This window comes from Pristiophorus japonicus, chromosome 27 (genome assembly GCF_044704955.1).
Source record: "Pristiophorus japonicus isolate sPriJap1 chromosome 27, sPriJap1.hap1, whole genome shotgun sequence".
Lineage (NCBI taxonomy): Eukaryota > Metazoa > Chordata > Chondrichthyes > Pristiophoridae > Pristiophorus > Pristiophorus japonicus.
Genome location: NC_092003.1, coordinates 12,547,629 through 12,619,717, shown reverse-complemented (window position 1 = coordinate 12,619,717; position 72,089 = coordinate 12,547,629). Strand labels below are relative to the sequence as shown.

Below are 72,089 nucleotides of genomic sequence, written 5' to 3'. Positions count from 1 at the left end.
CCCGTCAGGATCTTATATGTTTCTATGAGATGCCCTCTTATCCTTCTAAACTCCAGTGTATAAAGGCCCAGTTGATCCAGTTTCTCCTCATATGTCAGTCCTGCCATCCCGGGAATCAGTCTGGTGAAGCTTCACTGCACTCCCTCAATAGCAAGAACGTCCTTCCTCAGATTAGGAGACCAAAACTGAACACAATATTCCAGGTGAGGCCTCACCAATGCAATGTACAATTGCAGTAAGACCTCCCTGCTCCTCTACTCAAATCACCCAGCTATGAAGGCCAACATACCATTTGCCTTCTTCACCGCCTGCTGTACCTGCTTGCCAACTTTCAATGAATAATGAACCATGACACATAGCTTTCGTTGCACCTCCCCTTTTCCTAATCTGCCGCCATTCAGATAATTTTCTGCCTTTGTGTCTTTGCCCCCAAAGTAGATAACCTCACATTTATCCACACTATACTGCATCTTCCATGCATTTGCCCACTCACCTAATCTGTCTGAGTCACCCTGCAGCCTTTTAGCGTCCTCCTCACAGCTGACACTGCCACTCAGTTTACTTTCATCTGCAAACTTGGAGATATTACACTCAAGTCCTTCATCTAAATCATTAATGTATATTCTAAAGAGCTGGGATCCCAGCACTGAGTCCTGCGCCACTCCACTAGTCACTGCCTGCCATTCTGAAAAGGAACCGTTTATCCCGACTTTCTGCTTCCTGTCTGCCAACCAGTTCTCTATCCACGTCAGTACATTACCCCCAATACCATATGCTTTGATTTTGCACACCAATCTCTTGTGTGGGACCTTGTCAAAACCCTTTTGAAAGTCCAAATAGACCACATGCACTGGTTGTCCCTTGTCCACTCTACTAGTTACATCCTCAAAAAATTCCAGAAGATTTGTCAAGTATGATGTCCCTTTCATAAATCCATGTTGACTTGGACAGATCCTGTCACTGCTTTCCAAATGCGCTGCTATTTCATCTTTAATAATTGATTCCAACATTTTCCCCACTACTGATGTCAGGCTAACCGGTCGATAATTACCCGCTTTCTCTCTCCCTCCCTTTTTAAAAAGTGCTGTTACATTAGCTACCCTCCAGTCCATAGGAACTGATCCAGAGTCGGTAGACTGTTGGAAAATGATCACCAATGCATCCACTATTGCGAGGGCCACTTCCTTAAGTACTCTGGGATGCAGACTATCAGACCCCAGAGATTTATCGGCCTTCAATCCCATCAATTTCCCGAACACAATTTCCCGCTTTATAAGGATATCCTTCAGTTCCTCCTTCTCACTAGACACTCAGTCCCCTAGTATTTCTGGAAGGTTATTTGTGTCTTCCTTCGTGAAAACAGAATCAATGTATTTGTTTAACTGGTCCGCCAATTCTTTGCTCCCCATTATAAGTTCACCTGAATCTGACTGCAAGAGATCTACGTTTGTTTTCACGAATCTTTTCATTAATCTTCCTCAGGGCAGGGTCCTGGACCCAACCATCTTCAGCTGCTTCATCAATGACCTTCCCTGCATCATTAGGTCAGAAGTGGGAATGTTCACTATGACTGCTCAGTGTTCAGTTCCATTCACAGAAAATGAAGCAGTCCATGCCAGCATGCAGCAAGACCTGGACGACATTCAGGCTTGGGCTGATATGTGGCAAGTAACATTCGCACCACACAAGTGTCAGGCAATGACCATCTCCAACAAGCGAGAGTCTAACCACCTCCCCTTGATATTCAACAAATCCCCCACCATCAACATCGTGGGGGTCACCATTGACCAGAAGCTTAACTGTACCAGGCACATAAACACTGTGGCCACAAGAGCAGGTCAGAGGCTGGGTATTCTACGATGAGTGTCTCACCTCCTGACTCTCCAAAGCCTTTCCACCATCTACAAGGCACAAGTCAGGAGTGTGATGGAATACTCTCCACTTGCCTGGATGAGTGGAAGTCCAATAACACTCAAGAAGCTCGACACCTTCCAGGACAAAGCAGCCCGTTTGATCGGCACCCCATCCACCACCTTCAACATTCACTCCCTCCACCACCGGCGCCCCCTGGCTGCAGTGTGTACCATCTACAAGATGCACTGCAGGAACTCGCCAAGGCACCTTCAACAGCATCTCCCAAACCCGCGACCTCTACCACCTAGCAGGACAAAGGCAGCAGACACATGGGAACACCACCACCTCCACGTTCCCCTCCGTGTCACACACCATCCTGACTTGGAAATATATCGCTGTTCCTTCATCGTTGCTGGAATCCTGGAACTCCCTCCCTCCCTGCCAACTTCAGATAACATGCAGCTTTTTCAACTAAGATCGAAGTTGAGCGAGTTCCTTCACCACAAGGACAGCAGCGGTTCAAGAAGGCGGCTCACCACCTTTTCAAGAGAGATTAGGGATGGGCAATAAATGCTGGCCTTGCCAGCGATGCCCAGATCCCGCAATGAATTTTTTAAAAGTCTTCTTTGAGGAAACTAGCTTTGGAGTAAACAACTAAAAGTGTTTACATGAAGAGACTGTCTGCAAAATATTTGATGTAGAAAATATGGTGTATAAATGATCACGGTTTTCAACAGAACTTCAGCGGGCTTGAAAGATACAGAAACCGAAATAGCAGTGAACCCGGGGACTGGAAGAAATTTAGAACTCAGCAGAGGAGGACAAAGGTTTTGATTAGGGCAGGGAAAATGGTGTACGAGAAGAAGCTTGCAGGGAAAATTAAGGCGGATTGCAAAAGTTCCTATAGGTATGCAAAGAGAAAAAGGTTAGTAAAGACAAACGTAGGTCCCCTGCAGTCAGAATCAGGGGAAGTCATAACGGGGAACAAAGAAATGGTAGACCAATTGAACAAGTTCTTTGGTTCAGTATTCACTAAGGAGGACACCAACAACCTTCCGGATATAAAAGGGGTCAGAGGGTCGAGTAAGGAGGAGGAACTGAGGGAAATCTTTTTTAGTCGGGAAATTGTGTTGGGGAAATTGATGGGATTGAAGGCCGGTAAATCCCAAGGGCCTGATGGACTGCATCCCAGAGTACTTAAGGAGGAGGCCTTGGAAATAGTGGATGCATTGACAGTCATTTTCCAACATTCTATAGACTCTGGATCAGTTCCTATGGAGTGGAGGGTAGCCAATGTCACCCCACTTTTTAAAAAAGGAGGGAGAGAGAAAACAGGGAATTATAGACCGGTCAGCCTGACCTCAGTAGTGGGTAAAATGATGGAATCAATTATTAAAGATTTCATAGCAGTGTATTTAGAAAATGGTGACATGATAGGTCCAAGTCAGCATGGATTTGTGAAAGGGAAATCATGCTTGACAAACCTTCTGGAATTTTTTGAGGATGTTTCCAGTAAAGTGGACAAGGGAGAACCAGTTGATGTGGTATATTTGGACTTGCAGAAAGCTTTCGATAAGGTCCCACACAAGAGATTAATGTGCAAAGTTAAAGCACATGGGATTGGGGGTAGTGTGCTGACGTGGATTGGGAACTGGTTGTCAGACAGGAAACAAAGAGTGGGAGTAAATGGGTACTTTTCAGATAGGCAGGCAGTGACTAGTGGGGTACCGCAAGGTTCTGTGCTGGGGCCCCAGCTGTTTACATTGTACATTAATGATTTAGACGAGGGGATTAAATGTAGTATCTCCAAATTTGAGGATTACACTAAGTTGGGTGGCAGTGTGAGCTGCGAGGAGGATACTATGAGGCTGCAGAGTGACTTGGATAGGTTAGTTGAGTGGGCAAATACATGGCAGATGAAGTACAATGTGGATAAATGTGAGGTTATCCACTTTGGTGGTAAAAACAGAGAGACAGACTATTATCTGAATGGTGACAGATTAGGAAAAGGGGAGGTGCAACGAGACCTGGGTGTCATGGTACATCAGTCATTGAAGGTTGGCATGCAGGTACAGCAGGCGGTTAAGAAAGCAAATGGCATGTTGGCCTTCATAGCGAGGGGATTTGAGTACAGGGGCAGGGAGGTGTTGCTACAGTTGTACAGGGCCTTGGTGAGGCCACACCTGGAGTATTGTGTACAGTTTTGGTCTCCTAACTTGAGGAAGGACATTCTTGCTATTGAGGGAGTGCAGCGAAGATTCACCAGACTGATTCCCAGGATGGTGGGACTGACCTATCAAGAAAGACTGGATCAACTGGGCTTGGATTCACTGGAGTTCAGAAGAATGAGAGGGGACCTCATAGAAATGTTTAAAATTCTGACGGATTTAGACAGGTTAGATGCAGGAAGAATGTTCCCAATGTTGGGGAAGTCCAGAACCAGGGGTCACAGTCTAAGGATAAGGGGTAAGCCATTTAGGACCGAGATGAGGAGAAACTTCCTCACCCAGAGAGTGGTGAACCTATGGAATTCTCTACCACAGAAAGTAGCTGAGGCCAATTCACTAAATACATTCAAAAGGGAGTTAGATGAAGTCCTTACTACTCGGGGGATCAAGGGGTATGGCGAGAAAGCAGGAAGGGGGTACTGAAATGCATGTTCAGCCATGAAGTCATTGAATGGCGATGCAGGCTAGAAGGGCTGAATGGCCTACTCCTGCACCTATTTTCTATGTTTCTATGTTTCTATGAAAGCCAGTCATTAATAAAGTCTATTTTTTATTGGTTCATGGGATGTGGCCGTCCCTGGCGAGGCCAGCGTTCATTGCCATTCCCTAATTGCCCTCGAGAATGTGGCAGTGAGCCACCTCGGCTAGTCCTGGAGCAAGTCTTCAGCACGATAGCCGGGATGCTGTCGGGGACAGTAGCCTTTGCTGTATCCAGTGCGCTCAGCCGTTTCTTGATCATCTGGTCCACGTATTCCACCATCAAGTGTCTCGTGCTTACTCGGAACCGTGTTGATGGGAACCAGAGGAGGAAGGAGGTGGAACGCTAACGGCTGCCACAATGCAACTCATTGGCTGACACAGCGGTGTCAATGGACACACTGCTACTTGACTCAAGTGTTCCAGGGCTTGAACATCTACACTCAGAGTATGAGCTCGTGGGCAGCAAAAGAATAAAAAGTACCCTGCCAACTTCAGAAAATATGCAGGTTAAACATGGGCCTGATTGTTTTTCAACTAAGATGAAGGTTAGCTCGATCTCACTGGAGCCATGCTGCACCCTATCAGATTGTCAGTTTGCTGGTTGCTATGAGAGGAAGTCATTTTAACAAAGTCATGCTGAGTCGGAATAAAATGGCTCCATTATCTTTCTCAGAGATCCTTGCAAACCAGCAAGCATGTAGAAGAGGAATAATTTTAAACTGTAGACATAGAAACAAAGAAACGTCGAAAATAAGTGCAGGAGAACGCCATTTGGCCCCTCGAGCCTGCACCGCCATTCAATGAGTTCATGGCTGAACATGCAACTTCAGTACCGCATTCCTGTTTTCTCACCATACCCCTTGTTCCCCCTAGTCGTAAGGTGTTAGTGTTAGTGTTTTATCAGAAGAATCACTCAACACTCAGAGTCGGTTCCAACGCCAATGCAGCCTTTATTAACGCCAGCGGGGAGGAAGCCTCAGGACTGGATCCAGGCACTTCTCTCCGCAGAACAAAGGGTTTCATGGATCTTTATATGTTGTACAACAGTTTTTACTACAGTTACATCAACTCATTTCGGCTGGATACTATCCAATCATATAGATTATGAATTCAACTAGACCAATAGATAGAGTTAGTTTCTAAACATAAAGTAGCTCATGTGTTGCTAAGAGATATGTTGCAAAGAGATGTGTTGCTAAGGAGTGTGTTGCTAGGAACGACTCATGTATCCTGAGACATAGTCCAGGCTCCCCTTATCTTACTGTCCTTGGGTAGCCTCCTTATCTTAATCCTGTTGCAGAGTCGTATTGTTCTTACATCCACCAGAACATTCTCCTTCGTAGGCCTGAATGATTAGAGACATCTGCAGAATATGCTTGTTATTCCTGTGTGTGGGAAACAACAATTATCAGTTTCCAGGAATTCGGTCCATTTCAGCTAACAAAATTCCCTTGAGGCCTCACGGGTAGCCATTTTATGGTATTAGAGTTACATATTTAGTTCTAACCTTATACTACAGGTGTAGTTCTAACCTTATGCTACAGGTGCCGTTGCCCTAGGTTTTGATATATTCAGCAGGTGCCTAATGCCTACAACAATTCCCTGCTTTCGATAAAGGGGCTAGTCCTAGTCCCCCTTTAACCGACCGCCCTACACTTGTTAGTTTTTGTGCATGGCCCGGTACTCCCTGCCTCAACGTGCTGGCCAGTCACGCGGTTTCAGGAGTCCCGGTTGCTTAGATCAAATTGACAAAGGTCAAATCCTCCTTCCCCTTTACAAGATAGGCTTGTTTAATATTTGGGGACCAGTCATGGGTCCCTCTTCGTTGTTCATGGTTTCTGCATGCCTGGCAGGCCATTATGCCCCATGTTATCGCTAAGATCACTTGTATCCCGACCAGTATGTGTGAAATCATTCAAATACAAGGATGGATGTTCACATTTATTCCCCAGTCCCAGACCTTTCTCCACCAACTCTGACTTTATAATGCTATATCGATATCTTCTTCCAGTACTTTGATTTTAGTTTGCAGTTGGTGATAGAGCTTTACGGATTGACCCACTCTCAGCCTCAACTCTCGTAATACTTCGGTTAGATGTGGGATAGGGACCTGATCTGGCTCGTCATAATCCTGCAAATGATCATGGAGCTGATCGGTTACCTCAATAACTTCGGACTTCCGGCGCCTAACCTGGGTGATATGCGCTTGCCCGATCGTGACAGGTCGTAGTGGCGTAAAGCAAAAGTTTGGTTGTGGTATAGGGCACTGCAGGTCATTATACTGGTATGAACGCTCTGTGGTCGAAACGCTGTATCTTCCCTTTCCTCCGTAGCCTGCCCTCGCGAAGTGTCTGTGTGCGGGCACTATTTCTAGTACGCACCCGTCGGTTTGGTTAAACCCGCACTCGTCTAGCTCACCTCGGCCTACCGGGTGAGGGCATACTGTGATCCCCCCCCCTTTGCTTGCAATCTGTTAGGGAAATCCCGATAAGTATGTTGTTTCGACGAACGGCGGAGGTGGTGGTCAGATAGTAACGTATGGAGACATTTTCCCGATATACTCCGATATTCTCTAGTTGGTATAGGGGGAACGGTCCTGAGTCCGGCGTGGCTATAGGGATCATCAGGACTATCCCTATCCCAGTATTCCTACCCATCTGGCAATCTGGAATTGCTGGGTATACTCGGGTCAGTCCCTTCAGAGTACAAATATCCAGTGTCCCCCTTTGGTTAGCCAACTGAGCCAAATGTGAACTGTCTATCCAATCGGGTACTTCCCCGCATTGGATCTGGTCGAGATTGTGGCGGATCTGCCCCACCATCCACAGACCATAAGCGTGACAGAGTTGCCTCTGTCTTTGCTTTCCCGTATCTTCTTTTTCTCTATCAATGAGATGATTGATGGTTTTGGCGTGAGCTTCCAGGACTGAGATGCCATCCAACTAGATTTTGGCACTCTCCTTTCCTAGGTTGGCTTGGTCTTCCTGGTTTTGCTCCACCCTCTCTAATAACCCCTTCATCACCCCTCTAAGCTTTCCACCCTCTCATTTAACCCTTGTATATCTATCGAGTTTACCATGGAGGTCCCTGTATTGAAAACGGTGGCAATATCATTAACTATTTCCCTCTTGACCCTGGGGGCTGACCCCTGTCCCCGGAATCTGCTGGCACCCATTGCATCGGCAGCCTGCTACATTACAACTTTACTTAATACATTGTACATCTTCCTTGACTGTTCTGTACAGTATTCCGGCATCTGGATGCCTGAAATATTGATCAGGACAGGCACAATTTCATGTTTAACATTATCATACAATAATTCCCCTTTGTTGTACATTACAATCCCATTCTCTGGTCCCTTAGTAGTTATGGGACAAGGCAGTTCCTCGGGCAATGTAGTGGTTCTTATGGGGCGCGGTGTCGGAGGGGGTGAGAAGCATACATACAAAGATATTGCAGCCGCCCCCGCCTCCTCGTAATACCCACACAGCCCCACTTCCTTTTTGCGGATGACTGATTGCTGGGACTGTCCCGGAGGCGCGCGCGCAAATTATGTCGAAAGTACATTCATCGGGCCCTTTGACATCCCTCCGTTTAATGCAGCTGCTCCTTATACCCGTGGAGCACTGTACACATACCCGGTTCTTATTAGGATTTACTTGTAACCATGCATTAAAATAAGTTCTGTCCTTGCTCCAGTCCTTGGCTGCTGGGATGCATATTCCATCCGTTAAATTAAACAAGACTCCACAGTTCATGTAGTTGTTTATTTCCTGAGTGCGCTGCAATCCGTTGGTATCATCCAGTGTTTGCGTGGGTCTTGAGGTTCCCAGTATCATGAGTCCCCAGTGTCGAAGTCACCACTGCGGTTCCATCTTGGTGAGTGTTTTATCTGAAAATTTTAAACAGATAGCCTGGTCATCACCAGGTGTTAGGTTCTGGTCTACTTGTGTCGCTATCACTCTGTGGAATCGAAGGTAAGGATTAGGTTAACCATATTCTTTATAGTCGTACCATCTCTATCACTTCATGTCCCTGTCTGGGCTGCCGTCGGTTTTGCGTTTGAGCCTGCTGTGCTCGAGCCTGCACGATGACCCATCTAAATATTATCCAAACTCCAATCAACACCAATGCCACCATTATTCCTCCAAACATCGCTGTCTGCTTTACCGTTAGGTTGGGTTTGTGGACTACACCTACCCACCGTGGGGTACATTGGCTCTATTGCCATAGGTGATGGTGCTATGGCTGCGCACTGCACTATCCGTCTAGTCCCGTTTTTTTTTAAACATCTCTTCCAGCCTGTTTATCTTAGCTTTTAACTCTTGACCAGCTAGTTCCGTTTTATTTTTATTCTGAATATCCCACCATTTCCTCTGTCTGTCAGGTGAGTCTTCTTTATTTTATTAAGAAATCCAAATTAATAATGTCCAGTATAAAACAGCTGTTAATGGAAAGGGTTAACTCCTTTACAGGTTTGTAAGAAAGCCTGATGTCATTACGTGATTTCACGTAATCATCTGAAAAATTCTTTTTTTTTTAAGTTCTTTGTGCCTTCAAAACGTGCTTAGAAATTAGGAATCCGTTAAACAGCATAAATTAGTAAAGTGGTCATAATAAAAATCTTCTCATCAGGGAAGACGGCATTTTAGAGTAAACTCCAATGTTTTCTTAACTTCTAATTCAAGTACATGCCAAAGAATTTAAAAAAAAATAGATTTAAAACGAGACCACAATTTTTTAATAGCAATTTTGTTTACTGAAATTCAATTTTTTTTTTTTTTTAAATTTCTCTCTCAGCACAAAATCTAAACTTCTGTGCCAGTTCCATTTTGGAAATCTTTTCAAACTGCATTGAAACTTTCTCATAATTTAAAATTCGAATCCATGTAGAGTGTTTTTTTACCTCTTCCAATTTTTTTTTTCTAATTAAACCAATATCTTTTTCACAGCAAACATCAACTAGTATTTAGTAAGTTATGTCTTTTTCCATCACAAACACATTTGTGAATTTAAAATCATTTGTTTACTTTCAAAGTGGCGTCTTTATCTTTTTCTTTTCTCCATAACTGGAATGGAATCCAGCTTTGAGGGTTTGAGGGCTGCTTTTAGTTATCTCAAAATGCTCCAGTTTCAAAGTCGTTAAAATGTCTCTTCTAAACTGCTAAAGCTTGCTGTTTTTAACATTTTTCAAAAGTTTCTTTTACATCTTCGCAGATAGCTCGCCACTCGCCCAGGAGTTTGACCTGATCAGATTTAATTTATTAATTTTTTTTTTGAATCCACCTCAGTATTTTCTGTGCCTTCTCTGAATATCTCAAAATCCCAATTCAAACTTTGTAATTTAAAACCCTTTTTTTTAAAGCTAGAAGCTTTCTTAAATGGCATTCTTTATCTCATTCCGAGACTAAATTTATGTCTTTCAACCCAATGTAATCAATTTTTTATCTTTTGCTCAACAAACCTATCCTTTGTACATTTCCTAGCTCCGTAACTTATCACCCGAATAAATCCACACCTGCGTTTCTAACTTAAAATGTCTTAAAACTTCCCACATACAGGACAACACTACAAAGGGTTAGCTAAAATAAACAGACACTTGCATTCCTCTTCCAACCAGGCTTTCAGAAACATGACAACATAAAAATTCATTCCGCAGTCACAAAATCACACAGGGACTCTCACTCGACGACCAGACATTTACAACAGTCTCTCTTCTTTCCTATTAATTGTTTTGGCCAGCTCTATTGTTTTGGCTGGCTCTATTTTTGGATCCATGACCTTTCAGGGAATTCATAGTTTTATCTAAATAATTCCTCACATAACTTTTGTAGTGGACTACCGGTATTGGTTTCTCCATTCCTTCACCCACCATTCCTGTTGGGCTGCTGGCAGGTCCTGAAGATCCCACCCTGCTCTAATCATTTTCTCGGTTAGTTTCTTTTGCGTTTCCGCCAGATGGCGGGTAAGGGACCCTTCTGATTCCCACTCGAGTTTATCTGCTTTATCTGGCCATTCCTGGGTAGGACTAGAACCATTAGGAATCTACTCTCAAAGGTTTGCCTTTTACCTCACACAACTTGTAGTAGACCGTCTCTGGGCTGCTGTCAGGTCACAAGTCTGCTGTTACACAAACTTATACAATTCTTAAAACGCGTTTAAGCAATTCCCGTAGTGCTCTACGTATCCTTAACGACTACCTACCACTGCTCTGCCCATTGGTCCGACCCTGTTCACAGGTTTAGATTCCGTTAGCCGATGTACACTGCTTGGTTCTCCCCCGGGGTATATTTCAAATCACACTACTGGGTCCGGAAGATGTCTCTTGGTATCACGATCCCACGGTCTAAGTGTGTTCCCTACGCCTACTTGGTTCCTGGCCGTCACGTGGGACAAAAGTCCTCTTAACTCAAGCTCAGGCTAGGGGTTTGAGATATTAGACCGTCTCCTTGTGTGGATCAACCGGCTTCCACCTTTCGTACCCTTTATAATTAAAAATAATTTTTTTTATACTCAGCTGGGTTTTTCCAAGGGCGTCCAGTGACTCCGGGAAATCCTGCCGACTACGCCACTGTTAGTGTTAGTGTTTTATCAGAAGAATCACTCAACACTCAGAGTCGGTTCCAACGCCAATGCGGCCTTTATTAACGCCAGCGGAGAGGAAGCCTCAGGACTGGATCCAGGCACTTCTCTCCGCAGAACAAAGGGTTTCATGGATCTTTATATGTTGTACAACAGTTTTTACTACAGTTCCATCAACCCATTTCGGCTGGATACTATCCAATCATATAGATTATGAATTCAACTCGACCAATAGATATTTAATTTCTAAACATAAAGTGGCTCATGTGTTGCTAAGAGATGTGTTGCAAAGAGATATGTTGCTAGGAACGACTCATGTATCCTGAGACATAGTCCAGGCCCCCCTTATCTTACAGTCCTTGGGTAGCCTCCTTATCTTAATCCTGTTACAGAGTCGTATTGTTCTTACATCCACCAGAACATTCTCCTTCGGTGGCCTGAATGATTTGAGACATCTGCAGAATTTGCTTGTTATTCCTGTGTGTGGGAAACAACAATTATCAGTTTCCAGGAATGCGGTCCATTTCAGCTAACAGAAATCCCTTGAGGCCACACGGGTAGCCATTTTATGGTATTAGAGTTACATATTTAGTTCTAACCTTATACTACAGGTGTAGTTCTAACCTTATGCTACAGGTGCCGTTGCCCTAGGTTTTGATATATTCAGCAGGTGCCTAATGCCTACAACAAAGGACTACATATAATTCCTTTTTGAATATATTGAGTGAATTGGCCTCAACAACTTTCTGTGGTAGAGAATTCCACAGGTTCACCACTCTCTGGGTGAAGAAATTTCTCCTCATCTCGGTCCTAAATGGCTTACCCCTTATCCTTAGACTGTGATCCCTGGTTCTGGACTTCCCCAACATTGGGAACATTCTTCCTGCATCTAACCTGTCTAAACCCGTCAGAATTTTAAACGTTTCTATGAGATCCCCTCTCATTCTTCTGAACTTCAGTGAATACAAGCCCAGTTGATCCAATCTTTCTTGATATATCAGTCCCGCCATCCTGGGAATCAGTCTGGTGAACCTTCGCTGTACTCCCTCAATAGCAAAAATGTCCTTCCTCAAGTTAGGAGAACAAAACTGTACATAATACTCCAGGTGTGGCCTCACCAAGGCCCTGTAGAACTGTAGTAACACCTCCCTGCCCCTGTACTCAAATCCCCTCGCAATGAAGGCCAACATGCCATTTGCTTTCTTAACCGCCTGCTGTACCTGCATGCCAACCTTCAATGATTGATGTACCATGACACCCAGATCTCGTTGCACCTCCCCTTTGCCTAATCTGTCACCATTCAGATAATAGTCTGTCTCTCTGTTTTTACAACCAAAGTGGATAACCTCACATTTATCCACATTATAGTTCATCTGCCATGTATTTGCCCACTCATCTAACCTATCCAAGTCACTCTGCAGCCTCATAGGATCCTCCTCGCAGCTCACACTGCCACCCAACTTACTGTCATCTGCAAATTTAGAGATACTACATTGAATCCCCTCGTCTAAATCATTAATGTACAATGTAAACAGCTGGGGCCCCAGCACAGAACCTTGCGGTACCCCACTAGTCACTGCCTGCCATTCTGAAAAGTACCCATTTACTCCTACTCTTTGCTTCCTGTCTGCCAACCAGTTCTCAATCCATGTCAGCACACTACCCCCAATCCCATGTGCTTTAACTTTGCACATTAATCTCTTGTGTGGGACCTTGTCGAAACCCTTCTGAAAGTCCAAATACACCACATCAACTGGTTCTCCCTTGTCCACTCTTCTGGAAACATCCACAAAAAATTCCAGAAGATTTGTCAAGCATGATTTCCCTTTCACAAATCCATGCTGACTTGGACCTATCATGTCACCTCTTTCCAAATGCGCTGCTATGACATCCTTAATAATTGTTCCATCAGTTTATCCACTACCGATGTCAGGCTGACCGGTCTATAATTCCCTGTTTTCTCTCTCCGTCCTTTTTTAAAAAGTGGGGTTACATTGGCTACCCTCCACTCCATCGGAACTGAACCAGAGTCTATAGAATGTTGGAAAATGACTGTCAATGCATCCGCTATCTCCAAGGCCACCTCCTTAAGTACTCTGGGATGCAGTCCATCAGACACTGGGGATTTATCGGCCTTCAATCCCATCAATTTCCCCAACACAATTTCCCGACTAATAAGGATTTCCCTCAGTTCCTCCTTCTTACTAGACCCTCTTACCCCTTTTATATCCGGAAGGTTGTTTGTGTCCTCTTTAGTGAATGCCGAACCAAAGAACTTGTTCAATTGGTTCTTTGTTCCCCGTATTTATGACTTCCCCTGATTCTGACTGCAGGGGACCTACGTTTGTCTTTACTAACCTTTTTCTATTTGCATATCTATAGAAGCTTTTGCAGTCCATCTTAATGTTCCCTGCAAGCTTCCTCTCGTACTTTATTTTCCCTTCCCAAAGCAAACCCTTTGTCCTCCTCTGCTGAGTTCTAAATTTCTCCCAATCCCCGGGTTCGCTGCTATTTCTGGCCAATTTGTATGCCACTTCCTTGGCTTTAATACTATCCCTGATTTCCCTTGATAGCCACGGTTGAGCCACCTTCACTTTTTTATTTTTACACCAGACAGGGATGTACAATTGTAGTTCATCCATGCGGTCCCTAAATGTTTGCCATTGCCCATCCACTGTCAACCCCTGAAGTATCATTCGCCAATCTATTCGAGCCAATTGCAAACTGTAGTGCTGTCTATTTCTACATTTATGTCTTTCTGAATCGGACTCTGTCAGTAATCAAGCCTGTCTCTATAGGCCCCATTTACACAGTGTCTCATTGGATGGACTGGTTCAGTCTGCCTTCAGGCCCCACATACACGATGTCGCCGGAGCTGTTCAGTGACGGCCGTGGCTCAGTGGGTATCTCTGGTGCCTCTCAGTCAGAAGATCGTGGGTTCAAGATCCACTCCAGACACTTGATCCAGGCCAACACTCCCTGGGCAGTACTGAGGGAGCGCCACACTGTCCGAGGGGCAGAACTGAGGGAGCACAGCAGTGTCAGAGGGGTAGGACTGAGGGAGCACAGCACTGTCGGAGGGGCAGTACTGAGGGAGTGCCACACTGTCGGAGGGGCAGTACTGAGGGAGCGCTGCACTGTCGGAGGGACAGTACTGAGGGAGCGCCGCACTGTCGGAGGAGCAGTATAGAGGGAGCGCTGCTTTGTCAGAGGGGCCGTCTTTTGGATGAGACGTTGAACCCAGGGCCCTGACTGCCCTCTCAGATGGATCTTAAAGATCCCAAGGCACTATTGGAAGAAGAGCAGGGGAGTTCTCCCCGGTGTCCTGGGGCCAATATTTAACCCCCAACCAACCTCACCAAAACAGATGATATGGTCATTATCTTATTGCTGTTTGAGGGAGCTTGCTGTGCGCAAATTGGCTGATGCGTTTCCCACATTACAACAGTAACTACACTGCAAAGGTACTTCATTGGCTGTGAAGCACTTTGGCCGTCCTGTGGTTGTGAAAGGCGCTATAGAAATGCAAGTCTTTATGGATGGGGTGCTGTGGGATATCGTTTCTGGTTGAAATGGGATGGGGCAACAAACAGAGAGCCTCCCTCTGGTACCCCAATCACCCACCCCGCCATCCGACTGCCTTTACACACTCCCCCAATCCCATCCACCCTCACTTCCACAACTTGCAGCTTATTCCAAATAATCGTCGCCCTTTGAGGTCAGGAATTTCCCCCTTCCCCGAGATCACTCTGTAAAATGACTATTCACCACATCATGCTCCCACTTTCCTGTCTTCAATAAACACTTCCTGCACTCACTTCATCAACCCCAATACTCTACACCTCGCTGAACCTACCCGCTAAACTCTCCCTCTCCCTCTCCCTCTCTCTCTCACTCTCTGTCACTCTTTCTCCCTTTGTCTTTCACTCTCTCTTTCATTCTCCCTCTCATTCTCTCTCTCATTCTCTCTCTTCTCCTCTCTCTCCCTCCCTCTTCCTCCTCTCTATCTCTATCTCTGCCCCCTCGATCTCTCCCTCCTCTTTCTCTCCCTCCCTCTATCTCTCTCCCTTCATGGTCTCTCCCTCCCTCCATTTCTCCCTCCCCCCCTCTCTCTCTCCCACCCACTCTCTATCTTGCCCCACTTCTCTCTCCCTTTCCCCATCTCTCTCTCTCGCTCCCTCACTCTCTCCCTCCCCCTCTCACTCTCGCTCCCTTCCTCACTCTATCTCGCCCCCTCTCTCACCCTTTCTCCCATCCCCCTTCTGTCTCTCCCTCCCTCCCTCACTCCCTCTCTCCCTCCCTCCCACTCTCTCTCCCTCCCTCCCTCCCTCTCTCCCTCGCCCCTCTCTCTGTCTCTTTCTCTCTCCCTCCCCCCCTCTCTCACACTCCCTCTCTCTCTACCTCCCCCCCACTGTCTATCCAAGTTGATGAGATTTTCCCTTATCCTCATAACCCACCATGGACGAGGGAGGCCATTCAGCCCCTCTTAATTCACCCAAACAGCGAGAGAGAGAGATCGCCTTCCCTGCCGGGTCGGGCTGTATTTAAAAACCAACACAAAGGGGTTTCCCCCGCAACAGTCTCTGAGTCCTCCCTGGGTCTGAATCCCAACTTCCTGATCAACATGACAATCAGGAACGCACGCTCAAGTGCTCCATCGACGCCCCCATCTCTCGCCTCCCTCTCCGCTCTGTGTCCTTGAACGTGTCACGGTTGCCCCGCTCCATGGGCACTTCTCCACGCACAGCTCTCCACTTCCACCGTATTTGGTCTGGCTTCCACCCTGCACACCCTTGGGGAGGGAAGGCAGGAAAGGAGGCAAGTAAGAAGGAAAGAAAGGCTTGCATTTCTATAGCGCCTTTCATGACCACCGACGTCCCAAAGCGCTTCACAGCCACTGAAGTACTTTTGCACTGCCCCTTCAACAGTGCAGCGCTCCCCCAGTACTGCCCCTCTGACAGTGCATTGCTCCCTCAGTACTGCCCCTCCGACAGTGCGGTGCTCCCTCAGTACTGCCCCTGTGACAGTGCAGCGCTCCCCCAGGACTGGCCCGTGACAGTGCAGCTCTCCCTCAGTACTGCCCCTCTGACAGTGCGATGCTCCCTCAGTACTGCCCCTGTGACAGTGCAGCGATCTCTCACTGTGCCCCTCTGACATTGCAGCAATCCCTCAGTACTGCCCCGTGACAGTGCAGCACTCCCTCAGGACTGCCCCTCTGACAGTGCAGCGCTCTCTCACTGTGCCCCTCCGACATTGCAGCAATCCCTCAGTACTGCCCCTGTGACAGTGCAGCGCTCCCTCAGTACTGCCCCGTGACAGTGCAGCACTCCCTCAGGACTGCCCCTCTGACAGTGCAGCGCTCTCTCACTGTGCCCCTCCGACATTGCAGCAATCCCTCAGTACTGCCCCTGTGACAGTGCAGCACTCCCTCAGTACTACATGGGGAGTGTTGGCCTGGATAAAGTGTCTGGAATGGGGCTCAAACCCACAACTTTCTGACTGAGAGGCACTAGAGATACTCACTGTATTGTATCCTAACACAGATGAGGCTGCACACGGAAATTAAAGGAACAGTGACCTCAGTCTTTAATAAGACACTCCAGAGTGAGGAACAGGCCTTAGGGGCCGGCTTCTATACAGTGCTCCCAAGAGATGCTGGGATCATCAACAAGTCTGCGGGCTGCGCCACCATCAACAAGTTTGCAGGCTGCACCATTTCCACCCCCGTGGTGGGCAATGGTAGCCAACTGATAGCATCCGCACAGTTCTCGTTGCCTGGCCTGTAGTGGATGGTATAGTTACACGCTGATAGTGCGAGTGCCCAACTTTGTATGCGGGCTGAGGCATTCGTATGTATCCCCTTGTTTTCAGCGAACAGGGATGTGAGGGGCTTGTGATCGGTTTCCAGCTCAAATTTGAGGCCCAACAGGTACTGATGCATTTTCTTTACCCCGAACACACACACAATTATACCTCTTTCTCAATCATGCTGTCGGCCCTCTCAGCCTTCGACAAGCTCCTGGAAGCATAGCCGACAGGTTATTTCTGCTCGCAAACACAGTTCCAGTTAATTTATGGACATTGCTAGCACTTGTGTGCTGAGAGATTTGTTTGGTGTTATCACTGGTGGACAGAAACGCCTGTGCTATCCAAGGGCCTTACCGAGAGGCGGTGTCTCTACAGTCAAAAATTTTTGTCGGATGGTTTCATGGCCAATGACCAGTACAAAACAGTTTTTGAGCATTTGCTCCAGGTAGCCATCAAACTCACATTGTCCTGCGAGTCACCTTTGCTCAGCGACGTAGATCGCCACTTCCTGACCTTCAGATCGCTGGCACGTGTAGAACCGATACCTCGCCATCAGCACGCTCTCCCTCGGGTTAAGATGCTCGCGAACCAGTGTACACAGCTCCTCATACGACTTATCTGTGGGTTTCACCGGAGTCAGAAGATTCTTCATGAGGCTGTAGGTCAGTGCCCCGCAGACTGTGAGGAGGACCGCTCTCCTTTGTGCAGCGCTTCCTTCTCCGTCCAGCTCGTTGGCTACAAAGTACTGGCCTAGCCATTCGACATAGGCTTCCCAGTCCTCACCCTCCGAAAACTTCTCCAGGATGCCCACAGTTTGCTGCACCTTTGCGTTGGATTCAAATTCTCGTCGCCAGTTATTGTGCTCCTAATACAGATGAGGCTGCACACAGGGAAGTTAAAGTAACAGTCTTTAATAAGACACTCCAGAGTGAGGAACAGGCCTGAGGGGCCGGCTTATCTACAGTGCTCCCAAGAGATGCTGGGATCCCTTGGGACTTCAGGGGATTGAGCTCCCTGGTGGCGGAACATGGGAGTGCATGCTTTACAGATACACAACACACTGAGCCATGGCCGACACTGTACAGCTCTGGCGACATCGTGTATGTGGGGCCTGAAGGCAGACTGACCCAGTCCATCCAATGAGACACTGTGTAAATGGAGCCTATAGAGACAGACTTGGTTACTGACAGAGTCCGATTCAGAAAGACATCAATGCAGAAATAGACAGCACTACAGGTTAAAATTATTCCTCTTCTACATGCTTGCTGGTTTACAAGGATCTCTGAGAAAGACAATGGAGCCATTTTATTCCGACTCAGCATGACTTTGTTAAAATGACTTCCTCTCATAGCAACCAGCAAACTGACAATCTGATAGGGTGCAGCATGGCTCCAGTGAGATCTAGCTAACCTTCATCTTAGTTGAAAAACAATCAGGCCCATGTTTAAGCTGCATGTTATCTGAAGTTGGCAGGGTACTTTTTATTCTTTTGCTGCCCACGAGCTCATACTCTGAGTGTAGATGTTCAAGCCCTGGAACACTTGAGTCAAGAAGCAGTGTGTCCATTGACACCGCTGTGTCAGCCAATGAGTTGCATTGTGGCAGCCGTTAGCGTTCCACCTCCTTCCTCCTCTGGTTCCCAACAACACGGTTCCGAGTAAGCACGAGACACTTGATGGTGGAATACGTGGACCAGACGATCAAGAAACGGCTGAGCGCACTGGATACAGCAAAGGCTACTGCCCCCGACAGCATCCCGGCTATCGTGCTGAAGACTTGCTCCAGGACTAGCCGAGGTGACTCACTGCCACCTTCTCGAGGGCAATTAGGGAATGGCAATAAACGCTGGCCTCGCCAGGGACGGCCACATCCCATGAACCAATAAAAAATAGACTTTATTAATGAATGGCTTTCGGTTTCTGTATCTTTCAAGGCTGCTGAAATTCTGTTGAAAACGGTGATCCTTTATACACCATATTTGTCTACATCGTATCCTTTGCAGACTATCTCTTCACGTGAGCACTTTCAGTTGTTTACTCCTGTTAAGTATGCACTGTTTAACTAAGCAAGGTACAACCTTGGCTCTGCTTTATTTAGGCCCAAAGCGCCTGACTCTCAAAATGGCTGGCCTTTTATACCTGAGCAGCACCATGTGCGTGCTGCTCCGTGGTCTCCAACAATGACGCCATCTGGTGGCTACAAGCAGAATGTACATACATGACACTAAACCGCTCTGAGATCTTATCACAGTCTTTCACAGGTTGAGACGGTTTGCTGCTTTGCACTCCCGGGTTGATCGTCTCAGTTCGATTCCAGCCTTGGGTGAGTGTGCGGGGTCTGTTGTGGCTGATGGCTGGATGACTGACTTGTTGCGGGTGTCAGTGGCCATGCCAGAAATTGCAAGTCTATTTTTATTAAACAGGTCCGTGATGGAAATTCCGGGTCACTGATGACCCTTGAGTCCGCTGAAGACTGCTGGTAGGTTGGTTGGTCGTCGATGGTTTCTTCGTCCCACTGTTCTGGCTCGTCTGTGTGCCTCAGCTGTGTCTGATCCATGTGTTTCCTGCAAGTTTGCCCATTTTTGAGCTTAATAGCAAATACTCTGTTGCCCTCCTTGGCCATGACTGTACCAGCGATCCATTTGGGACCCTGACCATAGTTCAACACATATACAGGATCATTAAGAGAAATCTCGCGTGACACAGTTGTGCGATCATGGGACCGTTGTTGACTTTGTCTTCTGTATTCAATATGATTATTTAAATCCAGGTGTACCAGAGATAGCTTGGATTTAAGACCTCTTTTCATCATGAGTTCAGCAGGCGAGACCCCTGTGAGTGTGTGGGGTCTTCTCCTGTAACTCAGCAGTATGCAGGACAAGCGGGTCTGCAGTGACCCTTGGGTTACTCTCCTCATGCTTTGCTTGATAATTTGTACTGCACGCTCAGCTTGCCCGTTGGATGCAAGCTTGAATGGTGCTGACCTTACATGTTTCACAAACTCCTGAAACTCCTGACTGGTGAAGCACGACCCATTGTCACTCACCACTATGTCAGGCAGACCATGTGTCGCGAACATGACATTGAGATTCTCTATGGTTGCCGACGACATGCTGGATGACATGATTATGCATTCTATCCACTTCGAATAAGCATCCACCACCACTAAAAACATCTAGCCCTGGAAGGGACCTGCAAAATCTAGATGGATCCTGGACCAAGGTTTGGATGGCCACGATCACAGACTTAGCGGCGATTCCGCTGGTGCTTTGCTGAGCTGTATGCAAGTGTTGCACTGATGCACGCATGCTTCCATCTCAGAATCAATTCCTGGCCACCATACATGAGACCTGGCGATGGCCTTCATCATCACTATCCCAGGATGTGTGCTGTGTAACTCACGCATGAACTTCTCTCTCCCTTTCTTGGGCATTACAACGCGATTGCCCCACATTATGCAATCTGCTTGAATAGATAGTTCGTCTTCGCAACAAATGTACGGTTTGGCCTTCTCGCACATTTGCTTAGGTATGGCAGACCAATCCGCTTTGAGGATGCAACCCTTTACCACTGATAAAATAGGGTCCTGGCTGGTCCAGGTCTTAACTTGTTGAGCAGTGACAAGGGTTCCTTCACTCTCAAAGCATCCATGATTAACATTAGATCCACCGGTTGTGGTGTTTCCACCTCCGGTGTGGGCAACGGCAACCGCCTCAAAGCATCGGCACAATTCTCTGTGCCAGGTCTGTGATGAATGACATAATCATAGTCAGATAATGTCAGCGCCCATCTTTGGATGCGGGATGAAGCGTTGGTATTGATACCTTTGCTCTTGGAAAACAATGAAATGAGCGGCTTGTGATCAGTCTCTAATTTGAACGTCAGACCGGACAGGTATTGATGCATCTTTTTACACTGTACACACAAGCTAAAGCTTCTTTTTCTACCGTGCTGTAGGTTCTTTCTGCTTTCGAAAAACTTTTGGATGCATGCACGACAGGTTGAAGTTTCCGCGGCTCATTGGCTTGTTGGAGTACGCAACCAATTCCATATGATGATGTGTCACAGGCCAAAACTAAATGTTTACATGGGTCATAATGTACCAGCAGCTTGTTCGAACAAAGCAGATTGGTGGCTTTCTCGAAAGCTCTGTCTTGTGATGCACCCCACACCCAGTTGTCGCCTTTTCTCAATAGCATGTGCAGTGCTTCTAGTAAAGTGCTCAACTTAGGTCGCAAGTTACAAAAGTAGTTGAGTAGACCCAGGAACGAACACAGCTCCATCACATTCTGCGGCTTGGGTGCATTCTTGATGGCCTTGGTTTTCACATCAGTAGGTCTGATGCCATCAGCGGCGATTTTCCTACCGAGGGATTCGACCTCCGGTGCCATGAAGACGCACTTCGAGTGTTTAAGTCTGAGTCCCACTCTGTCCAAACGCAGTGAAATCTCTTCCAGGTTGTTCAAATGTTCCTTGGAGTCACGACCGATGATCAGGATGTCATCTTGGACCACGACGGTTCTGGAAATGGACCAGTAGACTTTCCATGTTCCTTTGGAATATTGCTGCAGCTGAGCCGAAAGGACACCTGTGGTAAATAAACAGTCCTTTGTGCATGTTAATGCACGTAAGTCTCTTCGACACCTCGACCAACTCCTGTGTCATATAGGCCGACGTGAAGTCCAGTTTTGTGACCGACTTCCCTCCGGCTAGCGTCGCAAACAAGTCATCAGCCTTTGGTAACGGGTACTGATACGGGTAACGGGTACCGGAACAATGGGTCTGGCCCATTCATTAAATTCGACCAGTGATATGATCCTTTCACGCTGGAGTCTGTCCAGTTCAATTTCGACCTTCTCCCTCATCATATGTGGCACTGCCCGACCTTTATGATGGACAGGTCTTGCATTTGAGTTCACGTGGATCTGCACCTTGGCTCCCGTGAAGTTGCCGATACCTGGTTCGAACAGTGAAGGGAACTTGCTCAATACTTGGGCACATATATATTCCTCCAATGACAATGCCTTTATGTCGTTCCAGTTGTATCTGATTTTCTCCAACCAGCTCCTGCCGAGCAGCGTTGGGCCATTGCCTGGAACAATCAATAGCGGTAACACATGACCGCACCGTAATATAACACATTGAACATTAAAATGTCATGGCCAGCTACCGAAGGTAAACAAAAAGGCCAATGGAATGCTGGCATTTATATCGAGAGGACTGGACTACAAGGGGGTAGAAGTTATGCTGCAGCTGTACAAAACCCTGGTTAGACCACTCCTGGAGTACTGTGAGCAGTTCTGGACACCACATTACAGAAAGGATATATTGGCCTCGGAGGGTGTGCAGCGTAGGTTTAGCAGAATGTTTTCCTTGGAACAGAGGAGGTTGAGGGGAAACCATATTGAGGTGTATAACATTATGAGGGGCCTGGATAGAGTGGATAGGAGGGACCCATTTCCCTTAAGAGAGGGGTCAACAACCAGGGAGCACAGATTTACAGTAATTGGTCGGGGGTTTAGAGGTGATTTGAGGGGAAATGTTTTCACCCAGAGGATGGTGTGGGTCTGGAACTCACTGCCTGAAAGGGTGGTAGAGGCAGAAACCCTCACCACATTTAAAGTGCTTGGATGTGCACTCGAAGTGCCGTAACCAACAGGGCTACGGACCAGGAGCTGGAAAGTGGGATTAGGCTGGGTAGCTGTTTGTCGGTCGGCACGGACATGTTGGGCCAAAATGGCCTCCTTCCGTGCTGTACATTTCTACAATTTCTATGAATGCTATCCGGAGTCCAAGGGTTAAGTTGCGCGGAGAGATTACACAAACTAGGATTGTATTCCCTGCAATTTAGAAGGATGAGGGGTGATCTGATGAACGTTTTCAGGATATTAAGGGGAACAGATCGGGAATATAGAGAGAAACGTTTCCACTTGTTGGGTATTCTAGGACTAGGGGCACATTGTCGAAACATCAGAGGCAGCATTGTCGGAGGGGCAGTACTGAGGGAACGCTGCACTGTCGGCGGGGCAGTACTGAGGGAGCGTCGCACTGTCGGAGGGGCAGTACTGAGGGAGAGCCGCACTGTCGGAGGGGCAGTACTGAGGGAGAGCCGCACTGTGGGTGGGGCAGTACTGAGGGAACGCTGCACTGTCGGCGGGGCAGTACTGAGGGAGCGTCGCGCTGTCGGAGGGGCAGTACTGAGGGAGCGTCGCACTGTCGGAGGGGCAGTACTGAGGGAGAGCCGCACTGTCGGAGGGGCATGACTGAGGGAGTGTCTCACTGTCGGAGGGGCAGTATTGAGGGAGCGTCGCACTGTGGGAGGGGCAGTACTGAGCGAGTGCCGCACTGTCGGAGGGGCAGTACTGAGGGAGCATTGCACTGTGGGAGGGGCAGTACTGAGGGAATGCCACACTGTCGGCGGGGCAATACTGAGGGAGCGCTGCACTATCGGAGTGGCAATACTGAGGGAGAGCCATCCTGTCGGAGGGGCAGTACTGAGGGAGCGCTGCACTATCGGAGTGGCAATACTGAGGGAGAGCCATCCTGTCGGAGGGGCAGTACTGAGGGAGCGCCGCACTGTCGGAGGGGCAGTACTGAGGGAACGCGGCACTGTCGGAGGGGCAGTACTGAGAGAGCGTCGCACTGTCGGAGGGGCAGTACTGAGGGAGAGCCGCACTGTCGGTGGGGCAGTTCTGAGGGAACGCCGCACTGTCGGAGGGGCAGTACTGAGAGAGCGTCGCACTGTCGGAGGGACAGTACTGAGGGAGAGCCGCACTGTCGGAGGGACAGTACAGAGGGAGTGCCGCACTGTCAGAGGGGCAGTACTGGCTGTGAAGCACTTTGGGACGTCCGGAGGTCTGAAATGAACTGTAGAAATGCGAGTTGTTTGTTTCATAAAACCAAATGTTACTTTTATTTTTGGTGCTCCTGAGGCAAAATTGATCGCGCAAAGTCCATCTATCGCTGGCTTCTGTGGTGAACTCTGAGGGGACCCTGTGTCACTGACACAAGGAGCAGGAGTCCAAAGGAATGTGGAGAAAGTGCAGTTAAAAAAATGAGGAAGATGGCTGCGCAATTTTTGTAAATGATGATGCAACTTTTTATCGGCCTGGCTGTTTGTTTCCCCGGTGTCCAATGCTGTGACCACCTTCTGTGTTTGCAACTCTCCATTGGTCAGTCGACTGAATGGGGTTGGAGGGGGTGGGAGGGAGGGCCCATGCTCATTAAGCTATAAAAGATCCGGTAAGTTCCACCAGTCCATCGAAGCTGCCGGGAGCTGACTGAAGGAGCACTGGTGAGTGAGTGGCCTGGGGCAGATGGACAAGCAGGAGGGTGAGGGGTGGGCTGGGGGAATGGAACGTGCATCAGTCCACACCCAGTTTGCCTGGCTGTCGGCTCAGGACTGACTTGAAGCCCCCTGACCATTGCATAGCCTCGTATCTTTTTCTCTGAGGAGGTAACAAGGAGGGTCGATGAGGGCAGTGTGTTTGATGTGGTCTACATGGATTTTAGCAAGGCTTTTGACAAGGTCCTCCATGGCAGGCCGATCAAAAATGTAAAGTCCATGGGACCCAAGGGAGAGGGGCAAATTGGATCCAAAATTGACTCAGTGGCAGGAAGCAAAGGGTAATGGTTGATGGGGTGTTTGTGCGACTGGAAGGCTGTTTCCAGTGGGGTGCCGCAGGGCTCAGTACTCGCTCCCTTACTTTTTGTTGTATAAATGATTTAGACTTAAATGTAGGGGGTCTGATAAAGAAGTTTGCAGATGATACAATAATTGGCTGTGTGGTTGACAGTGAGGAGGAAAGCTTTAGACTGCAGGAAGATATCGATGCACTGGTCAGTCGGGCAGGAACGTGGAATATGGAATTGATTCCGGAAAAGTGTGAGGTAATGCATTTGGGGAGGGGCAACAAGGCAAGGGAATACACAATAAATGGGAGGGTACTGAGAGGTGTGGAGGAGCAGAGGGACCTTGATGTGTGTTTCCACAGATCCTTAAAGGTAGCAGGTAGGTAAGATGGTTAAAAAGGCATATGGAATGCTTTACTTTCTTAGCCGAGGCAGAGAAAATAACAGCAGGGAAGTTATGCTAGAACTGTATAAAACACGAGTTAGGTCACAGCTGGAGTACTGCGTGCAGTTGTGGTCAGCGTATTATCGGAAGGACATGATTGTACCAGAGAGGGTGCAGAGGAGATTTATGAGGATGCTGCCTGGAATGGAGAATCTTAGTTATGAGGACAGATTGGATAGGCTGTGTTTGTTCTCATTGGAACAGAGGAGGTTGAGAGGAGACCTCATTGAGGTGTACAAAATATTGAGGGGACTGGACATAATGGATAGTAAGGGGCTATTTCCATTGGTGGAGGGGTCTATTATGAGGGGACATAGTTTAAAGTGGTTGGTGGAAGATTTCGAGGAGATTTGAGGGGGGGCTTTGTTACACAGAGGGTTGTGGGGATCTGGAACTCGCTGCCTGGAAGAGTGGTGGATACAGAAACCCTCACCACTTTTAAGAGAAGGTTGGATGGGCACTTAAAGTGCAGTAACCTGCAGGGTTACGGACCTAGAACTGGTAATTGGGATTAGACTGGATAACCTCTTGTTGGCCGGAGCAGATATAATGGTAAGTACTGCAGGGTCTCGAATACCGCCAGGGTGATCTCCTGGACTAGTTTCGATCGCCTGGATGGGTCGGAGAGGAATTTTCCCAGATATTTTTCCCCAATTGGCCTGGGTTCTTGTCTAGTTTCTGCCTCTCCCAGGAGATCACATGGCTCCGGTTGGGGTGGAGTGTAGAATGTTTCAGTGTAAGGGGTGTTGCAGTTGTGTGGGGCGGACTGGTTGGGCTGGGTGCTCTTTACCTTTCCGCCATTGTTCATTGTTCACAGGTTTATATGTAACCTTCAGGGCTGCTGACTGAGGGCCGTGCGGCTCTTTGTCGGCCGGCGCGGACACGATGGGCCAAAATGGCCTCCTCCTGCCCTGTAAATTTCTATGATTCTGTGGTCCCAGCCTAGTTTCAGCTTGGCTCAGTCGGTATCACTCTCTCTCTCGACTCTGAGTCAGAAGGTCGTGGGTTCCAGACACACTGCAGAGACTTGGACCAATAATCTCGGCTACTGCCTTAAAGTTGAATTGTTGGTGTCCAAAATAAAAATTGTGCAGAACTGAAGTACTCCTACAACAGTCTTCTTTAAAGTGGTGAACAAAATGGTGGTGAAATGCCTAATTTTGAATCGTAACCCACGTTACTTGTAAACTGCAATGTTCAAAAATGAAGAAAGGGGGCACCCAAGGAATGTATATTACTTCAACTTGAACTCCTCATCCTTTGTTCTGGTAGTTAGCATCATACCTCCTTAACTCAACCCGCTCTGGTTTCTGAATTGTGCTGTTTCTCATTACCGAAAGATGTCAGGATTGTAATTCTTCAATTAAGTTAGATTTATTCTCTGCAACGGATCTAAAAAAAACATTCCAGTGCACTACTGAGGGAGTGCTGCACTGTCGGAGTGTGCCGACTATTAAATACAGCCCAACTCGGCAGTGAAGGGGAGAGTCTGATCTCTCTGTCGCTGTTTGGGTGAGATAGAGAGATAGAGAGAGAGAGATGGAGAGCGAGAGATAGAGAGGGGTAGAGATAGAGAGATCGAGAGAGGGGGTGGGGGATGAAGGGAGGGGTAAGAGAGAGGGTGAGAGATCGAGGGAGAGAGAGAAATAGAGAGTTTGAGAGCGAGGGAGAGGCTGAGGGAGGGGGAGAAAGAGAGAGCAAGGGGGGAGAGAGAGGGAGAGGGGGAGAGAGAGAGATCGGGGAAAAGTGAGAGAGAGGGGGAGAGATAGACAAAGGGCAGAGCGAGGAAGAGGTAGGGAAAGAATGAATGAGAGTTAGAGGGAGAGAGAGAATGAAAGGGTGAGAGGGGCGGAGGAGATAGAGGGAGACAGAGATGGATAGGGAGAGTTTAGCGGGTAGTTTTAGCGAGGTGTAGAGTATTGGGGTTGATGAAGTGAGTGCAGGAAGTGTTAATTGAAGACAGGAAAGTGGGAGCATGATGTGGTGAATAGTCATTTTACAGAGTGATCTCGGGGAAGGGGGGAAATTCCTGACCTCAAAGGGCGACGATTATTTGGAATAAGCTGCAAGTTGTGGAAGTGAGGGTGGATGGGATTGGGGGAGTGTGTAAAGGCAGTCGGATGGCAGGGTGGGTGATTGGGGTACCAGAGGGAGGCTCTCTGTTTGTTGCCCCATCCCATTCCAACCAGAAACGATATCCCACAGCACCCCATCCATAAAGACTTGCATTTCTATAGCGCCTTTCACAACCTCAGGACGGCCAAAGCGCTTCACAGCCAATGAAGTACCTTTGCAGTGTAGTCACTGTTGTAATGTGGGAAACGCAGCAACCAATTTGTGCACAGCAAGCTCCCACAAACAGCAATGTGAGAATGAAAAGATAATCTGTTTTGGTGAGGTTGGTTGAGGGATAAATATTGGCCCCAGGACACTGGGGAGAACTCACCTGCTCTTCTTCCCAGAGTGCGTTAGAATCATGAAGGTCCATCGGAGAGGGCAGTCAGGGCCTTGGGTTCAACGTCTCATCCAAAAGACGGCCCCTCCGACAGTGCGGCGCTCCCTCAGTACTGCCTTCCGACAGTGCGGCGCTCCCTCAGTACTGCCTCTCCGACAGTGCGGTGCTCCCTCAGTACTGCCCCTCCGACAGTGCGGCGCTCCCTCAGTACTACCTCTCTGACAGTGCGACGCTCCCTCAGTACTTCCCCTCGGACAGTGCGGCGCTCCCTCAGTACTGCCCCTCCGACAGTGCGGCGCTCCCTCAGTACTGCCCCTCCAACAGTGCGGCGCTCCCTCAGTACTGCCCCTCCGACAGTGCGGTGCTCCCTCAGTACTGCCCCTCCAACAGTGCCGTGCTCCCTCAGTATCGCCCCTCCGAAGTACGGCGCTCCCTCAGTACTGACCCTCCGACAGTGCGGCGCTCCCTCAGTGCTGCCCCTCTGACAGTGCGACGCTCCCTCAGTACTGACCCTCTGACGGTGTGGCACTCCCTCAGTCGTGTCACTGGGAATGTCGGCCTGGACTGTGGGGCTCAAGGTTCTGGAGTGTGGCTCGAACCCACGACCCTCTAACTCAGAGGTGAGAGAAAGGGAGAGATAGCCTTTGAACAAAGGTAACATTGTATGATTTTTCACTCCCCCGCCCCTCTCCCTAAACTGGCTTCGCTCCCTCGCCCAATAGGTACTGAGGCTAACGGCAGTTAGGGCCTCGATTGTGATCAGCTAATGAAGCAATTCCCAGCAGTCAGACTCCGTCACTTTCTGTATTTACCTGTACGCTCTGTTTTCTGGATCTCGTTTACTGTTTTTTTGTGAGAAATTTATGAACCTGCTTTTCATTTTGATGTTTTTCTGGAATTTGCTTATTTTTACTGAATTTCCACCCAACCTTCTCTTCACCTGTCCTGTAGCCCCTAACAATCCCTGGGTTCCATGGGCACCATTTGCTCCATGGAAATCTGGGACATCATCCGACAGATGTTAGTCTGGACGGTAAGTCACTGCCAGAAATTTATCCATGGAGGGTTCCTTTCTGTTCTCTTCTACAGGGACCTCGCTGTTAGCAGAATGGGAGCCAGTGAAGGTAAGATCGGCGGTACCACTACAACCGGCGGTGGACATTCGTTTGGCGGTTCAAACACGATCGGCGGTAATAATACAACCGGCGGTAATGTAAGTTACGTGTAAGTATCTTCTATAAGTATCTTCCATATATTTAGCTTTTGTACAATATCACTGTTTGTAGTGAATAGAAAGTGACGGGGTGTAACTTCCAGGTTCATGTGTTGTATTTTCACTGTACTCTTGTTCAGGTTGAATTATTTAAATGTGTGACTTATGTGGACAACACGAAAGATTTGCCTGCTGGCTATTTTTATGTCAAATGATATCCTGAATAATGCACACTCCTCATTCAAGCAGGTTTCTGGAAAAATCAGACATTTAGCAAGATTTAGGTGAATATGTAACCCGCAATAGTGCTTTTGTGTCCGCATTAATATTCAGTTCCAATTTTAGGATCTGGGGGATTCCCGCTGAGATTAGACACGGGGACCCTTCTATCTTGTCATTCCACCAGTTCCAGATCTGAGCAGGGCTGTAGTTTTAGTAAAAAGGAAGCACGTGGTGTGTTCTGATGTGATATTGTTGTTACTCAGTAGGATCATCATCATCATCATCATAGGCAGTCCCTCGGAATCGAGGAAGACTTGCTCCCACTCTTAACATGAGTCCTTAGGTGGCTGAACAGTCCAATATGAGAGCCACAGTCCCTGTCACACGTGGGACAGATAGTCATTGAGGGAAGGAGTGGGTGGGACTGGTTTGCTGCACGCTCTTTCCGCTGCCTGCGCATGATTTCTGTATGCTCTCGGCAACGACACTCGAGGTGCTAAGTGACTTCCGGATGCACTTCCTCCACTTCGGGCGATCTTTGGCTAGAGACCCCCAGGTGTCAGTGGGGATGTTACACTTTATCAGAGATGCTTTGAGGGTGCCCTTGTAACGTTTCCTCTGCTCACCTTTGGCTCGTTTGCCGTGAAGGAGTTCTGAGTAGAGCGCTTGCTTTGGGAGTCTCGTATCTGCCCAGCGGAGCTGATCAAGTGTGGACAGTGCTTCAATGCTGGGGATGTTGGCCTGTCGAGGACGCTAACGTTGGTGCGTCTGTCCTCCCAGGGGATTTGTAGGATCTTGCGGAAACATCGTAGGAAAGTTCGAACCACACTTTCTATTTTAAGGGTGCATACGGAAGTTATTTTTAATAAGTTGTCAGGGTAATAGGGTGACTTACAACAATGGCAAAGTTTCAGTGATGGGAATTGCATCCTATGTAAAGTTCACTGAGAAAGCAAAGATTTATATTGACGTACTGAGCTCTGTTAAAAAGCAGATTTTGAATAAAGTGTGCAGAAGGAATTGAACACCATGTATCACAGACATCACAGTAAAGGAATGACACAAGTGAGCAGATAGTTTGTTGCTATGGGCCATCCGGCCCTGTTTGAGTTCCTGAAATGGAAGGTATAATCTTCCCCAATGCCAACATTTCAAACTTTGATGAGCACAAAATTCACAAAAACCGTGCGGTAAAAATGACTCCGTTGAACAGTAGCCTGGTGCCTCCCTTGCCACTACATTGGACATGCTGCTGCTCTCCCTTCCAGCTAACCGCTGAAACAGGGAAACTCTCATATTCAGTGTTAGCTTTCCCTTTTACAGGCTACAGCCAAAACCCAGCTTCTCTAGTCTCTGCACATAACCCAAGTCCCACATCCCTGGTAACATTCCAGTAAATCTCCTCTGCACTCCATTCAAGGACCTGGGTGTCCTTGTACACCAGTCAGTGAAAGCAAACATGTAGGTGTAGCAAGCAGTTAGGAAGGCAAATGATATGTTGGTCTTCATTGCAAGAGGATTTGAGTACAGGAGCAAGGATGTCTTACAACAGTTATACAGGGTCTTGGTGAGACCGCACCTGGAGCAGTGTTTGCAGTTTTGGTCTCCTGACCTAAGGAAGGATCTACTTGCCATCGAGGGAGTGCAGCGAAGGTTCACGAGACTGATTCCTCCGATGGCGGGACTGTCATATGACGAGAGATTGGGTCGACGAGTATTCACTGAAGTTTTGAATAATGAGAGGGGATCTCATGAAACGTGTAAAATTCTGCCTGGGTTGGAGAGACTGGATGCGGGGAGGATGTTTCCCCTGGGTGGGAAGTCTAGAACAAAGGGTCACAGTCTCAGGATACGGGGTAGGAAATTTAGGATCGAGATGAAGAGAAATTTCTTCATTCAGAGGGTGGGGAACCTGTGGAATTCTCTACCACAGAAGGCTGTGGAGGCCAAGTCACTGAATATATTTAAGGGGAAGATAGATACATTTTTAGAAACAAAAGGCATCAAGGAGTATGGGGAAAAGCGGGAATATGGTGTTCAGATAGAGGATCAGCCATGATCATATTGAATGGCGGTGCAGGCTCGAAGGGCCGAATGGCCTACTCCTGCTCCTATTTTCGATGTTTCTATATAAGGCCTTGACATCCTTCCTGGAGGGTGGTCCCTATAACTTGATCGAATACTCCAGCTTCGGTCTAACCACTGTTTGATAAGGTGGAAGTAGTGGCAGATGGAATTCAATGTCAACATTTAAGTAATAGGGGAGCGGGAGGAGCAGTGTGGTGGTGTACCACTGCAGGGAGCAGCAGGTGCTGGAGCAGGAGGGCGACGGCAGTGAAGTGGGACATCACCACGGTCCAGGTCGGTGATTGGAGCGTTGGCAGGCACAGCAGGAGCGGCGAGGTCAGGGCGAAGGGGCGGCGAGAGATTGTAGTGAGACGTGATCGGGGCCCAGGAGAGGCATGAGTTCGGGGCCCAGAACAGGTGAGGGCCCAGGGCAGCACGGGCCCAGCCCACACTGTGTGATATGTGTGGGCACTAGGTCCGTGCAGCAGAGCAGGTCTCCATTGTCTTGGGTAATCCTTGTCACTGGATCAAGACCTCGCTCTGTCAAGCCCGTGTGGTGGCTGGTGTGCAACAGTCACCACATGTTAAAAAAATCCACCCACAGGCATCTTCCACCCTTCAGGATGTAGATTGGGACCTGGAATATTAGGTCCTTCATTGAAACATCTGTGAACTCATCCCTTTTCGGCGTGGAAGCAAGTCATCCTCGTTTCCGAGGGACTGCCTATGATGATGATGATGAGGTTAGATAGGTAGAAAAGAGAATAAAGGGATATGAGACCAGGCAGTGGTATTAGAACACATCCTGGGTTCCAAGGGCACGCTCCGTTCCATGGAGCTCTGGTACATCACCCTTCAGTTGTTAGTCTCGATGTTGACACTGCACACAATGTAACCTGGGGCTATCACCACTGGTTCTCATACAATATCCAGAGATATGAACTTTGCAGTAGAGATCATTGGATAGCCAACAGAACCAAGAGCCCAGGCTGCTTTGAACTTGTCCCCAGCGCAGCAGCAGCAAGGTCAGTTGTAGCAGCCCTCATACTGTCCTAGCTGAGGTCAGCTAACTCAGCACAGATCACGGATCACACCATGGGCTTTCCCCCCACGTATGGCTCAGTTTCACACACAGGGCAGTGCATTGATTCATTGATGCACCAGTTCAGGTTGCCAACTCCAGTTGAATATATTCCTGGTTTCATCACATGACCTCCAGCCCCCAAATGTCCCGCCCTCACACTCCTGTCATTGGTGGCTCAACACGACCCACCTCACGGCACACTGCCTTCCCACAGCCAATCGGAAAGTGAAACAGCAGTTCATTATATAATCATCGACCAGGCCAACATCCCCAGCATCGAAGCACTGACCACACTTGATCCGCTCCGCTGGGTGGGCCACATTGTCTGTATGTCAGACACAACACTCCCAAAGCAAGCGCTCTACTCGGAACTCCTTCACAGCAAACGCGTCAAAGGTGGGCAGAGGAAACGTTACAAGGGCATCCTCAAAGCCTCCCTGATTAAGTGCAACATCCCCACTGAGACCTGGGAGTCCCTGGCCAAAGACTGCCCTAAGTTCAAGGAAGTGCATCCGGGAGGGCGCTGAGCACCTCGAGTCTCGTCACCGACAGCATGCAGAGACCAAGCGCAGGCAGCGGAAATAGCGTGCGGCAAACCAGTCCCACCTACCCCTTCCCTCAACGACTATCTGTCCCACCTGTGACAGGGACTGTGGTTCTCGTAGTGGACTGTAGAGCCATCTAAGAACTCATGATAAGAGTGGAAGCAAGTCTTCCTCGATTCCGAGGGATTGCCGATGACATAATCAGATGATTTTAACTGTCAGTCAAACAGCCATTTTTCTCATCTCTGGTCCAGTTTTCTCATCACTAATAAACAGAAGGAAATGAAACAAGTACACAATGTTATTCACTGCCCCGATGATTTTTCTGTCGCCTTGCTTGCAGCAGTGTCTTGAAGATTAATCTTTAATTCCTGGAGACACCAGGACAATCCTGAAAGGTCGGCAACCTACCACAAGGGGGTTATTTATCTTTTTAAACAGCGTTTGTATCTGAGGGTAACTTTCTATTCTGTTTTACAGGCTACCCAGGAGCGCAGCGGGAAACCAGGCTGATGACAAAATTTGGCACATTAACGTTAAAAATGATACAGGCACCCTCAAGCTGACTGACCCAGCGTAAGTATATTCTGTAAGTCTCTTGCATCATTTTGTGAAAAAATCCATACTCCCTCCTGAAATAACACCGGGCGGCTTTCCCCACTGGCTCAGTGAGTAAAATACTCGGGTCAGTTTGGTACTGAGCCACACAGAACAGTCAGGTCTCAAGTTTGATTCCCAGTCTGTGCTGAGTTGGTTAATCTGAGGCTGGCCAGTGGTAAGGTCACCACAATGGGCCTCAGTGTCCCTAGTCTAAGGAGGGGATGAACTGTACTGAAAATCACAAGTGTGGAAGTTGAACCCACTCAGGATCAGTTGTGATGACACATGGAAACATAGAAACATAGAAAATAGGAGCAGTAGTTGGCCATTCGGCCCTTCGAGTCTGCACCACTATTCAATATGATCATGGCTGATCCTCTATCTCAACACCATATTCCCGCTTTTTCCCCATACCCCTTGACGCCTTTTCTTTCCAGAAATCTATCTATCTCCCTCTTTAATATAATCAGTGACTTGGTCTCCACAGCCTTCTGTGGTAGAGAATTCCACAGGTTCACCACCCTCTGAGTGAAAACATTTCTCCTCATCTCAGTCCTAAATTTTCGACCCCTTATCCTGAGACTGTGACCCCTTGTTCTAGACTTCCCAGCCCGGGAAAACATCCTCCCCGCATCCAGTCTATCCAACCCAGTCAGAATTTTATACGTTTCAATGAGATCCCCTCTCATTCTTCTAAACTCGAGTGAATACAGGCCTCGTTGACCCAATCTCTCCTCATACAACAGTCCTGCCATCCCAGGAATCAGTCTGGTGAACCTTCGCTGCACTCCCTTTATGGCAAGTATATCCTTCCTTCGGTAAGGAGACCAAAACTGCACACAATACTCCAGGTGCGGTCTCACCAAGGCCCTGTATAACTGCAGTAAGACATCCTTGCTCCTGTACTCAAATTTTCTTGCAATGAAGGCCATATTAATGACACGCATGTTAAAATCACCTCCAACACTTTTAACACTAGATATTACAAAATAAAACTGTTTGAGCTCACACATCACCCAGAGACTTTAGCCCCAATTTTCCTGAGGCGTCTATTTGGGGTGGGGGAGGTGGGACGGGGGTCAGATTTCGGGCAAGGTGGAACTTCCGTCACCCAACAAGTGTGGACCTGACTCCATCCTAATTGCTGGGATTGGGGGCATGTGACTATTGGGTTGGTGCCCACACCATTCCTGGCACCACTGGGCACCGACTCCATGAAATTCAGAGCGGGGGCTGCACACAGCAGTCGTGGGATGTCCTGAAGAAATTAAACGTTTGCTGCTTTTGCTAAATAGGTCAGTTTCTGTACCAGAATCCATCACGTTGAGATGAATTGCAGTGGGGAAACATAAGAACATGAGAAATAGGAGCAGGAGTAGGCCATATGGCCCCTGGAGCCTGCTCCGCCATTCAATACGATCATGGCTGATCCGATCATGGACTCAGGTCCACTTCCCTGACCACTCTCCATAACCCCTTATCGCTTAAGAAACTGTCTTAAGGCAGCGAATTCTACAGAATTACAACACACTGAGAGAAGAAATTTCTCCTCACCTCAGTTTTAAATGGGCGGCGGGAGGCGGGGCGGGAGGGTCTGTGGAAGGCGATCTGAAACATTACAAGACTGCACCACACATCTAATGTAGCCCAGGGGGTTGGCGTTGGGGGGAGGGGGAGGTCTCCTGCACCTGCTCAGACCTGGGTGTGGTCCATACAGACCTGTGGAGAGAGAGAACAAAGAACCTTGTCCTGCCTGCCTGCCGTTTTGAGTCCTGATTTTTCCAATGATAATTACAGTTCTCACACAGCGCTCAACGTTCTCACACACACAACTGGCTCTTTAAAAATGGCCGATATGAGACCAGGAGCTATACTGCACATGTGCGCCCGTAGGAATCATGTCAAAAATGTCCGTTATTTTCCCGCGCATGCGCAGAAGGGGCGGTATTGTTTTTTCGGCGCAGTGGGTAGGCTCCACCCCCCGAGGCGACTGGACAGGCCGCGTGGCACCAATTCTGAAAAATACAAGCGAGGAAACTTGGCACATTTATTTTAGGAGTAGTTCTGACCTAGAAAAATGGGAGTAACTCTGGCAATGCGCCATAAAATTACTCTGGGCAAATTTGAGCCCGATGATTGATGAATAACGCAGTGGGGACCCAAGTAATTAGGTCTTGCCTCAAATCCCTCTCTGACCTGCCACAAGAACAGCGTTATTACGCTGAGGAAAATGCATTGTACTGTTGAATTCTCATATTGCAGCAATCCAAAAAGGATGAATAAATGTTCTTTACTCCTTGTAGATCTTTTATGGTGACTGGGGAAGGAATGACACCACTGGAGACTGTTGAAAAAGGAGAAGAGAATGAAATTTCCTTCATAGAAAGCCCAAATGAGGGTGTGTCAGGGCTTATCAGCTACCAGTGTGGTGACAAGCAATTGGTTGTACTCTTCTACAAACCGTCCACCCACAGTGTCTCAGACCCTCCCATGTGCGCTTTGAATATTCAAGATGACAAAAACATCCTGGATGCCAGCCTGTACAAAGCCATGCTAAAGGTGATGGAAATCTCAGCCACGTTTACCAGGAAAGCAATCTCACAATCTGAGTATATGCTGAGCCTGGAAATTCATGGCTTGAAAGTCACTGTTACCCTCGAGAAAAATGCTTCTTTACGTGTAACCGTAAGCAATTAGAAAAAGAGTCACATTAAGCATCATCATTCATTTTTGAGTTGAATGCTTCTAACAGTCAGTGCACTGTCTCATTACTTCAAACCCTAAATAAATATTCATGGAGTGTTCATGTGTGAGTACGTCTGTTTTCTATAAAGTTTGTGTGGTCTCTCCTAATCTAGAGCTAAATGCGAAATGTCTATAACTACAACAAGTTCTCTATCCACAACAGTACATTACGCCGAATACCATGTGCTTTAATTTTGCCCAACAATCTCTTGTGTGGGACCTTGTTAAAAGCCTTTTGAAAGTCGAAATTCACCACATCCACTGGTTCTCCCTTGTCCACTCTACCAGTTACATCCTCAAAAAATTCTAGAAGATTTGTCAAGCATGATTTCCCTTTCATAAATCCATGCTGACTTGGTTCGATCCTGTCACTGCTTTCCAAAAGCGCTGCTATTTCATCTTTAATAATTGATTCCAACATTTTCCCCACCACTGATGTCAGGCTAACTGGTCTATATTTACTCGTTTTCTCTCTCCCTCTTTTAAAAGTGGTGTTACATTAGCTACCCTCCAGTCCATAGGAACTGATCCAGAGTCGATAGACTGTTAGAAAAAGATCACCAATGCAGCCACTATTTCTGGGGCCACTTCCTTAAGTACTCTGGGATGCAGACTATCAGGCCCCATGGATTTATTGGCCTTCAATCTCATCAATTTCCCTAACACAATTTCCTGACTAATGAGGATTTCCTTCAGTTCCTCCTTCTCACTAGAACCTCGGTCCCTTAGTATTTCCGGAAGGTTATTTGTGCCTTTCTTCGTGAAGACAGAACCAAAGTATTTGTTCAACTGGTCTGCCATTGAGATGTTGCGGTGCGTTGGTCTGTATCGTCCCTTGGAGAGCGATCCCGCATTTAGTCACAGGATGGGTGTCACGCTGGAAACGCTCCCTTGATTGGTCCCATGTTGGGCCCGCCTCTTTTGCCACCTTCACACGACTAAATCGGGAGGAGAAAGACGGCCCGGTCTGTGTTTAGTGGTTGGTGAACGAGCCCTCGGGGCAAGGACCCACACTCCCGGCCCGCTGCTGGTGGTGGGTGGGGTGGGGGTTGGGGGAGGGGGAGAGAGAGATGGGGTCAGGAGGGAGGGGAGAGTGGGAGGGGGGATGGTAGGGAGAGAGGGAGGGAGCAGGAGGGAGGGGGGTGTGAGAGATGGGGGGATGGGACAAGGGAGGGAGAGAGAGAGGGCGGGAGGGAGATGGAGGGATAGAGGGAGGGGAAGAAGGGGCGAGTGGGAGGGAGGGAGAGAGATGGAGACAGGGAGGAGGAGGGAGAGAGGGGGAGGGAGAAAGGGGGGAAGAGAGAGGGGGACATGGGGGGATGGGTGAGAGGGAAGGAGAGAGGAGTGAGGGGAAGAAGGGGTGTTCGGGGCAGGGGAGGGAGGCAGAGGGGGAGACAGGGAGTGAGGGTGAGAGAGGATCGGGGGAGAGAGGGAGGGGTGATGGGGGGACAGAGAGAAGGAGAGGGAGAGGGGGGAGGGAGAGGGAGAGGGAGAGTGAGAGGGAGAGAGAGAAGAATGAGAGAGAGAGTGAAGGGGTGTTGGGGGCGGAGTGAGGGACGGGGCCAATCCCGACGGTTGCCTCATTTTGGGCACTTGGAGAACCCAGCATCAAACCCTGACCTCCCAGCCCGTGACCCTGTGACCCCGTGACCCCTGAGCTTGGGGCCAAACATGGAACTGGGGATGAAGTTGGGGAGGTTGGTGTGTGAGAGTCGCTGTGTCTGGGCCCGGGCTCCCCTCCCTGTGCCTCACCATCTCCCGCTATGTTCCCTCTGCAGCCTGTGGGTACTGCTGCCACTTAAAGTGCAAGAGAAAGCTGCGAAAGAAACAACAGGAGGGAAATCGCAGTTACCGATGTAGGCTCACGACCCCCGCAAGGGAAGGTGAGGCTCGCGATCAGCACTGGACACCCGGGCAGTGGGCAGCTATCTCACACTCACTCTCACTCACACACACTCACTCACACACTCACATAACCACTCACACACATACACACTCACACTCACACACTCACACCAACACACGCACAATCAGACACACTCACACACTCATACACACTCACACACACCCTCACACTCACAATCACACACACTCACACACACCCACACTCACTCACACACACCCACATACACACACCCACACACACACTCATACACGCACACACACACTCACACAAACACACGCACAATCAGACACACTCACACACTCATACACACTCACACACACCCTCACACCCACACTCACTCACACACCCACATACACACACCCACACACACACTCATACACGCACACACACGCACACTCACACAAACACACACACAAACACGCTCACACATACACTCACACACTCATACACTCAGACACACACACACGCTCACACACTCATACACTCATACATGCACAAACACTCACACGCACACTCACACAAACACACACACAAACACACACTCAAACACACACACACACACACTCATATACTCATACACATGCACACACACTCACACAAACACACAGAAACACACACACAAGCACACACACACATTCACAATCACACATTCACAATCACACACTCACATATTCACATACACACTCACATACAGAGGGAGCTTTGCTCTGTATTCTAACCCCGTGCTGTCCCTGCCCTGGGAGTGTTTGATGGGACAGTGTGGAGGGAGCTTTACTCTGTATTCTAACCCCGTGCTGTACCTGCCCTGGGAGTGTTTGATGGGACAGTGTAGAGGGAGCTTTACTCTGTATCTAACCCCGTGCTGTACCTGCCCTGGGAGTGTTTGATGGGACAGTGTAGAGGGAGCTTTACTCTGTATCTAACCCTGTGCTGTACCTGCCCTGGGAGTGTTTGATGGGACAGTGTAGAGGGAGCTTTACTCTGTATCTAACCCCGTGCGGTGCTCCCTCAGTACTGCCCCTCCAACAGTGCGGTCCTCCGTCAGTACTACCCCTCCGGCAGTGCGGCGCTCCCTCAGTACTGCCCCTCTGACAGTGTGGCACTCCCTCAGTACTGCCCCTCCGACAGTGTGGTGCTCCCTCAGTACTGCCCCTCCGACAGTGCGGCGCTCCCTCAGTACTGCCCCTCTGACAGTGCAGCGTTCCCTCAGTACTGCCCCTCTGACAGTGCGGCGTTCCCTCAGTACTGCCCCTCTGACAGTGTGGCGCTCCCTCAGTACTGCCCCTCTGACAGTGCAGCGCTCCCTCAGCACTGCGCCTCCGACAGTGCAGTGCTCTCTCAGTACTGCCCCTCTGACAGTGCAGCGCTCCCTCAGCACTGCGCCTCCGACAGTGCAGTGCTCCCTCAGTACTGCCCCTCTGACAGTGTGGTGCTCCCTCAGTACTGCCCCTCCGACAGTGCGGCGCTCCCTCAGTACTGCCCCTCTGACAGTGCAGCGTTCCCTCAGTACTGCCCCTCTGACAGTGCGGCGTTCCCTCAGTACTGCCCCTCTGACAGTGTGGCGCTCCCTCAGTACTGCCCCTCTGACAGTGCAGCGCTCCCTCAGCACTGCGCCTCCGACAGTGCAGTGCTCTCTCAGTACTGCCCCTCTGACAGTGCAGCGCTCCCTCAGCACTGCGCCTCCGACAGTGCAGTGCTCCCTCAGTACTGCACCTCCAACAGTGCGTAGCTCCCTCAGTACTGCCCCTCCAAAAGTGCGGCGCTTCTTCAGTACTGTCACTCCGACAGTGCAGTGCTCCCTCAGTACTGCCCCTCCGACAATGCGGTGCTCCCTCAGTACTGCCCCTCTGACAGTGTGGCACTCACTCAGTACTTCCCCTCCGACAGTGCGGAGCTCCCTCAGTACTGCTGCTCCGACCACGTGGCACTCCCTCAGTACTGCCACTCCGACAGTGCGGCACTCACTCAGTACTGCGCCTCCGACAATGTGGCGCTCCCTCAGTACTGCCCCTCCGACAATGTGGCGCTCCCTCAGTACTGCCCCACCAACAGTGCAGTGCTCCCTCAGTACCGCACTGGGAGTTTCGGCCTAGATTAATCGTTCTCTGCACCAGCCACGAGCCCTTCTCCCTCTGGGGCAGATCTAACACTCCGGTCCGCCCCTCAGCAATGTTCTTGATGACATCAAAACATTTTCTGACCACAATGTGTTCCACACGCCTCTGTCGGGTGTTCGTTTCCCACTCTACTTTGATTGCTAGACCTCGTGAATTACAGGAAGGACTCCATGTGACACAAAGTTTCGGCATAAACCCAACTGTTAGTTTATTGCATAAAAAAACACTAATCATTTTGGTTCAAGATTTCTGAGAGAATTGACCGAAGACATAAATCACCCGTCCAGCCAGTTGCTGCTGTTTGTCGATCGTAGGCTCGTGGTCGTTGTTTCTTGACCGCTTGTTCCTCTCCGATGTTCCCTCCTTCTCGTCCTGCTTGGCGATCTAATGTTCTCCTTCTCATTCTGTTCTTGCTCTTGTTTGGATGGCCACAATTTGTGCACGGGGCAAAGTCAAAGTGCCAAAGATAACTCCTTAACTTTAGTGTCCCCTTATCCAAAAAATGCAGACCGTTTGGGATCCTTTGTTGTCATGGGTTTTCACAGATTTGTGGTCTCCATAGGGAACTGGTTTTCCCCTCCGGCCAATTAATCCAGGGACTCCTCTGCTTGATTGTATCAAAACATTTGTCTCGGTGTTTGATCAGGTCTCGCTCCTGATCGCAGAAGTTGCATTAATCAGTGATGAATCACTACCTGTCCCTGGCTGGCGTCCTTTGCTCCCGCCCAAGCAGTCACAAATGTTTCTTTTAAACCATTTTACTCCGTGGCCTCTTGCTGTGCCTCAATTGTGAAAATGTGTAAACCTTACACTCCCCCCTTTCATGTCTCTTGTTATAAACTCATAACCCACCGAGTGTTACCAACCGAGTGACTGCTACCCACCGAGAGAGTGTTGCCCACGGCGAGTGTGTTATCCACCGAGAGAGTGTTACCCACCGAGTGAGTGTTGCCCACTGAGAGAGTGTTACCCACAGAGTGAGTGCTACCCACTGAGAGTGTTACCCACCGAGAGAGTGTTACCCACCGAAAGAGTGTTACACACCGAGAGAGTTTTACCCACTGAGAGAGTGTTTCCCACCGAGTGTGTGTTGCCCACTAGGTGTTTTTTTCTTTTCCATGAGCCTTTTTGCGTGTATTGCAGTCATCGTCAAATCTCCATATTACATACTTTTTACAACAAAACAATGTTTGGCTTTAATCCATCTGACTTCAGTTTATAACTTTTACAAACACTTTGGCCTTGGTTCATTTTAATAACCCTTCAACATTCCCTTCTGTCGTTTTTGCTTTAATTTACAGGACAAGGTGAATAGATACTGTTGTGGGATTTTCTAGAGAACCCGACTTAGTTCATCCTGGGGACGTTAAAATGGCCAAGCAGAAGTTTGCCCGAGACAGTTTAAAATTCACCCAAGAAATCTGCTGAGCATGAGTCATGGAGATAGGGGAAGTGGGACAGTGGGCGGTTGAAAAGGCCACCAGCTGCATCTTTGTTTTGGAATAAGGCGGAACTAACTCCTTGTTTTTCTGCTGATGAGACGGAACCGAATGTTTAAGCAATAAGCTCAGGGTCCCATGTACCTTATTGTGGAATGTGTCTATTCTTCTATTGTAACCTCAATGACGCACGCACTTGTGGTTTGGAAGCTTAAATACGGGACACTTCAGGCCAGTCGGAGAGTTCTGATGGTGACAGTCTGTGAATCTTCACTCGGAGCTCCGACTTGGTCAGGTCTTAGTATTAGAATAAACTTGTGTGTTTTCCACTTATGCAGATGGGTGTTTGAGTCTCATTCCATAATACAGATTCCACCCCAACATTTTTGGTGTAGTCGGCCAGGATTTGATGACGACCGGTGAGATCGCGATGGAGGAGTCATGACAGGAGTGAGTAACTTTAAATACCACTCATAAATTCGAGTGACTCGGAAGTCGACGAGCGAACCCGGGCATCAATCCGAATCAAGCGAAATCTGCTGAGTGTGTAAGGCACAACTTTAAACTGGTTCCATAAACTAATGTAAGTTCGGGACACTACCGTTGCAATAAAAGATCGGAAGTGTTTCAAATTAAGAAATTGGATTAACAGGGAAATCTTGGGACGGGATTAAAGCGGCGTGAAGGAGCCAGAGCGGGAACGCCGCCAAGAAGTCGGATCACAGAATGGGGTTGGGGAAAGAACGAGACTGGGGTGAGGAGGCACCCTTACCGGATGCTATGCAGATGAACGGAAAGGTTTAATCGACAAGATGCTGAAAGACGGATGGGATCCGAATGAGGATCCCGCCGGTCAGAAGACCTGGTGGCAAAAACAAAAGAATAAATGTGTACAAAAAGCAATGGTAATTAAAGCACGACAATTTCTGAAATAAGTAGAATTGAACAAGACAAAAAGAAAATACAGAAACTAAATGAATTGAAGTGGGACATTGCGTCCTTCAGGAATTAAGGGGTTAACAATACAACCTGCAAACTAGCTGCAATGGCTGAGATGACACGTGAACATAAACCATAGACAGGCTTAAGCTAAAAATAATTTTCCCTTCGTAGTCGACAAAATCTTAAGCGGGAGCCGGACACCGGCAAATGAAAGCCATGTCAAAGGCGTGAGTACATTTGAATTACCATGCACAGTTCGGACAAAGGGCAGAAATCTCTCTGGTGTCAGCTGTCTGAGAGATCCGAATCTGCAGGTCTGGCCGAGACTTCAAGTCGTCAGCGAAAGATCCCAGGTGAAACAATTGCAATCGGTTATTTAGAAGTGTGTCTGGGTAATGTGGCGATTTATAATTGATATATGTTGCAAGTATCGGTCCCACTCAGGGCGAGTAATTAAGGGACATAGCGCTGACAACATATAGCCATGGGAAGTGAGAAACTCGAGTTGGGACCAGAGGTGTCTCAACACGGTACCGAGCAGATAAAAAAAATCCGGGGATTGCCAGTATATCTGGACATGGGTGCCACAGGGATTCCACAATAGCCCGGCAATATTTCACCGGACTGTGATTCGAGCCCGAGAAAAGGTGATCCTAACCCCATCCAGAAGCACAGTCCTCCAGTCTGTGGATGATCTGCTGATTGCCTCGGAGGATGAACGGGGACACACGGGCGCTCTCACAGAAATCTTAGAAACCCGACAAAGGGTGGGATTTAAAGCCAATCCCAAGAAAGCCCAGATCGGACAGACAGTGGTACAATATTTGGGAGCATATACAAATTGATTTTACGGGACCACTGCCAAGCTCTAGAGTAAAGAATTACTGTCGAGTAATAATTGATTTGTTTACACAGTGGGTGGAAGCTTTTGCTACCCGAAACTGCACCGCAACCACGGTAGCTCGTATCTTAGCCGAGGAGGCGATTCCCCGCTGGGGCAGTCCCACTCAAATACACTCCGATCAGGGAACCCACTTCACAGGACAGGTGATGAAATTACTATGCATTAAATTGGGCATCAAACAAAAATTTCACATCCCCTCCCACCCGCAGAGTTCGGGAATGGTAGAACGGATGAATCGGACAATAAAGATAGCCCTGTCAAAAGCCATCCAAGAAACTGGACAGGCTTGGGCTGAGCTGCTGCCTGCTATCCTGATGAGAAAACGAGCAACCCCGAACCGGATGACAGGACTAACTCCGTTTGAACTTATGACTGGTCGGACAATGCGACTGCGCAAAGGTATAATTCCAGGAGGGTCCGATGTGGGCCCACTACGGGATCAAATAGGAAGATATGTAATGGAGTTAAGTAAGCAACTTACGGATATGAGGCAGGAAGTAAGAGAATGACAGGCAGGCCAGGACGAATAAGAAGAGTTAGAGTCCCCAGTAAATCTTCCCCAGGAGGGGGAGAAAGTAATGGTTAAGGGGCTACCAGGACGAACCGGATTCACGCGCAGTGGTTGGGACCATACGCGATATTGATCAGTGGTGATTCGTGTGCATATGTGAATATGAATGAAGTAGGACTGGAAACATTGGTCCCAGTTGAAAAGCTACACTGACATGTAGTGTATAGCCCAAGGGCGTTCACCCTTTTACAGGATAGCTGGCAGATGATAATTCTGATACTGTTATGGATGATACAGACAACAGATCAACACCACGAGGAAGACCCAAGGGATCCCGAATTCAGACTATTAATTGTGGTGAATGGAATCCACATATCGGGCTCTTTCGGTCAAAAGGAGGTCTGCTGGACTTTGGTCTGTCACCGAATGGCACCATCCGAAGATGCAAGGGGGTCCAACTGAAAATGTTAGGAATATCTGTGATATCCCACAGAATGGCATGTATATCCTGTAACCGTTATAATATCCCATACATACCGCGGGACCCCCGAGTGGGGTGGTCCTGAGAACGGAGGGAATCCAATTGTATGAAAATGTACACCATGAGATATTAACTGTAATAATAAACCTGATGGACATAGGGCTACCAGAAAAATATGACCTTAAGGTACAGGCATTGTACACCCGAATGCTTAACGTAGTGTGGGAAGAATCCCGGGACGCCTCAGGGGCATCCAATAACGGAGCACTCTGAGAGCAGGTCAGACCCACAGACAGAAACAGGGTCTGATCAATGACATCTTCACTGAGCTCAACAAGGGAACCTCATTTATAAATGCCCTGACATACAAGCTATACAAGAACAATCAAAAAACCTTAAAGACACAGTAAGAAGTTGCTGTAGAGGCAGACAGATGCAGCCAAAGAGACTGCTCGAGAAGGCGATGGGACAGCAGGGAGTTAAGTCACAGGGATTACAGTCCTGGAGGGCCATGCTTCCACCATTAATCACCTGATTTACTGAGAACTCAATGCAGAAAAGGCAGAGGTTCAGTGAGACCTCTGCCACACTTACGGGGGATGGATCATTGGGCAGGTCATGGAGAACCTGGGCCAAATACACAGGGGCAAAGTCCCAGACTGGATTAACAACACCCACCTGTTTCGCCTAGCATAGCACCCAGGGTCACTGGACGTGTGCACCATGAAAGGAATGACAAGATTCTTTGCGCTGACAGGCGAATGCACAGATTCACATTCTGCTCTGGTGGGTATAATCCTAATGATTCCAGTAATGGTGAAAGGGGAATCTGGACCACATCCCCAGTTTGAGGTAGAAAACTTGGGGCTAATCCAGGGCGAGAACTACATGTGGTACTACCCAATGGATCAATATGCAATCAAATGGAGTGGAACGATGAGAGGGGTCTCATTATCAGGGTGCCGCAGGGTAGGAACCCTAACTATATGTCCACATCCAGTAGGCTGGGGAAGTGACGAGGGTGCGGATTTAATCAAATCATTGGGTGTGTCTTAGAAATAAGCCCATCAGAAACCGAACACACCCACTTAGCCTACCGTGGAAAGGGGAAATACTGTGTGGTAACCAACCAACCAACTTATGGCTATGGTATCTATCAATGTAATATCACTAACCCCAACTTCTGCTTCACCCTGAGGGTACCGGTAATAAATGGACAAGCACGAACGACTTCTATCCATGCTCGAGAAACCATTGCCCTAAATCTGACTGATGAAATTAAACAAGATTTGTTATGAAAGTGAACTGGCTGCACCAATACCCCACATGCCCGAGGACCTGAGAGACATAAAGGATCCTATGTTGGCAAGCATAAAACAATACCATGTGCTCAAACAGGAGCTGCTCGAACTGGGCAAGGACATTGCAAAAGATCTTCAACATATCCCTTGGTACGAGAAGGCATGGAACTGGGGTCTGAATGTTAATATCACTCCATGGATACGTATCATATCACATGTATTGGCGGCAGTACTACTAATCTTGGCTTTTGGATATGCTTTTATGTTCTGGTCATCATGCAGAAGACACAGGGCTAGGCACCGCACCCAGTGGATATTGAAGGTACTTGACGGAAGGAAGAAGCTGATGGACAGTGGGATTTAACCACTGGCATCACTCACCTATTCCTCCCTAACACATTGGCTGATCACTGAACCGGGGGCGGGACGAATGGATGTAACTTAGTAGTGGTCTCATAGGCTGGGATAGCCAAGAACCAAAGGGGGAATTGAAGAAGGATTTTACAATCCCTCTATAATTTGGCCTTCTGGATTCGCAAATATAGTCAAGCTCTGTCTGCCTCATAACAATAAGCAGGAACCATTCAAAAAGCAGTTTATCTGCAAGAGGATGTGGTGGCAACTTTCTTCATAGTGAAACTAACAGAATATGATTTGCGGTTAGGCTCGGTGTTGAATAACAGGAAACATGGTCTGTGCTTCAGAGCGAAAATAATCATATTTTTAAAATGTAAAAAGCCCCCAATATAATGGGACAAGTGATGCACACGGATTCTGGTTATTAGCTTTAAATTCTGTATGTTGGCAAGCAAGATGTTGAGTTGATAACAGCTAGCTGTGGGTGCTGTACCTTCTCCCTTGGCCCAAGTTTTAGGTAATAAACGGTGTACTTTTTACTCTCAACAGACTGTGTGTGTCAGTCAGATTATTCGATCTCAAATTCGCCCACAACACATATGCCATGTTAATATCTCACCAACAACATCTGTTGATGAACCGATCTGATGGCTCAAAATGGGTTTTGAAATCTATTTGTGTAAGGACTTTGCTTTTAACAACAATTTCTATGTTCCAATAATCAATGTAAAAACCTGATTTATTTGGATAATTGGTCACTGTAATTTGATGCTTTAGCTCGGCAACTTCCAGGAATAAAATATATTGTAGTCGCCTGTTGCATAGGTATCTGTGGACCTCTTATGTATTATGTTGCACTGCTCAGCTGACTTATCACTGTGCGATCACAGCGCCCCATGTCAGCTGCGGTAGGGCTGCCCTGAGCATAACAATGCTTACAGCTTAAGGAGAAAGGACCCTCAGCCTGAACACGGAGACCGACTCACCCCTGTTTATAGTGAATGCACCTGCTCTTTACCTTGTTTTTATGTAGCATTCTCTGTTTGGATATGTCAGGTGCAGGCAAGTGAGTGAATGGTCATAGTTCAGTTGGTCAGGTGACGGTGTTTAGAACGTCTCGGTGCTGGATTCCAGCCAATTGGGGACCAGAGGGAATTGTACAAGCCATTTCACCTTTTCAATAACATTTGAAGTGAAATATTAAGATAGAAACCCATTAAAATTATGTTAAAGAAGTGACATAGATACTGACTAAAATGGCTTTACATTTTTGGGAGGAGGTGCAGTTTAACTAAAGAGCAGACAGTCTGTATGTATATTGACAGGAAAAAAGCAAAATATTGCTAATGTTGGAATCTGAAGTAAAAATAGAGACTGCTGGAAATCTCAGCGGGTCAGGCAGCATCTGTGGAGAGAGAGAAAGTTAACGTTTTAGGCCAGAACGGTCTGAGGAACGATCACCGACCCAAAACGTAAACTCTGTCTCTCTCTCTCTCCACAGAGGCTGCCTGACCCGCTGAGATTTCAAGCAGTCTCTGTTTTTATTATGTATGTGTATTGACATTGAGTAGGGTCACTTTTTATTTATAAGGCTTAGATTTGTGAAAAAGCTAATTCTTTGTTTGCTAATTGATGTTTGTGGGATCTTGCTGTGTGATAATTGGCAGCGGCGTATCATACATTGCAACAGAGCCTAAGCCTTAGAAATTGGCGTTAAAGAGCATTGGGACTTCCTGAGGTCATGAAAGGCGCTATCAAAATGCAAGTTTGAGCACAGCGAGTGAACCTGAGGGGACGCATTGCAAGATGACAACAAATAAAAGCCCAAGAGCTGGCTGCAGAAAGTCTGTGGGAGCGGAGGAGAGCGAGCTCCAGGGGAGAAGGAAGGACAGGTCGGAAGAAAGAATGTTCATCATTTCTATCTGGAAATATTTGTGAATATTGCTGAATGTGTGAAAAATATCAAGGAAATTAAAATAATAGACGGTAAACTCTCTTTTGATATTGCAGCAAACAGGTGAGATGGACCAAAGTGTCCACAGGGTAAATCCGGCAAATAAATGTATGTTGGGACAATCCAGTGATATCTTTCATTCAATGTGTCATTATATTAACATCACTTAAAATGTCACTGAAGCAGTCAAAGAAAGATATTTTGACAGATCGCGTGCTGTCTGTAGGCACATATGTTTCGTGCGCCCAAACCCGGAACTTGCGAAGCCGATTCGGACGCGTGCAAACATCATACACACCCAGAGAGGCCGCGACTTACGGCCCAATGTTTCCTTCCACCAACATCAGTAAAACCGATGACCTGCTCATTACCTCATTCGTGTTGGTGGGAGCTTGCTGTGTGCTGATTGGCCGCCGCATTTCCCACATTACAAGAGTTGCTGCACTCCCAAAAGTAGTTAGTCGGTTATAAAGCGCGTTGGGGTCATGAATCAATGAAAGGCGCGACTAACTTTTTGTTTTTGGAAATGCTACGTTCCCTCCGCAAAACTGGTAACAAATTCAACGGATGTTCAAGCAACAGAAGTCCCTCGCCCTGTAAGTTGCCGGAATTCGAAGTGGAGACAAGTATGGCTCACTGCGGATATTAGTTTGCAGGCTCTCAGATTTTCTCTGCATTTCAACCTGCTGCGGAACTAATTCATCTCAGTGCTCATTCTAAGCTGAAAACCCATTGCCACAGCAATGTCTAATTAGATAGCGGATCGGTTCCATGCAACAATTCATGGTAAAATTCTTGGTACTAGTCGGAATTATTCTCTACCCTACCTTCATTTTTAGGATCCCGAGCCAACAAGAACATTTCTCAGCAGTGACACAGCTCCAAACATGACCTGCCAGAGAATGTCGGCTCCACCAAGACCAACTCAGTTCCATTTTCTATGACAGAGACTTGAACTGCGCCAGGATTTGGTTGGATGGAGCCATTTATTTTCTAACCCCATGTAACCCCAATTCTGGGACCTGCTGAAGCTTGGCGGTTGTTCGGTCCATTCTGATCCTATTATGAGCCGATTAGGCTCGGATCGAACTGCACCCACCCTTCAGGCCGAAAGGCCGGGATCCAACATCACGAACAGGATTCCAAAGAAGGGACCGAGTGTAACGGACGGAGCCAATGTTGCTGACGACACAAAGATGGTCGGAAAAGCAATGTGTGAGGAGGACACACACAATCTGCAAAACGACATAGACAGGCTAAGTGCGTGGGCAAACATTGGGCAGATGGAGAATAATGTTGGAAAGTGTGACGTCAAGTGCTTTGGCAGAAAAAATCAAAGTGCAAGTTATTATTTAAATGGAGCAAGATTGCAAGGTGCTGCAGTACAGAGGGACCTGGGAGTACTTGTGCATGTTAGTATGCAGGTAGAGCAAGTGATCAGGAAGGCCAATGGAATTGCAAAGGGGATGGAGTATAAAAGCAGGGAAGTCTTCCTACAGTTATACAGGGTATTAATGAGGCCACACCTGAAATACTGCGTGCAGTTTTGGTTTCCATCTTTACGAAAGAATATACTTGCTTTGAAGACAGTTCAGAGAAGGTTCACTCGGTTGATTCTGGAGATGAGCGGGTTGACTCATGAGGAAAGGTTGAGTAGGTTGGGCCTCTACTCATTGGATTTCAGACGAGTGAGAGGTGATCTTATCGAAATGTATAAGATTATGAGGGGGCTTGACAAGGCAGATGCAGAGAGGATGTTTACACTGATGGGGGAGACTAGAACTAGGGGGCATAATCTTAGAATAAAGGGCCGCCCAATTAAAACTGAGATGAGGAGAAATGTATTTTCTCAGAGGGTTGTAAATCTGTGGAATTTGCCGCCTCAGAGAGCTGTGGAAGCTTGGACATTGAATAAATTTAAGGCTGCGATAGACCGTTTTTTAACCGATAAGGGAATAAGGGGTTATGGGGAGCGGGCAGGAAAGTAGACCTGAGTCCATGGTCAGATCAGCCATTATCGTATTAAATGGCGGAGTAGGCTCGAGGGGCCGTATGGCTTTCTCCTGCTCCTATTTCTTCTTATGTTCTTATGTTAAATACCCGCAACCTTCCCGCACCCTCGCATTATCCCACATTAGAATCGTCCTGCAATGGGACAAAGAGGCTTTACCAGCAATCACAGGTAAATCGCGTGGGAAGCAAAAATGCCTTATGTCAAGACCCGACAGGAAATAAGTGCTACAAGCTTCCTTCTTATTCTTTCTAATGACCTGGATCAATATTAAAGAAAATATAATGACTTCTACAAAAGAGAAGATTAATGTGTGGACCTTAGTTAAACTTTTCAAACTCACTCCTGTCTGTGTTAGTTCTTCAATGTCTTTAACCAACCCATTGCCTGAGTACTCAATTTGTGGATACACCGACTCCTTGCCCAGCCCTACTATCGGTGCACACACTGTGTAGGCACCTACGCTGCACCACCCATATTACCAGTATACACATTGTATGGAGACCCCGCCTTGTCCCCATCCCCATTGAAATAGTTCGCACTGTGTGTGTTACCCCCTCATTCAAATCTTGGACAATTTTTTATAACCGTTACCTACACATGTGTTAAAATATTGCAAAAAGTGGCCACACAGAAAGAATTCTCTGGCCAACGCCTAAATTTGTGATCTTGGTGCAGCTCTGTAAATACTGAGGCTCTGAAACGACATATTAGCAAGGTGGCCAGATTTACAGAGCACATCTCTACTCAAGCAGAAACCACTCTTAATTATTTCCAGGCACTTCAAGTTACCTATAAAAACTTTCAAATGAAGCCCGTTACCTGCCTGGGTACATCATTTAATTACTTTGTGAGATATTACTGGGGAGACCTCCCTGTCTGTATTGAAAGAAGTCTTAATGCATATAAAACACATCTCTTAGATCTGGTCATGTGTAATGAGACAAGATTAATAAACAATCTCCTAGTAAAGGATCCACTTGGAATGAGTGATCATAGCATGGTTGAATTTCAAATTCAGATGGAGGGTGAGAAAATTGTATCTATAACCAGCATACCAAGCTTAAATAAAGGAAACTATGAATGTATGAAGGCAGAGTTGGGGAAGGGGACTGGGAAAAAGAGTAAAGTTTAGGACGATTGATGAACAGTCGTATACCATTAAGGAGATATTTCACAACTCTCAAGAAAATTTATTCCAGTGAGGAGGAAAGAGTGTAAGAAAAGATGGACATCCGTGGCTAACTAAAGAAATAAAGGAGGGTATCCAATTAAAAACAAAGGTAGACAAAGTGGCCAAAACTAGTGGGAGGACAGAAGATTGGTAATTGTTTAAAAGCCAGGAAAGAATGACTAACATAATGATTAAGAAAAGGAAGATAGTCTACGAAAGTAAACTAGCACGAAATATAAAAAAAGATAGCGAAAGTTTTTATAGGTATATAACAAGGAAAGTGTGGCTAAAGTAAATGTTGGTCCCTTAGAGGATGAGACCGGGGAATTAGTAATGGGGATCATGGAGATGGCAGAAACACTGAACAAATATTTTATGTCACTCTTTATGGTAGAGGCCACTAACAATATTCTAACAGTTGATTGTCAAGGGGCTATGGGGAGGGGGGTAGGAACTTAACACAATCATAATCACTAAGAAGGTGGTACTCAGTAAGATAATGGGATTAAAGGCAGATAAATCCTATGGACCTGATGGCTTGCATCCTAGTGTCTTAGGCGAAGTGTCAGCAGGGATTGTGGATGCATTGGTAGTAATTTACCAAAATTCCCTCGAATCTGGGGATATCCCAGCAGATTGGAAAACTGCAAATGTAAGGCAGGGTGGATAAAGTGGAACCAGTGGATATGGTGTATTTGTATCTTCAGAAGGAATTTGACAAGGTGCCACACAAAAGGTTACTGCACAAGATAAAGGTTCACGGGGTTGGGGGTAATATATTAGCATGGGTAGAGGATTGGCTAACGAACAGAAAACAGGGAGTCGGGATAAGTGGTTCATTCTCCGGTTGACAATCAGTAACTAGTGGGGTGCCACAGCTGGGAGCTCAGTGCTGGGAGCCCAGCTATTTACAATTTATATAAACGAGTTGGAAGAAGGAACTGAGTGTAACATAGCAAAATTTGCAGATGATACAAAGATGCAAGGAAAACAAATCTGCAAAAGGACATAGACAGGTTAAGTGAGTGGGCAAAAATTAAGCAGATGGAGTATTATGTTAGAAAATGTGTGGCCATGAACTTTGGCAGAAAAACCTATTTAAGTGGAGAAAGATTACAAAGTGCCGCATTGCAGCGGTACCTGGGGGTACTTGTGCATGAAACACAAAAGTTTAGTTTGCAGGTACAGCAAGTGATCAGGAAGGCCAATGGAATCTTGGCCTTTATTGCAAAGGGGATGTAGTATAAAAGCAGGGAAGTCTTGCTACAGTTATACAGGGCATTGGTGAGGCCACAACTGGAACACTGCATGCAGTTTTGATTGCCATATTTATGAAAGAATATACTTGCTTTGGAGACAGTTCAGAGAAGATTAACTAGGTTGAATCCATAGATAAGAGGCTTGACTTATGAGGAAAGGTTGAGTAAATTGGGCCTCTACTCATTGGAATTCAGAAACGTGTAAGATTATGAGGGGGCTTGACAGGGCGGATGCAGAGAGGATGTTTCCACTGAAGGGGGAGATTAGAACTAGGGACATGAACTTAGAATAAGGGGCCGCCCATTTAAAACTGAGATGAGGAAAATTTCGTATCAGAGGATTGTGGATCTGTGGAATTCGCTGCCTCAGAGAGCATTGGAAGCTGGGACATTGAATAAATTTAAGATAGAAATAAACAGTTTCTTCAATAATAGGGGAATAATGGATTGTGGAGAGTGTGCAGGGAAGTGGAACTGAGTCCATGATCGGATCAGCCATGTTCGTATTGAATGGTGGAGCAGGCTCGAGGGGCCGTATGGCCTTCTCCTGCTCCTATTTCTTATGATCTTATTTAATGCCAGCCTTGGAATATGTCCTGATCCCGTGTGAAGCGCTGAGTTTTAACATCAAAAGTCATTTCTAGAATGTGATTATTTAAGTGATTGCAATTTAACAACAAGTAGGAGTGTCTGGCTGTAATATTTTCAATGTTTTCTGTTGCACAATATATCTCACGGGAGCAGTTGTTGCCTTCAATCGCTGCGCTTCGTGGCTGATACTAATGAGCAGTGTCTCAGCGGAGGTATCTCTCTGTATAAATTGGGGCTGCTCTCAATGTAACTTCACAGTGAATGCGGCAGTGAGAGTTCCTGCTTCAAACCAGAACACATTGTCGATTGGAACAGAAAATGGGTCAAGATTTTATTCCAGTTCGCCTTATAGAAAGCATTTACTATCCAATTCTTGCTGCTTTTGGAGTTGTCGGTACGTTGTAGCCAATTACTAATTAATGGCCTTGATCGGTATGCTGCTCATGGTAATTGCTTGTTGATGGAGCAAACTTTCTTTCTGTGGTTTCTCATACAGGCGCTTCTTAATTGACTGCTGGTTATTCTTCAGAAACAGCACTCGCCGCTAGTTACGTCGAAATTGGACTGCAACTTCTGTCTATAGCACATGCGCAGTTATACGCAGAATTCCGGAAGCTACTTTGCGAGATGCGATGTTCCTCCCGAAAGCGTCACGACTTCTTCAGCAACTGATTTCTTAATGGCATCAAGTTGCTGTACTTACATGCGTATTAAACTCGCCAGAAAAGTTTTGGGCGTGTCCATTCTAGTGCAAATACTCTTTTAATGCGTTTTTAGCCTTAATTAAGCGAAACACAATTCCACCCAGAAAATTAGCTTTTAGAAGTGTGGACTCACGTTCCTTCAGATTTGAATTAATATTGCAGATATAAATAGATTAATAAAGTATTAATTTGCTTTACTTTTTATTTTTACCTCTTTAGTCTCACTCTTAATCCAATCTTTATTTCCCTCACTTTATTTCACTTTCTGTATTGACATTGAATTCAATAATCTAACTGACACATCCAGGTTCAGATTCTGCTCTGCTCCGGAACGATTCTTCAGTCTGATTTGTGACCTGGTTGCAAAGTTGCTTGACCTACTCATGCAGTTCCAAGATACTTTGTTGAGGGAGCTGCGCTTTCGGCTTTCTAATGTACAGCCAATTCCAATGGAAAACCATAAAGACAATTCCTGGGCAAATACAAGAGTAACATTCGCCACTGAGAGCGAAATCCAGCCCAATCATTTAATGAACGAAGTGTAGCATTTCATTATTTATTTCAGCCAATTTCATAATTGAAACTTTATTGATAACTGTCTCTGTAACTCCAGGATAGGAGCAGTGACAGTGGATTATTGTTTCTGTATCTCCAGGATAGGACCAGTGTCAGTGGATTATTGTCTCTGTAACTCCAGGATAGGACCAGTGTCAGTGGATTATTGTCTCTGTATCTCCAGGATAGGACCAGTGACAGTGGATTATTGTCTCTGTATCTCCAGGATAGGACCAGTGACAGTGGATTATTGTCTCTGTATTTCCAGGATAGGACCAGTGACAGTGGATTATTGTGTCTGTATCTCCAGGATAGGATCAGTGTCAGTGGATTATTGTTTCTGTATCTCCAGGATAGGACCAGTGACAGTCGATTATTGTCTCTGTATCTCCAGGATAGGACCAGTGACAGTGGATTATTGTCTCTGTAACACCAGGATAGGACCAATGTCAGTGGATTATTGTCTCTGTATCTCCAGGATAGGACCAGTGTCAGTGGATTATTGTCTCTGTAACTCCAGGATAGGACCAGTGACAGTGGATTATTGTCTCTGTATCTCCAGAATAGGACCAGTGTCAGTGGATTATTGTCTCTGTATCTCCAGGATAGGACCAGTGTCAGTGGATTATTGTTTCTGTATCTCCAGGATAGGACCAGTGACAGTGGATTATTGTCTCTTTATCTCCAGGATAGGACCAGTGACAGTGGATTATTGTTTCTGGATTTCCAGCCTGGGAACAATGTTAGTTGATTATTGAATCTTAATCTCCAGGATAGGAACAGTATTAGCTGATTAGTGTCCCTGCTTTTCCAGAATAGGAGAGCAGTGTGAGCAGAGTTATTTTTCGATCATGGGTTGTGGGTGTCGTTGACGAGGCCGGATTTATTTCCCATTCCTAATTTCTTTTGAGAAGGTGGTGGTGAGCCGTCGTTTCGAAGTCCCAGATACTGTGTGGGGAACAAAGTTCCACAGTGCTTTTACCATGGGAGATCCACGATTTTGACCCAGCGAAAATGAACAATGGCAATATACACAAGTCAGGTAGTTGTGTGTTTGGAGCGGTTTTCCCATGCACCTGCTTTCCTTGTCTTTCCATTTGGCAGAGGTCGCAGGTTTGGGAGGTGCTATCGAAGAAGCGTTTGTGCAGTGTTTAGTGCAGCTTGTCGGTGGTACAGACAGCAGCCACGGTGAGCCGGAGGTGGAGGGACTAAATGTTTAAGGAAGTGGCCCATGAGGCATTCAAGCTTTGTCCTGGATAGTGCTGAGCTCCTTGAATGTTGACTGTTCCTGTGCCCACAGTCGGTATGTAGCTGGTCCAGTTAAGTTTCTGGTCAACAGAGACCTCGCTGGATGTTGATGGTGATTAATTCAGTGATGGTAATGACGCTGACAGTCAAGGAGTGTTGGCTATCCTTTCTCTTGTTGGAGATAGGTATTGCCTGGCACTTCTGTGACACAAATGTCATTTGCCACTTTACAGCCCTAGGCTGAATGTCGCCCAGGTCTTGGTGCATACGGACATGGGCTGAGGTGTTGGAAATGGAACTGAACACTGTACAGTCATCAGCAAACTTCCCCGCTTCTGACCTTATGATGGAGGGAGGTTCATTGATGAAGCAGCTGAAGATGGTAGGGCCTTGGACACTGCCCCGAGGAACTCCTGCTGCGTTGTCCTGGGAGTGTGATGATGGACCTCCAACAATCGCGACCATCTTTCTTTGTGCTCGGTTGACTCCAGCCAGCGGACAGTTTCCACACTAATTTCCAGCGCCTTAAGTTTTACTTGGGTTCCTTGGTCAAATGCTGCTTTGATGTCAAGGACACTCACTCGCACCATACCTCTGGAATATAGCTCTTTTGTCCATGTTTGGGCCAAGGCTGTAATTACTGTCTCTGGATCAAGAAGATAGGATAAATGTCAAACTGATAATTGACTCCAGATTTGCAGGACAGGAGCTTTCTGAGCAGATTATTGTCTATGGAACTATAGGATAAGTGAGCATTCGCGGATTTCTGTCTCTGCTCTCTGCCACTTCATCAAATAACTGAATCAGGTTAGTCAGAGAGAATTTGCATTTAACGAATTGTCAATGACAGTCTCTTCCTCGCGTATGCTTCTCCAAGCGAGTATTAAATGAGTGGTGTTCACAGATTACTGCCTCGTTAATCTCCATGTTAGGAGCAGTGTTAGCCGATTATAGTCCCTGGAACTTCAGGAAAGGAACGGTATTCGACATGTATTGATTCTCTGTGGACCAGGTTATATTCTCCTGCCCAGACTGAGCACTGATCCAGAGTAAGTTTCCACATCTGTGCTGCAGGCTTTTTTTTGGGCTGTTTTGTATTGTACTACGCATCAATAACTGTTCTGCACGCAACAAATTAATTTCAGTAGCTACATGACAGTGCACTTTACAACCTTTGATAGAGTTCCTCATTATTCATTGACCAGCAGTTTAACTATTGCAGCCAGCGATCAATTTCTACCATTGCTCGGTAGTCCTCGGAGTAACTGCTCTCTAGGTGTTTATACTTGGAATAGAAGCACATTATGTCTGCAGACCGGTTTGAAATTAAATGATATGCCATTATATCAATGTTATTTTTGTTGATGCAAAATTGATTTTCAATAATAAAACCAAGCACAAGACCGAGCCTGGGAGGGCGCTGAGTCTTGGCTGAACTTTCCTCAGCTCCGTGTGTGAGCTGAGTTTTGCATTACTGATTGCTTCAATGATTGAGCTGATTCTGTTGGACCCTCACCATCCACTGTCGGCATTGGACCCTCAACATCTACTGTATCCATTGGACTCTCAACATACACTGTCTCCATTGGACGCTCAACATTCAGTGTATGCATTGGACCCTCAACATTCAGTGTATGCATTTGACCCTCACCCTTCACTCACTCCATTGGACCCTCACCCTTCACTTTTTGCATTGGACCCTCAAACTTCGCTGCTTGAATTGGAACCTCTCTCTTCACTGTTTGCATTGGACCGGCCACTTTATTTTAGGCATTGGACCCCTAGCCCTTACTGTCTGCAATAGCCCCAAAGCTCCACTGACTGCATTGGTCCACTTTCTTCCAGGAGCTGCATGGTACCCCCACCCTCCTCTATCTCTATTTGTCTGGCACACTTCCCTGGTTTGATTTGGACCCCCAGCCTTACACTATTTGTATTAGTCACCGCCAAACTAGACAGGTCTGCATTGAATCTACCCTCCTCTGTCTCCATTCGTCCCTCACCCTCCCCGTACCTGGATTGGATGTCCCCCTCATCTGACGGCAGCAATCTTTGGCCCTTCCTTTGTCTGGATTGGACCTCACACGCCTCTGCCTATTGATTATCTCAGCCCCTCCTGTCTGCAGTCGTCACAGCTCTAGCCCAGTCTGCATTGGCCCTTTCCCCCTCCTCATTCCCTATTGGGATCGCACCTTTCACTGTCGGGATAAGCATCTCAGTCTCCCTTTAATGGCCGGGTCGGGGATTCTGGTCAGATCGGCAGAAATGTGCTGGAGATCTCATTGTCAGGAGTTGTGAAAGGACCTGTGCCATAAAGGAGTCAGTTTTCTCTATTCGATGGAAGAACTGTGCTCTTAATTCCGCACACCATCCCACTAATCTGATGATGTCGTTTTCTTGCAGTTAATGTGATGGCGATTTTCGTCCTTTCTCGAGGAAAGTGCGGCCTCTCCAAATGTATCAGCCGATATATGGTGGCCATGGCAGCGGCAGATCTCCTGGTCCTCGTCACCGAGGTGCTGATGTGGCGATTAGCAGACCTTTTCTTCCCACGTTCTGTCCTCTCCATTCATTACGTCTGTTCTCTGAATATTGTGTTGGTTTTTGCAACAACCGTGATTTCTGTCTGGCTCACAGTTGCTTTCACCGTCGATCGATTTGTGGCCATTTGCTGTCAGAAGCTGAGAACGAGTTATTGCAGCGAGAGAACGGCAGCTGTGGTTATAGGAACAGTGTGTGTGCTGGGCTGTTTCAAATCTGTACCCTGGTACTTTACATATCAACCGCAGCTTATCATTGGAACTGTGCCTTGGGGCTGCACGAGAAAACCCATCTTTTATATCTCCCCCGCGTGGGCAGCATTTGAATTAACGTTTTATATTGTAACCCCGTGCCTCCCTTTCGGTTTTGTTTTGCTGTTCAATGTCCTCACAGCCAGGCACATTTTAGTGGCCAGCAGAGTCCGCAGGGGACTCCGCGATCACAGCAATGGAGAACATCAGCAGGATCCAGAGATGGAGAACCGGAGGAAATCCATCGTTTTACTCTTCAGTATATCCGGCACTTTCATACTGTTGTGGCTGACTGAAATTATGTTTTACACATATCAGCGAATTACAAACACTTATGATTATTCCACGCACGACCCTCTATACATCGCTGAAAGGACTGGAGTCATGCTACAGCTTCTCAGTTCCTGCACAAACACATGTATCTATGTCATTACTCAGGCGAAATTCAGAGAGGAGCTGAAGAAAACGACGCAATACCCACTCAATGTAATTGTTAAATTAATTAAAAAATAGAAACATCTGAACACTTGTGTCATCGGAACTCATTCTAGCCCGAAAGCTCATGGATCTCAAACTGTTGCTACTCAGCCTTACTCCTGTGCGAGAAAAACATTGCGGACCCCTATAAAACAACACAAATATTTTGTCTAAACATTGTGGCGAGACAGGGGACAGGTTTTCCTACAGTCTGTGTGGGGGTGGGGGAGACAGATTGTCCCACAGTCTGAATGGGGGTTGAAGGGGAGACAGTTTTTCCCACAGCCTATGTGGGGTTGGGGGAGACAGTCTGTATTACAGTCTGCTGCAGTTGTACAGGGCCTTGGTGAGACCACATCTTGAGTATTGTGTATTGTGTGCAGTTTTGGTCTCCTAATCTGAGGAAGGACGTGCTTGCTTTTGAGGGAGTGCAGCGAAGGTTCACTAGACTGATTCCCAGGATGGCAGGACTGACATATGAGGAAAGAATGGATCGGCTCGGCTTATACTCACTGGAATTTAGAAAAATGAGAGGGGATCTCATCGAAACATTAAAAAATTCTGATGGGACTGGACAGGTTAGATGCAGGAAGAATGTTCCCGATGTTGGGGAAGTCCAGAACCAAGGGACACAGTGTAAGGATAAGGGGTAGGCCATTTAGGACGGAACAACTTCTTCACTCAGAGAGCTGTTAACCTGTGGTATTCTCTACCGCAGAGAGTTGTTGATGCCAGTTCATTGGATATATTCAAGAGGGAGTTAGATATGTTAGAATTCTCCCACGATTATTGTATTACCTTTGCTACACGCTCCTCCTATTTATTGATTAAAATTCTGTCCAGCAGTACAGCTACTGTTCGGTGGCCTTTGTCCTACTCCTATTACGAATGCAACATGCATTCATACAGAGAGCCTTTACTTTAGTTTTGTTGCCATTATTTCCTACTTGTACCTTATTCTCTCCTGCACTGCTACCATTAAGCTTGCTGTTCCTTCCTGTCATTCTGCGTATTTTTATCCAAATCGCTACACTGTTCTATTGCATTGTCCTAATTCTTTAGATTTAATCCTGGTATTAAATCTGATTCTCTGGACATGTGCACTCCACAGACTCACAATCCTTTCTACAAATAATGTTTCACTTCTCGATAATTAGTTATGTATTAAGAAGCAAATTGAGGGATGATTTGATAAAGGTGTTTAAAACGTAGAAATGATTCGATAGCGTAGATACAGAGAAACTAGTTGCTCGGCTGGGGGGATCATGAACAAGGGGACATGGTCTTAACATTAGAGGTAGGCCATTTAAGAGCGAAATCGGGGAGCACATTTTGATAGGAGAGTAATGGAGATCTGGAATATAAGAACATAAGAAATAGGAGCAGGTATACGCCTGTTGTTCCATGGAGCTTCCTCCACCATTCCACAAGACATTGGCTGATCCTCTACTTCAATTCCACCTGCCCGCACTATCCCTATGTTCTTTGATTCACTTAATATCAAAAAATCTATCGATCTCCACCTTGAATCTGCTCAACGATTGAGCCTCCACTGCCCTCTGGTGTAGAGAATTCCTGGGATCCTCAACCATCTCAATGAAGACATTTCTCCTCATCTCAGTGCTAAATGTCCGGCCCTTTAATCCGAGACTGTGATCGCTGTTCCAAATTTCCCAGCCAGAGGAAACATCCTACCTGCACCAACCTGCACCAACCATTTCAGGACCTGTAAGAATCTTGCAAAAAAAATCAATGAGGTCGCCTCTCATATTCTAAAATCGAGCGAATACCTAGTTTTGTATCTTAAACAAACGTGGATAGATTACATTTGGTCGCATGAACCAAATCATTGATTGTATATCCTGAATAACTGAGGCCCAAGCTCCGATCCTTGCGATAGCCCACTGGGCACAAACTGCCAAACTGAAACCGACGCATTTACTCCTTCTCTCTGTTTTCTGACCGGTGACCAATCCTCAATCCATGCTGGTCTATTTTGCAAGTTACATCTTCAAAAAACTCGAACAAATTTGTCAAAGAAAATTTCCCTTTCACAGAGCTCTCTCCCACAAAAGGCTGTGGGTGTGGAGGTCAAATCGAGCTTTCGACTCTGAGCCATAGATTTCTGATTGTTAATTCCATGTAACTCCCTCCTTTTGTTTGGCTTCGTTCTTTCACGGAATGAGCATTCGAAAAGGTGGAAATTGTACGATCATCTTTTGTCAGTAAGCCTCACCGGAAGAGGAGCTCCCACCTTTGGATGAAGAGATACCAGATGGATTGAGAACTCTCCGTTAATAAGTATCGGTTGTAAAACAGATCCGGTGCATGTAGCTAAATGTGTTACACAATGTGTCGAACTTCAGCCGCGGGATTTGAAGCTGCAATCTCTGATAACTTCACTTTCATCTCTGAGGGTATTGCAGGTCTCCCTGGCCGTGTTCATCTCGGATTATCCGTCTGTGCCTTGCTTCTCAATCAGTGAATGAATGCTGCAATTTGCGCTTTTTTGAGGCTCAGTGGCAAACCTGAAGGTAATTTCTGTATGTTTCCCTGTAATTCATTCACACCTGCCTATTCTCTAAATGTGTACGACTGCACAAATGAAGGGAAAGGAACACAGGAACATAAGAACAGGAGTCGACCATTCAGCCCATCGAGGCCTGTTCTGCCATTCAATGAGATCATGGCTGATCTGTGACCTAACTCCATCTAGCCGCCTTTGTTCCATATCCCACCATTGATTAACACAAATCTATCAATCTCAGGCTGAACATTAACAATTGATCCAGCATTAAGTGCTGGGTGCACAAGAGAATTTCACACTTCCATCACCCTTTGTGAGTAGAACGGGGTCCGAATTTCACTCTTGGCGCTAATTTTTAGACCGTGCCAACTAGACCGAGACACCGCAACCCGCAGAAAAAAAGTTTCACTGCTTGCACTTTCATTTTCCCTTAATATCTTGGAATCTTCGATCAAATCACACCATACGCTTATAATTTCAATGGAATAAAACCCTAATTTGTGCAACCTCACGTTGGAGTCCGGGTGTCATTCTACTGAAACTACACTGCACTCAATCCAAGGCGAATATATTTTTCCTGTATTATAATTACAGGAAATATAACTAATAATAATTACAAACATCAACAGGCCTACAGTGCACACTCAGTGGCGAGTGAGTAATTTGTAACATCTTGCAAGGAGCCGACACTGGCACGATGGGAGAAATGGTCTCCTGTACTGAATTGGATTATTCTACATCTGCTTGTTTATAAAACAGGAGGAAAAAGCAGCTTTATGATGGGAGCATTGATGTGTCACAACACACATCGAGCGGCTCCAGTGGTGGGATCAGTTAGCGCACGGTCCTTATATGACAGGGTCCGGAGCTGCTGATGTTATGTGTTTGAGACTCACCTGGAGCAGCTTTAGACTATGAGTGTGACATTTCTAGCGCAGTAGAAGGTAGAATTGGTGTGTCCCTGAAATGTATCTACATTTAGCGGTTCCATGTAAGCCCTGAGGTGCCTCTGGCCGAAATGTTGCAATAGCAGCTGAGTTTTACAGCAGCTCTTTCGTATGACTTGTTTAGAGGAGAAATGGGTCATTTCCATTCATAAACCAGTAACTGTGATGTGAAGAAAAAGTTGCCAGGAAAAGACTGGAATTCAATGCAGGGACAAGACATTGGGCACAATCGGGAAGATATGTAAACTCACGGGTTATATGTATATGTTTCCTACATTAAAACCGCTGAACTGTGAGGGCCCGTGCCGGCTCTATGGCACAATGGGTAGTGCCTTACACATCTATATCATTTGATTCTATAGGAACATTCAAAGGTTGTCGGCTCGAATTTAGTCCGCGTTTGGTGCTTACCTCCCTTATCATTCAAAAATCTATCTATCTACACCTTAAATAGATTGAATGGCCCAGCCTTCACAGCTCTCTGGGGCAGAGAATTCCATAGATTTACAAACCTTTGAGAAGAAATTCCTCCTCAGCTCAGTTTTATATCAGCAGCGGGTGGGGTCAATAAGGTGCATCCACGAGGCTGAGAACTACGTGGGCAGTATGTTTCAGGAGGTGGTTACCCCGCAGCTTAAAGGCGAGCAGGGGGAGGGCAAGTGGGTGATCACCAGAGATAATAAGTGTGCTAGGCAGCTAGTGCAGGAGTCTCCCCAGGAGTCCATCTCGCTTTCAAACCAATATTCATTTCTGAGTATCGGCAAGGACGATGGGGCCTCTGGGGAGCGCAGCCAGAGACAATTCCAAGGCACCATGGGTGGCTCAGCTGCACAGGGAGGAGGGACAAAGAACAACAAAGCCCTAGAAATAGGGGATAGGGGATTGGATAGTTAGGGGAACAGACAGGCATTTCTGCGGCCACAGACGTGACTCCCGAATGGTTTTGTGCCTCCCTGGTGCCAGGGTCAAGGATGTCACAGAGCGGAGTGTTTGAAGACCAGTCCCTCAACACTCTCACCGAGCTCATGGTCTACAGGGCCGTAGTAATACCCACTTTCCTGTATGGCTCAGCGACGTGGACCATGTACAGTAGACACCTCAAGTCTCTGGAGAAGTACCAGCAGCGATGTCTCCGCAAGATCCTGCAAATCCCCTGGGAGGACAGACACACAAACATTAGCATCCTTGTCCAGCATCCCCAGCATTGAAGCACCGACCACACTTGATCTGCTCCGCTGGGCAGGCCATGTCGTTCGCATGCCAGACACGAGACTCTCAAAGCAAGCGCTTTACTCGGAACTTGTCCATGGCAAACGAGCCAAAGGGGGGCAGAGGAAACATTACAAGGACACCCTCTAAGCCTCCCTGATAAAGTGCGACATCCGACTGACACCTGGGAGTCCCTGGCCAAAGACCGCCCTAAGTGGAGGAAGTGCATTCAGGAGGGCACTGAGCTCCTTGCGTATCGTCGCCGAGAGCGTGCAGAATTCAAGCGCAGGCAGCGGAAGGAGCGTGCGGCAAACCAGGTTCCCTGCTCACCTTTTCCCTCAATGACTATCTGTCCCGCCTGTGACAGAAACTGTGGTTCTCGTATTGGACTGTACAGCCACCTAAGGACTCATGCTAAGAGTGGAAGCAAGTCTTCCTCGATTCCGAGGGACTGCCTATGATGATGATATATAACCTTCAGGGCTGCTGACTGAGGGCCGTGCAGCTCTTTGTCGGCCGGCACGGACGCGATGGGCTGAAATGGCCTCCTTCTGCGCTGTAAATTTCTATGTTTCTATGTTTCTAATATGACGGGAAAGTGGAATTGGGGCAGATCAGCCATGATCTTAGTGAATGATGGAGCAGGCTCCAGGGTTGTATGGTCTACTCCTGCTCCTGTTTCATATGTTCTTACATTGAAAACCTGGCCTAAGATGTGTGACAAATGATCAGCTCACATTGTAAACATTAATTCAGAGTACAGGCCAGTGTGCTACCTGGTATGGATAACAGTCAGAAGGCACAGCCAATATTCCAGGTGTGTGTACAGTGGCTATACGGCAGTGTCACAGTGTCTTACAAACAAATGTCAGATGGAATACTAACAATCAGAGGACACGGTCAGAGTATCCCAGCCACATGTTGCATTATCTCGGAGGCATTGATGACCAGATCCAACACTGCCTCCAGTGCACCAGTGCAGCCTTCAGCAGCCTGAGGAAAAGAGTATTCGAAGACTGGACCCTCAAAACTGCTCATGGTCGACAGGCTGCAGTAATACCTGCCCTCCTGTATGGCTCAGAGAAATGGACCATGTACAGAAGACACCTCAAGTTACTGCAGAGATACCACCAATGATGTCTCCGCAAGATCCTACAAATCTCCCGGGAGGACAGAAGCAGCAACATCAGCGTCCTCAGCCAGGCCAACATCCCCAGCATTGAAGCACTGAGCACACTTGATCAGCTCCGCTGGGCAGACCACATTGTTCGCATGCCTGACACGAGACTGCCAAAGCAAGGGCTCTATTCGGAACTCCTTCACGGCAAACAAGCCAAAGGTGGGCAGAGGAAACGTTACAGGGACACCCTCAGAGCCTCCCTGATAAAGTGCAACATCCCCACTGACACATGGGGGTCCCTGGCCAAAGACCACCCTAAGTGGTGGAAGAGCATCCGGGAGGGTACTGAGCACCTCGAGTCTCATCGCCGAGAGCATGCAGAAACCAAGCGCAGGCAGCGGAAGGAGCGTGCGGCAAACCAGTCCCACCCACCCCTTCCCTCAATTACTGTTTGTCCCGCCTGTGGCAGGGACTGTGGTTCCCATATTGGACTGTTCAGCCACCAAAGGACTCATGTTAAGCGTGGAAGCAAGTCTTCCTCGATTCCGAGGGACTGCCTATGATGATGATGCATGATCGAGGTCAATGGGCATAGTTCATGGCATGTGTCCCCGCTGTGAGCTTCACATGATATCGGGTAATAGTCAGAGTGCATCAGTTTTAAATTAATCCCATTCAAAGTCACTCTGAGGCTATATTCCCAATCCTAGACTTTATCAAATGAATCAATACTCCACAGTACCTGCTGGGTGACACAGATTCTTTATTAGTATTATTTTTAAATTCCAATCAGACTCTCATTAAAACTCCCTGAGATTTTCATCCTATAGTATGTTTCTATGCAAAGTTAGGATCATTAGAATATTAGATTTCACAAACATATTTTTGAAATGTTGTACTGTAAATGAGGTAGCGGGCCTGATTTTCCTGTCTGTAATGAGCCATGGGTGCCAGTTCACAGGGCGGAGTGGAATGGACAGGGACAAAGGATAGACACCTTGTTGCCAGGTCTCCGCCCCATTTGCACAAGGAGCACATTCTGCAAACGAACAATTGCACGGGGCTGCCGCCCAAAACAAGCAAGAGCCGGCAATTAATATAAATGAGACAGAACGGGCCGAGTGATATCTTTCATGGTATTTCCCTGCAGCAATGCAGGGCACACAATTCTTTAACGTGGCTGTTCTGAGTTGTCACGCTGCACCTTGAGACCCAAAATCCTTTCATCAGGCAGACAGCAGCTTTTAGTTTGAGGCTGAAATCATTTTTGGACATTGTTGTCAGCCATTTAAAATATTCTTTTGTACAGTTGAGCTGTGAGGTGATAAGCCAAGGTATTTATAGACCGTCTTTGGGGTTACAGTTTGCTGCCCCTACTATGACCCTTTACACAATCAGTATACCCCTTTACCAGGGAGCAGCACGTGCTGGAGCAGTACAGCAACAGCAGCGAAGAGGGTGACTGGATTGGACATCACTATGATCCAGGTCACTGATTGGTGCATGGACAGGCACAGCAGGAGCGGCGAGGTTGGGGCGAAGGAGCGGTGAGAGATTGTAATGGGACGTGATCGGGGGCCCAGGAGAGGCGAGAGTTTGGGGACCAGAAGAGCTGAGGGCCCAGGGGCAGCACGGGCCCAGCCTACACTGTGCGATATGTGTGGGCACTCGGTCCGTGCAGCAGAGCTGGTCTCCAGTCGTCCTGGTTAACCCTTGCCACTGGACCAAGACCTCGCTCTGTCAAGCCCCGTGTGGTGGCTGGTGTGCAACGGTCACCCCACGTTAAAAAAATCCACCCACAGGCATCTTCTACCCTTCAGGATGTAGTTCGGGATCCGGAATATTAGGTCCTTCATTGAAGCACCTGTGAACTTTGTGGCGTGGAAGCAAGTCATCCTCGACTCGAGGGACTGCCTATGACGATGATGATGATACCCCTTTAGAATCCGATTGCACATGTGCTACTAAGAGGAGGAGAGGAGAAGAAAAGGATAAACTAATGGGCCCTGATTTCAGATCCGCCCGAAACGGGTCGCGCCTCCCGATTCTGAAGTGTTTTCACCGCCGCGGCTGATGAGGTGGCCTCATTCGCCAAATACAGCTCTTTGTCATTTGTTACTCGGCGGACCAGAAGTGGGTCATAATGGGGGCGGCAGTGGGGCGATGAGCAGAAGAGCGACCACTAGAGGGGCGGAAGTGGAGACAGGGCGGAGTCTCCACCGCTGTCATTCCTCATCATCACCATCGGCAGTCCCTCGCAATCGAGGGAGACTTGCTTCCACTCTTAAAAATGAGTCCTTCGGTAGCTGAACAGTCCGATACGAGAACCACAGTCCCTGTCACAGGTGGGACAGACAGTGGTTGAGGGAAGGGGAGGGTGGGAATGGTTTGCCGCACGCTCCTTCCGCTGGCTGCGCTTGGTCTCTGCACGCTCTCGGCGACGAGACTCGAGGTGCTCAGCACCCTCCCGGATGCACTTCCTCCACTTAGGGCAGACTGGTCTTTGGCCAGGGACTCCCAGGTGTCAGTGGGAATGTTGCACTTTATCAGGGAGGCTTTGAGGGTGGTCCCCTGTAACGTTTCCTCTGCCCACCTTTGGCTCGTTTGCCGTGAAGGAGTTCTGAGTAGAGCGCTTGCTTTGGGAGTCTCGTGTCAGGCATGTGAACAATGTGGCCCACCCAACGGAGCTGATCGAGTGTGGTCAGTGCTTCGATGCTGGGGTTGTTGGCTTGGTCGAGGACGCTAACATTGGTGCGTCTGTCCTCTCAGGATATTTGCAGTATCTTGCGGAGACATCTTTGGTTGTATTTCTCCAGTGTCTTGAGGTGTCTGCTGTACATGGTCCATGTCTCTGAGCCATGCAGGAGGGCGGGTATTGCGGAGTGGTGATGATGTCATCACACGTGTGTGCGTCACCGCGTCTCCCGCCTTCACTTAAAGGGGAGAGCCGCTGCGAGCTCCGCCAAGCTGTTAGTTCGGTCCACGGGGACACCAGGGAGGGTTTTGGCCGGGCCAGTGGTCCGGCACCCAAGAGGGAGGGGGGTGGGTTGGGGGGATGCCAGGCTGCCTGTCGACGGCCCGGCCGAACCCAGGGACATAATCGCCCGGCCGCTCTGGAAGTTGGCCGGCAATACAAACTAAAATGGCGGCTGCGGTCGTGCGCCCTCCCCTTGAATGGCCACAGTGCTGCCGTGTCCCACACACTGAAAACAAGGTGCACCCACAGAAAAAGCTGTGGGGGGCACCGCTCGGCGGTCCGAAGATTTTTTGTGCTGAATATCGATTGAGGGGAGATCGGCAGTGCGGCCTTTGATGACACACTTAGGATGGTCGACAGCAGCGGGGCGGAAGTGGGAACCGGCGGAAAAACCACCCCGGTGAATTTGGCTAGCGGCGGCCATTGCACTCCGAATCGGTGGCCATTGCCCTCCGACACGTGCCTGCCGCTTTCTTGCCGTAAGGCGCCTTTTCAGGAGGCTGAATTTCATCCCATGGATTCCAGAGAAGTGAAATACTATTGCAAGACAAACTCCCTACTCAGTGTTACCCTGCCGACCAAATATATCAACCTCGTCAAAATGGTCTGGACCTGATAGTCAGAGACGCTGAATCACCACGGAGGCAGTGACAGTTGTGCAACATGGAGGAAATTTAGGACCGAGATGAGGAGAAATGTCTTCACTCAGAGGGTGGTGAACCTGTGGAATTCTCTACCACAGAAGGCTGTGGAGGCCAAGTCACTGAATATATTTAAGAGGGAGATAGATAGATTTCTAGAAACAAAAGGCATCAAGGGTTGTGGGGAAAAAGTGGGAATATGGTGTTGAGATAGAGGATCAGCCATGATCATACTGAATGGCGGTGCAGGCTCGATGGGCCGAATAGCCTACTACTGCTCCTATTTTCTATGTTTCGATGTTTCTAGGAGGGCCTTCTGCTGAGGGCACAGCAGCTGTGAACCTTTTTGGAAGGTGTCCTTTCCAGTGGGAACATCAGTCAGTCTGTGGTGCACTGAGATGTAAAGCAGGTGCTTTGTTTACAAGAGCAAGCCATCACGTTATTTTCCACATGGATACAACGAAAACAGGAGGAATCCCTGGGAGCTTTTTCCAATGCCTGGTTTCCCAGGGCCGGCTTGTGTAGTTCAACATGCTCCTGCACACGGGAGTGTCCCACACATGCACGACAAGAGCTTCGATGCAAATCCATGTTCAGCTTATGTGCTATTATCTGCACAGGATCCGGCACTGGAACATTCACTTCCCTAACAGCAGTAATACAGCATTCATTTTACAGCAATCCACCATGGCCCCATTAAGGTCACTGGCTGGATCCTGGGGATACCGGCCTCTTCTTTGGTCGCTGTATCCATGGACATGCAGTGGGGCAAAGATATTCTTGGCAAGAAATTCCCACGTCCCCGGGCCCGGGCCAAGTTTCTACGGACCCGGGAAGGCATCGGAAAAGCTGGTTTTCAGCACACAATGCGCATGCGCTGAAAACCGGCTTTTCCGATCTGTCAAGCTGGAGCTCGGCAGATCGTAGCCAGATTGGGAGCGAGGACATTTCTTGGGTAAGGTTGCGGGATTTACGCATATCTTGCCCGGCAAATGTCCTCAAAACTCTTGCGCTTGAAAAAGCATAGCTACTTTTACAGGTCCAAGTGCTTTAAAACACACAAAAACAGACTAAAATAAAGTTATGAAAACATACTTTATTGTTAAAAACCCTCCCACTGCGATAAGTTTATTTTAAGGCGTAATTAAAAAACAATTTTTAAATCGGGAAAATATATATTTTTTATGACATTAATAACTTTAATTTAAATGAATGTTACATATGTAGTGTTTATTTTCTGTGTTTTATTAGTGTTTTGTGTGTTTGGGAGGGTTTCTCATTCACAGTAATAATCGTTTGGGACTTCCGAAACTCCTATTACGATGAATGAGAACATACTGCACCTGATTGGCTGCCCAGAGACATGTGACTCCAGCTCCAGGCCTGCACACGTCCCGATGAGCACGCGCTGTGACGCGCAGGGAGAGGAGGCCTGCGGATCGGGAAGTGGAGCGGGCGCAGCAGCTTCAGGATAGGTGCGCATTTATTTTCTCTAAAATCTATCGAACGCCCGCAGGAAGGAGAAAGCGGGATTTCTACACCAATTAAGTGTATGCCTCCAGCAGGTCTATTAGCACGCACACCAGAGCCATGGTGAAGCAATGATTCTCACACCTTGACAGGCCAACACACATCATCCAGTCGAGCCCAGCCCACATTTGCAGGATAATCATGGTCTGTTGCATTCTCCATGAATTCACAATTCAAAGAGATATCCACAAGGGGGCAGTCGGAGCACGAGCCCTCTGAACAGCAGCTGGAGGATGTCACTGGGAGCTGGACAAACAGCAGCATAAGCAGCTTTGGCGTTTTCAAGGGCCATTCGGCAGGCACTGACAGAGAAGGCTTTATTTTAATCATCCATGTAATGTTCACATCACCAGCCTTTCCTGCATTTTCCCCATGCTATGCAATAAATCATCATCATCAGCATTTGCACTGCCACACTCATCATCATAGGCAGTCCCTCGCAATCGAGGAAGACTTGCTTCCACTCGAAACATGAGTCCTTAGGTGGCTGAACAGTCCAATACGGGAACCACAGTCCCTGTCACAGGTGGGACAGATAGTCGTTGAGGGAAGGGGAGGGTGGGATTGGTTTGCCGCAGGCTCCTTCCGCTGCCTGCGCTTGATTTCTGCATGCTCTCGGCGACGAGACTCGAGGTGCTCAGTGCCCTCCCGGATGCACTTCCTCCACTTAGGGTGGACTGGTCTTTGGCCAGGGACTCCAAGGTGTCAGCGGGGATGTTGCACTTTATCAGGGAGGCTTTGAGGGTGTCCTTGTAACGTTTCCTCTGCCCACTTTTGGCTGGTTTGCCGCGAAGAAGTTGCGAGTAGAGCGCTTGCTTTGGGAGTCCCGTGTCGGCCATGTGGACTATGTGGCCTGCCACACTACCTTTCTGCCAGCTCGTCCATTCCTCTTCACTGCAGGTCCTTCCCACAGCTGCAGATGTGCCTGGAGCAGGCAAGTGTCCCAAGGTGAATTGCAGAGTTTCTATTTGGGCATCAGAACTGCACACATGCGAGTTATGGAATCAGTAACTACCGTGGGATAAAGGCACAGGACACAATGTCATCAACAATCTGTCATGCTCAGAAATCATCCTTCTTTCAAAACAAAAGCAGAAAATGCTGGCAACACTCAGCAGGTCAGGCAGCATTTGTGGAGAGAGAAACCGTCGTTTCAGATCGATGACCTTTCATCCTTCTTCTGAAAGCTGGGCCCTGATCAAATGTTGATGATAAGATGACCCTCCAGCCCGTTTCCTGCTAGCTCTACACACTGCCCACTTGTGCTGTGTTTCAGAGCGTGCTGCCCTCAAACTTACTTGTTACATTCCCAGTGATTGCGGCTGTGTTGTGAGATTGAGTGATAGGATGGTATAAGTGTTGCACGGCTTCTTGTGCAAAATCTGCAGTAAAAATGTATCAAGAGACCTGCATCACAGCATGGTGTCACACCGCCTTCTGTAAAACACTGGCATAGACTGCTGCTCCTTGGAAATTTCCATGTCAGTAAGAGTATGATTAGATAGGATCAATAATAAAGGCTGGACACATTGTGCAAAGCCTGGCCTGGGGCCATTCTTCCTGCTTTCTCATCTCCATCTTCCTCTTCCAAGTCACATCTGTCTCTGGAGCTCCTTCCCTCAAGAGTGGAGAACACTTACATTTCGGTCAGTGCTACTCCCATAGTCATCCTCTCCCTCTTGTGATGCTGTGCTTTATCCTACAAGGCACGATGAACAAGCAATCTTTTTCCAATGATTTTGAAGTGATGACATCTGCTGCACATGCTGGAGCAGGAGAGCAACGGCAGCGAAGAGGGACATCACCAAGATCCAGGTCGGTGATTGGAGCGTGGGCAGGTCCTGCAGGAGCGGCGAGGTCGGGGCGAAGGAGCGGTGAGCGATCGTGGAGCGATGTGATCTGGGGACCAGGAGAGGCGAGATTTCAGGGCCTTGAAGAGGCGAGGGCCCAGGGGCAGCACGGGCCCAGCCCACACTGCGATATGTGTATGCACTAGGTCCATGCAGCAGAGCTGGTCTCCAGTCGTCCTGGTTAACCCTTACCACTGGACCAAGACCTAGCTCTGTCAAGCCCGTGTGGTGGCTGGTGTAAAAAAACCCACGCACAGGCATCTTCCAACCTTCAGGATTTAGTTCGGGATCCGGAATATTAGGTCCTTCATTGAAAGACCTGTGAACTTTTTGACGTGGAAGCAAGTCATCCTGGATTGGCGGGACTGCCTATGATGATGATGATGACAAGGCATGGATTCAGTCGGCAATATGACACATCCCAAACGCTGTGTGTCAGGTTCCATCTAGGTGTCGAGAAAGATGGAAGTGCTGTTCATTGAATGTGTTGATAAGCGGTTACCCAGTGCCAGCTCCTCCTGAAAGATGGTGCTGGACAAGCGAGGAGCTAGGAAATATACAGTGCAGCCTAATAGACAATCCTGAAAAGCTGCAGAAATAAGGTTG

The 72,089-nt window shown here is 47.6% G+C and overlaps 1 protein-coding gene across 1 annotated transcript; it reads left to right on the top strand.

Annotated features, from left to right (window-relative positions):
* Positions 1 to 21,417: 21,417 nt before the first annotated feature.
* On the top strand, positions 21,418 to 58,718 carry LOC139239350 (uncharacterized). The gene is made up of 7 exons (XM_070868028.1): positions 21,418 to 21,544; positions 28,573 to 28,696; positions 33,095 to 33,190; positions 35,518 to 35,899; positions 43,477 to 43,666; positions 53,259 to 53,300; positions 57,817 to 58,718. The coding sequence occupies exons 1-7, from the start codon at positions 21,418 to 21,420 to the stop codon at positions 58,716 to 58,718; spliced, it is 1,863 nt and encodes a 620-aa protein (XP_070724129.1).
* Positions 58,719 to 72,089: the final 13,371 nt, after the last annotated feature.

Excerpts from the sequence above, each read along its gene's own strand:
- LOC139239350 (XM_070868028.1), top strand. The coding sequence starts at position 21,418 with ATGTTCCTTGGAGTCACGACCGATGATCAGGATGTCATCTTGGACCAC. Across the intron at positions 21,545-28,572 it reads GAGCCGAAAGGACACCTGTG|GGACCTCGCTGTTAGCAGAA; the intron begins GTAAATAAACAG and ends TCTCTTCTACAG. Across the intron at positions 43,667-53,258 it reads GACAATGCGACTGCGCAAAG|AAAGCATTTACTATCCAATT; the intron begins GTATAATTCCAG and ends TTCGCCTTATAG.